The 72,089-nt window shown below is 39.9% G+C and overlaps 4 protein-coding genes across 8 annotated transcripts in view; 2 read left to right on the plus strand and 2 right to left on the minus strand.

Annotated features, from left to right (window-relative positions):
* LOC133651914 (calcium-dependent secretion activator 1) overlaps positions 1-7,751 on the minus strand; it is a 304,205-nt gene extending 296,454 nt beyond the window's left edge. For all 4 annotated transcript variants that reach the window (XM_062050168.1, XM_062050159.1, XM_062050151.1 and 1 more), the window contains exon 1: positions 7,214-7,751. In XM_062050168.1, coding sequence (XP_061906152.1) covers positions 7,214-7,567 — 354 coding nt within the window. In that variant the 5' untranslated portion in view covers positions 7,568-7,751. The remainder of the gene's footprint in view (positions 1-7,213) is intronic.
* A 19,281-nt stretch (positions 7,752-27,032) lies between these two features.
* LOC133663666 (C->U-editing enzyme APOBEC-2-like) lies at positions 27,033-45,908 on the plus strand. Its single transcript, XM_062068376.1, has 3 exons — positions 27,033-27,291; positions 31,075-31,299; positions 45,415-45,908. Exons 1-3 carry the CDS (start codon positions 27,092-27,094, stop codon positions 45,716-45,718), a joined length of 729 nt encoding a protein of 242 aa, XP_061924360.1. The 5' UTR covers positions 27,033-27,091; the 3' UTR covers positions 45,719-45,908.
* Positions 45,909-58,806: 12,898 nt separating this feature from the next.
* LOC133663746 (zinc finger protein PLAG1-like) lies at positions 58,807-63,012 on the minus strand. The gene is made up of 3 exons (XM_062068482.1): positions 62,873-63,012; positions 61,880-62,191; positions 58,807-59,978 (listed from the first exon to the last, which is right to left on the minus strand). The coding sequence occupies exons 2-3, from the start codon at positions 62,125-62,127 to the stop codon at positions 58,913-58,915; spliced, it is 1,314 nt and encodes a 437-aa protein (XP_061924466.1). The 5' UTR covers positions 62,128-62,191; positions 62,873-63,012; the 3' UTR covers positions 58,807-58,912.
* Positions 63,013-63,318: 306 nt separating this feature from the next.
* Positions 63,319-69,557, plus strand: LOC133663834 (coiled-coil-helix-coiled-coil-helix domain-containing protein 7-like). 2 transcript variants are annotated; one of them, XM_062068560.1, is made up of 4 exons: positions 63,319-63,547; positions 66,536-66,603; positions 66,711-66,809; positions 68,599-69,553. In XM_062068560.1, exons 2-4 carry the CDS (start codon positions 66,550-66,552, stop codon positions 68,701-68,703), a joined length of 258 nt encoding a protein of 85 aa, XP_061924544.1. In that variant the 5' UTR covers positions 63,319-63,547; positions 66,536-66,549; the 3' UTR covers positions 68,704-69,553. The 2 variants fall into 2 exon arrangements, with proteins under 2 accessions (XP_061924544.1, XP_061924603.1); XM_062068619.1 differs by lacking the exon at positions 63,319-63,547 and having other exon boundaries at positions 66,541-66,603; positions 68,599-69,557.
* Positions 69,558-72,089: the final 2,532 nt, after the last annotated feature.

The following is a 72,089-nucleotide window of genomic DNA, read 5'->3' on the forward strand; positions in this document are numbered from 1 at the left end:
GAGAAAATAGTTTATGAACAGGTCGATAGTTACCTTGCCACTAATAAACTCATGTACAAATTCCAATCCGGCTTCAGAACTAACCACTCCACTGACACATACCTTCTCTATCTGACCGACCACATCAAACATGAGGTGGACGCGGGCAAATACTGCGGCATGGTCATGCTGGACCTTCAGAAGGCCTTGGACACCGTTAACCACGCTATACTGTTGGATAAGCTCAGAGCAATCGGATTTAACAAAACCTCATGGAGCTGGATGCAATCTTACTTGGAGGGGAGGGAGCAGGTGGTAGAGGTGAACGGCACCGTGTCCCCCCCCTCTCGGTGAGCTGTGGAGTCCCCCAAGGCAGTATATTGGGACCTTTACTGTTCCTAATATACATAAACAACATGTCATCGGCATGCGACTGTGAATTGTTTTTGTTTGCGGATGACTCTGCCTTGCTGGTATCCGGCAAGGACAAGTCACAGGTGGAGAAAATCCTCAGTGCTGAGCTCTGTAGAACTTGCACCTGGCTCGCTGACAACAAGCTATCCATACACTTGGGTAAAACAGAATCCATCCTGTTTGGGTCCCACATCAAACTTAAGAAAGTCAATGACTTCACCATAAAAGTAGGTGACATTGTTATCACCAGGAAAGATGAGGTCACCTACCTAGGTTCCATTCTAGAGGCTAACCTTTCCTGTGATAAAATGGCAACCAAGGTAATCAAAAAGGTTAACCAACGAACGAGATTTCTGTACAGAATTTCCTCTCTGGTCAACAAAAGCACCTTGAGGATTCTGGTGGGAACTCTCGTTCAACCCTTTTTCGATTACGCATGCACCTCCTGGTACCCTAGCACCTCCAAAACCCTCAAATCTAAACTCCAAACATCTCAGAACAAGCTAGTCAGGTTACTTCTAGACCTCCACCCCAGATCCCACCTCACTCCTACCCACTTCTCTAAAGTGGGCTGGCTCAAGGTGGAGGACAGAGTTAAACAACTTGCACTGAGCCTAGTCTATAAAATCCGCTACACCTCCCTGATACCGAAGTACATGTCAAACTACTTCCTTAACGTAAATGACCGCCATAACCACAACACCAGGGGGTGCTCCACTAACCACGTTAAACCCAGATTCCGAACTAACAAAGGTCTTAACTCATTCTCTTTCTATGCCACATCAATGTGGAATGCGCTCCCAACAGGTATAAAAGAAAGGGCATCTCTATCCTCCTTCAAAACCGCAATAAAAGTTCACCTCCAGGCAGCTACAACCCTAAACTAACACCCTCCCCGGATTGCTAATAATCAAATGTAAACAATCAAATGCAGATACTTTTTCTTTTTCTTATGCCTTCTGATCTCTCTCTCTCTCTCTCTCTCTCTCTCTCTCTCTCTCTCTCTCTCTCTCTCTCTCTCTCTCTCTCTCTCTCTCTCTCTCTCTCTCTCTCTCTCTCTCTCTCTATGTCCACTACTTGATGTCCATATCCCCCCCCCCCCCCTCCACATCTCTGATTGTAAATAATGTAAATAATTCAATGTGATTATCTTGTGTGATGACTGTATTATGATGATAGTATATATGATAGTATATATCTGTATCATGAATCAATTTAAGCGGACCCCGACTTAAACAAGTTGAAAAACTTATTCGGGTGTTACCATTTAGTGGTCAATTGTACGGAATATGTACTTCACTGTGCAACCTACTAATAAAAGTCTCAATCAATCAATCAATCAATCAAAAAGCATTTAAGTCCCATCTTAAAACTCATTTGCATACTCTAGCCTAGGGCTGGGCAATATGGCCTTTTTTTAATATCTCAATATTTTTAGGCCATGTCACGATACACGATATATCTCGATATTTTTGCCTTAGCCTTGAGTGAACACTTGATGCATATAATCACAGCAGTATGATGATTCTATGTGTCTACATTAAAACATTCTTCTCCATACTGCATTAATATATGCTCATTTTAAACTTTCATGCAGAGAGGGAAATCACAACTAAGTCAATTTACCAAAACTGTATTTATTAAACAGTTATTAAGCAGTGGCACAAACATTCATGTCATTTCAAAACAGAAAGTGCAAGATTGTCAGAGACATTTTGAAACAAGCTATTAGTGCACTTTTGTGCATGATGTCACTAAGATGACATATCAAAACAACACTAAATTAAAGTGGACTTTTTGTACAGAACACCACTACAATAGTTTAAAACAAATAAAGTGCACTTTTGTGCATGATGTCACACAAGATATTTCAATAACTGTCTAATAAAAATGAGCTGCATAGTAGGATATCAAATTGTGTGCGTCCTTCGCTAAGTGGTAGGTTCCGGCGGACGTTATCTCCTTATGTTGTGGACTATTTTTTTCATACGGTGTTCATTCATTTTTCATTTTATTTATTTATTTATTTCAGGCAATGACAAAGACGTACAAGTTGACAAAACATAATAATATAAATTAATATAGTGCATTATTGTCCAGTTTTGCCTGAAAGGGAGTGGGAAGAAGATAACTTATTTAATCCCACCCCCAGTTCTCCATTCAGTGATTATTCACATGAGTTTCACTCTCACTTTGTTCAAGGATTATAATACAGATGTTGTATCATAGTGGCATTACCACAGGTAACAATAATTATTACACTGTAACAATCATTTGTATCAACAATGTAGGAATAATGAATATACCATCAATGGTAATAGACATCATAGCAATAATGGTAATAGACATCATAGCAATAATGGTAATAGACAACATAGCAATAATGGTAAGGAAACATTGAGCACATGTTAACACTTTGAGACGGAGTATAGCAGCAGGTCAAATTAAAGACCCTCATCTCTATATTTGAACCAGACCCCATGTTTGTATAATAGTTTAAATCGATTAATAGTTTGGCATTGCTTGTGTTGTAAGTCCAGTTTGTTCCATAGTTTTACTCCGCATACAGACACACAAAAACGTTTACGAGTGGTTTGAGCTCTCGGCAATAAGAAATATCCAAAGCCTCTCAAGTTATGAGTTTGCACTCGTCTTATAAAAAAACGTTGTAGATTAGGTGGCAATAATTTGTTAAAAGCTTTATATAAGATTATTAATGTATTATATTTAACAAGGTCATCAAATTTGAGCAACTTTGATTGCATAAACAGATTATGAGTATGTTCTAAATAACCAATGTTGTGAATGATCCGCACTGCTCTTTTCTGTAATATGATCAGAGGATGAATTGTGTTTTGGTAAGTATTCCCCCATGCTTCAACACAGTATGTAAGGTATGGCAGTACCAAGGTGCAGTATAGAGTACGGAGTGCATTTTCATTGAGGTATAGTTTTGCTTTGTTTATAATTGAGAGGCTTTTGGAGATTTTTGTTTTAATGTGTCTGACATGAGGTTTCCATGATAGTTTACTATCAATTATTACTCCCAAAAATGTATTCTCATTTACGATTTCAATTTGGGTACCATCAATACTTATTTTCTGTTCAGACGTTATGTTGCGATTTCCAAACATTACTATTTTAGTTTTATTTATATTCAAAGATAATTTATTTGTGTCCATCCATTTTTTTACTATGTTTAGTTCTGTGTTTACTGTATTTATGAGCTCATTATAGTCATCACTACTGTAGAATAAATTGTATTTTGGTAAGTATTACCCCATGCTTCAACACAGTATGTAAGGTATGGCAGTATCAAGGTGCAGTATAGAGTACGGAGTGCATTTTCATTGAGGTATAGTTTTGCTTTGTTTATAATTGAGAGGCTTATGGAGATTTTTGTTTTAATGTGTCTGACATGAGGTTTCCATGATAGTTTACTATCAATTATTACTCCCAAAAATGTATTCTCATTTACGATTTCAATTTGGGTACCATCAATACTTATTTTCTGTTCAGACGTTATGTTGCGATTTCCAAACATTACTATCTTAGTTTTATTTATATTCAAAGATAATTTATTTGTGTCCATCCATTTTTTTACTATGTTTAGTTCTGTGTTTACTGTATTTATGAGCTCATTATAGTCATCACTACTGTAGAATAAATTTGTGTCGTCTGCAAAAAGTATAAATTTCAGTATTTTGGATGTATTAAACATATCATTAATATATACATTAAACCGTTTTGGCCCCAACACGGACCCTTGGGGGACACCACAAGCAATGCCAAGAGTATCAGATGAAAATTTACCCATTTTAACAAACTTTACCCTCCCTGTTAAATAACTTTTTAACCAGTCACCAGCCAGCCCCCTAATTCCATATCTTCCCATTTTATCTAGTAGAATTGAATGATTAATGGTAGCAAATGCTTTCTTTAGGTCAATAAAAATACCAACTGCATATCTTTTATGCTCCAGTGCATTAGTAATTTCCTCAATAGCTTCAGTTATTGCCATTGAAGTTGTTCTTTTGGACCTAAAGCCATACTGACCGTCATTGATTATATGATGCTTCTCAAGAAAAGATTCAAGTCGAGAGTTAAATAGTTTCTCTAAGATTTTTGAGAACTGAGGCAAAAGAGAGATTGGTCTGTAATTGGTGAAAGCGTGTTTGCTGTCACTTTTGAAGAGCGGAGTTACTTTAGCGATTTTCATTTGACTTGTAAAGCAGCCAGTCTGGAATGATAAATTACATATATAAGTTAATGGTTTTACAATATTCAGGATAACCTTTTGAACCAATATCATGTTGATATCATGGCAGTCAGTGGAGCACTTACTTTTACACTTCCGCACAATGTTTGTCACTTCCTGCTCATTTGTAGCTGAGAGGAAGAATGACGAAGAATTCTGTTCAATAGTTGATTTTGTAACTCCATTGTCTGGGATATCAACAGCCAATTTAGGACCAACATTTACAAAAAAACTATTGAACTTGTTTACTACATTACTCATATTATAATCTTCACCGTTTTCATCAATAAAGTAATCAGGTTATGTCAACTTGGAATATCCTTGTTTTATTAGACTATTCAAAACATCCCAAGTTCCTTTTATATTATTTTTGTTTTCATATAGTTTTTTTGATAATATAACCATTTGCTTGTTCTTATAATATCAGTTAATTTATTTTTGTACTTCTTGTATCGTTGTTCGACTTCTTTTGTTTTTATTTTGATGAAAAGTTTGTAGAGATTGTTTTTCTTTTTACAGGCATTAATTATCCCTTTTGTGATCCAAGGGCTATTTTTATTTTTTCCTTTTATAAAATATTCTTTTACGGGGCAATGTTTATTATGCAGGGAAGTAAAGATGTCTAAAAAATTACAATAAGCACTGTCCACATTAGGTTCTCTGTATACTGAAGTCCAATCCTGAACTGCTAAACTATTGTTTAGGGCACAGATTGTTTCCTCAGTTGTTATTAGTTTAGAGATTTTTGCCATAGTGTCTTTGGTTTTCTTGAGATGACAGTCATATAAAGTAAAAACAGGTAAATGGTCAGTGATATCACATATAAATAGGCGGTTGATGTGGAAATGGTTGCTTGGGCATTTTGTTGGTGTGGCACCGGCCGGAGATGTTGACATGCAGAGTTTCAAGCACTCTTCATTCTCTAGCAGGTGACTTTTCAAATTATGCTACATATTAGCAGTAGGTGCTACTTTTTGTAGCAACGCTTTTGCCCCACACTTGAAAAATTACGTTTGTCTGTTCGACATATTCCCACTTGAAGCCAAACCACCGCCACATGATGGATCCCGTGCTGTTTTTCTTGGGAATTAATTCTTCCTTCATTTGTTACCAGATTTGCACCTTCTTTCTCTCGTATTACCACTCGCACCACAGCTAACGTTACCCATGCTGCTACCTCTCTGCTCCGCAAGGGCGTATATGGGGCGGCGTGGCGAAGTTGGTAGAGTGGCCGTGCCAGCAATCGGAGGGTTGCTGGTTACTGGGGTTCAATCCCCACCTTCTACCATCCTAGTCACGTCCGTTGTGTCCTTGGGCAAGACACTTCACCCTTGCTCCTGATGGCTGCTGGTTAGCGCCTTGCATGGCAGCTCCCGCCATCAGTGTGTGAATGTGTGTGTGAATGGGTGAATGTGGAAATACTGTCAAAGCGCTTTGAGTACCTTGAAGGTAGAAAAGCGCTATACTAGTATAACCCATTTATCATTTATTATTTATACGTATGTGACGTATGTAAGAAGGTGCACTTGTTGTATGTCTCAGTGAGAAGGAGAGACAAGAAAGAGGTAGAAACGCCTGTAGTGTAATGCCTGCAGCTAAAAGCAACTGTGTGAGAACGTATACTCGAATATCACGATACAGTCATTTTCTATATCGCACAGAGACAAACCCACCCTACTCTAGCCTTTAAATAGACCCCCCTTTTAGACCAGTTGATCTGCCGTTTCTTTTCTGCTCTGTCCCCCTCTCCTTCGTGGAGGGGGGGGGGCACAGATTCGGTGACCACAGATGATGCGCTAGCTAGTCCAAAGTCGGGACCCAGGGTGGACCACTCATCTGTGCATCAGTTGGGGACGTCTCTGCGCTTCTGACCTGTCTCCACTCAAGATGATCTCCTGCTGGCCCCACTATGGACTGGACTCTCACACTATTATGTTAGATCCACTACGGACTGGACTCTCACACTATTAACTAGATCCACTTGACGTCCATTGCACAGAATAACTCAGATATGTTAACACTAGCGAGCAGTAGAGACTATGGAGTGATTTTCGGTCTAGAACATGTTTTGCTTTATTCACTTTTGGTGTGTTTCTTGTTACTTTATGTTGTATATTTTTTACATGAGATTTCCAGTTCATTTTATCATCTATTATTACACCCAAAAATGTTTTTTCTTCTACCCTTTCAATATTTACTCCGTCTATCTGTATTTGTGTTTGACTTTCCCTTCTACTGTTACCAAATAGCATTATTTTAGTCTTACTGAGATTCAAAGATAGTCTGTTTTTGTCAAACCATCTTTTTAACTGGTTCATTTCTTTTGTTATTGTTTGTTTTACAGTTCACATATTTTATAATTTTTGAAGATGTCATCATTCTAAAGTCTAAAGCAGTCCAGTTTCTGATGAGAGGACATTCAGATACAAGGTAGCAGTGATGGTGCAACATATGGCGCACCTGTGGAAGCAGCAGTTGCCTTTGTAAGATGTGAAAGATGAAAATAAAATAACATTTTTAAAAAAGGTCTGTGATGGTTTGGTCTTTTGCACCTGATCTTACCTTCTGTTGTCTTCTCGCCATGTCAGTGGGCTGCTTGGCGTTAAAGGGATATGCAATACACCGCATGACAAACACGTACAGCTGGAGTCTCTTCTTCCTCTCCTCTTCGTCCCTCTGCATCTTCTCAAGGTCCTCCTTCTCCTTGTCGCTGCCCACAGAGGGGCTGGGGCTCGATGCTCGGCCACCGGCGCTCACTCGGCCGCGGGGCTGGAGCGCCCCTCCGCCGCTATGAGCGTCGCTGGCTCCGCTTGGTGTCGGCCGCACGCCCTTGAGGATCTTCGGGGCCGCCACCTCTTTGCGCTCCACCTCCGGGATCTCATCCCCTTCCTCCTCGCTGGAAGACGGGTCTAACATGCCGGGCTTCTGACGGAGGCTACAAGTCAACTACCGCGGCAGGAAGCCGCTTCGCAGATTTCAGTGGAAGCGAAAACTGACTTGCTGAGAGAGAGAGAGAAATGACTCGGCGGAAAAACTACAATGTCGTAGCGTATCGTCGCTTTTTCTTGCTTCCTGTCTTTTATCTGTCAATCAGTCGCTGGATTCATGAGGAGAGATTTAGGGGAGGGGCGATGATGATTGGAGCTGGAGGAGAAAAGGGCGGGGCCCGGAGGTAACCGTGGTGCTGCAACTTGCTGCTCTGGGGTCAGTTTTAGCAGGCTTGAGGCACAACGGCCACCTGATGATACGTGCGCGTGCAATACACGGAAGTCAGCATTGGCAACAAAAAGTAGTTTTTTTGTTGTTGTTGTTGTTTTCTCAAAACCTTTATTTATAATAATAAACTATCAATCGATTTAAACTATTATACAAACATCGGGTCTGGTTCAAATATAGATATGATGGTCTTTAATTTGACCTGCTGTGGTACTCTGTCTCAAAGTGTTAACATGTGCTCAATGTTTTTGATTGATTGAAACTTGTATTAGTACATTGCACAGTGAAGTACATATTCCGTACAATTAACCACTAAATGGTAACACCCGAAGAAGTTTTTCAACTTGTCCACTTAAATTGATTCATGATACAGATATATACTATTTTCATAATACAGTCATCACACAAGATAATCATCAGAGTATATACAATGAATTATTTACATTATTTACAATCCGGGGTGTGGGATATGGAGGGGGAGGTGGGTAGGATTGGTTGGTATCAACACTTCAGTCATCAACAATTGCATCATCAGAGAAATGGACATTGGAACAGTGTAGGACTGACTTGGTAAGATATGTACAGCAGGTAGTGGACACAGAGAGAGAGATCAGAAAGTATAAGAAAAAGTGTCTACATTTGATTATTTACATTTGATTATTTACATTTGATTCTTTACAATCCGAAGAGGTATGATGTGGAAGGGAGGGTGTTAGTTTAGGGTTGAAGTTGACTGGAGGTGTTGTTTTAGTGCGGTTTTGATGGAGGATAGAGATGCCCTTTCTTTTACACCTGTTGGGAGTGCATTCCATATTGATGTGGCATAGAAAGAGAATGAGTTAAGACCTTTGTTAGATCGGAATCTGGGTTTAACGTGGTTAGTGGAGCTCCCTCTGGTGTTGTGGTTATGGCGGTCATTTACGTTAAGGAAGTAGTTTGACATGTACTTCGGTATCAGGGAGGTGTAGCAGATTTTATAGACTAGGCTCAGTGCAAGTTGTTTTACTCTGTCCTCCACCCTGAGGTGTGAGGTGTGATCTGGGGTGGAGGTCTAAAAGTAACCTAACTAGCTTGTTCTGGGATGTTTGGAGTCTAGATTTGAGGGTTTTGGAGGTGCTAGGGTACCAGGAGGTGCATGCGTAATCGAAAAAGGGTTGAACTAGAGTTCCCGCCAGAATCTTCATGGTTCTTTTGTTGACCAGAGAGGAGATGCTATAGAGAAATCCCGTTCCTTGGTTGACCTTTTTGATTACCTTGGTTGCCATTTTATCACAGGAAAGATTAGCCTCTAGAATGGAACCTAGGTAGGTGACCTCATCTTTCCTGGTGATAACAATGTCACCCACTTTTATAGTGAAGTCATGTTTCCTTACCATTATTGCTATGTTGCAGAGGTGTGGACTCGAGTCACATGACTTGGACTGATTCTAGTCATGAATTTGATGACTTTAGACTCGACTTGACAAAATGTAAAGAGACTTGCAACTCGACTTAGACTTTAACATCAATGACTTGTGACTTCACTTGGACTTGAGCCTTTTGACTTGACAAGACTTGCTACTTTCACCAAAACCCAAAGATTAAAAAGTTATTCAGGAGCGCTCCGTATCTTTCATTGTGTACGTGTGGGCTCTCAGTACAAATTAGATCTACGTTGTTTTCATCCCACAGCATTTTGACAAATTGTCAAACGACGCGCCAGTGAGAAAAAATGATGCCAAAGTTGGTTTCGTTCGGATATAAAAACTACGACTTGGTCAACAAAAAACGAATTGCAGTATGCAAAACATGCAGTTTGAATATTACAGACGGAGACGCAACAACTTCCAACTTTGTTAGACATTTGAAGTTGCACAAAGAAGGACATACTTGCCAACCCTCCCGTTTTTAGCGGGAGAATCCCGATATTCAGCGCCTCTCCCGACAACCTCCCGACAGAGATTTTCTCCCGACAAACTCCCGGTATTCAGCCGGAGCTGGAGGCCACGCCCCCCCCAAAAAAAGTCTGCCGCAGCTGCGATTGGACCTGACCAGCCTCCGGGTACAAGTACTGGAGTACCAATTGCTTGCCAGGGAAGATCTTCCCCAGGAAGCAAGGATTGACCGGTTTTGGGCCATGCTAGGGAGAGATGGAAGATTCCACACTCTTGTGCATTTGATGAAAGCACTTTTGTGCGTGCCACACAGCAATGCATCATCAGAGAGGGTGTTCAGCATGGTTAGAAAAATAGTGACAGAGAATAGAAAGAGGATGGACAATTCAACCCTTAACAAAGCATTGTACTTTCAAGTACAACAATGAGTAGATGAGTGTTGTGTGTGTGTATATGTGTAAATAAATGAATACTAAAATTCAAGTATTTCTTTTATTTATATGTATAATAAATATATATATATATATATATATATATATATATATATATATATATATATATATATATATATATATATATATATATATATATATATATATATATATATATATATATACATATATATATATATATATATATATATATATATATATATATATATATATATATATATATATATAGCTAGAATTAACTGAAAGTCAAGTATTTATATATATATATATATATATATATATATATATATATATATATATATATATATATATATATATATATATATATATATATATATATATATATGAAATACTTGAGTTGGTGAATTCTAGCTGTAAATATACTCTCCTCTTAACCACGCCCCTAACCACGCCCCCGCCCCAACTACTCCCCCCCGACCAAGCCCCCCTCCCGGCCAAGGCCCCCCAAACCCCCCCCCACCCCCCTCCCGATATTGGAGGTCTCAAGGTTGGCAAGTATGAAGAAGAGTAAATTTTGAATGTAAGCTAACGTTTATTGGCTAAGTAACGTGACATTTATTTGCTGTGTATTTAAACCAGTGAGGCTGTAAACTCACTGCTAACGTTATACCATAGACATCTTCTAAGGGTACAGCATCGAGCGCTACTGCCTACTGGCGCAGACGAGACGCGGGGCCGCCATCTTGGAGTGGTGATCCGCTCCACTCAGTGCAATTCATTTGGCAGGAGCAATGAACTGTCAGTGCATTTAATTCATCTTACCTCACTGAATACCACTGATTTTCAAGCGCTTTTTTGTCATACGTGTAGCTATTATAAAGGACCCATGTTTTGGTGTGTTTTATTATTCATAGTTTGCTTAACAGTAATAGAATATTCCTATATGCTGAGTGACCAGACGTCCGAGATCAAAACTGGGAATATAATCCCAGAGAAGGGGAAAAAACGGTCAGTTATTTTTAAGTTCAAGAAACAATATGATTAGGTTATATATACATGCGTATATCCTACATAAACAATGTACTGTATGAATACATTAGATATCTATATATCTTAAGGACCTATAGACTGTATCTCTGTTGCTGCAGCAGCAGAGAGTTTATTCTGTCTTGACACTTTGTATTGATATTTTGTATTACATTCTTCCCTTAAATGATAATGTTTACAGTGATTGTTTTATATGTATTTTTTATGTATGTCGCTTTGGATAAAAGCGTCTGCCAAATAATTAAACATAAACATATATAAACACCTGAAAGTCTTTATATCAGCTAAAACCACCAATCTGTTTCACTGGATTCAGAATAAAACCAAATTCTGTCTTACCCAACAATGTTAGTATTTGAATATTGTTACTTGAAGACTTATTCCTGGTTACAATTACACTGTTAAGAAAGTATTGTCTTATATTTTGCCTAAAATGAGAATGCATCATAATCCGTGGCGGCTGGTGAATTTTGTTTTAGGTGGGGCTGAAAGTTTGTAAACCAAACCCCTGTAGGGGCGTCATCCTCCCCCAGAAGATTTCTTTGTGATTTTCACATACAAATATTGAAGATCTTTGCTCCTTCTCAACTCTGTGGTAATATTATTTTCACAAAATACAACCAATAGTAAGGCAGCACGGTGGAAGAGGGGTTAGTGCGTCTGCCTCACAATACGAAGGTCCTGAGTAGTCCTGGGTTCAATCCCGGGCTCGGGATCTTTCTGTGTGGAGTTTGCATGTTCTCCCCGTAACTGCGTGGGTTCCCTCCGGGTACTCCGGCTTCCTCCCACCTCCAAAGACATGCACCTGGGGATCGGTTGATTGGCAACACTAAATTGGCCCTAGTGTGTGAGTGTGAATGTTGTCTTTTTATCTGTGTTGGCCCTGCGATGAAGTGGCGACTTGTCCAGGGTGTACCCCGCCTTCCGCCCGATTGTAGCTGAGATAGGCTCCAGCGCCCCCCGCAACCCCAAAAGGGATAAGCGGTAGAAAATGGATGGATAGATGGACAACCAATAGTACGTTAATGTTAAATCTTACTTGTGAAAAGTAATCCCCCTATTCCTATTTTCAACAGTCCGCTCATTTGAGCAGGAAAACGCTGAATACCATCTTTGTTTTCTACCTGTCAACTGTCAGTTTAGGCTGCTCGCCGGCTCCTCATCACCACTTCAAGATGGCGGCCAAATTGCTCGCGTCACAGCAGCCAATGCTGCGTCTACTTATAAGATGTCTATGGTTATAACGTCATTGCAAACACGGCAATCTGTTGCGTCCACTGCCGTTCGCTACCTTATTCATACTTTTTGTCAAGTGATTTTTTTTAAGCAGGGTTGCATGAGGCACCTACACATAACGTTACAACAAAGGGTTGGAGTTGGGGGTTAAATCACCAAAATGATTCCCGGGCGCGGCACCGCTGCTGCCCACTGCTCCCCAAGGGGATGGGTCAAATGCAGAGGACACATTTCACCACCTCTAGTGTGTGTGTGACAATCATTGGTACTTTAATCTTAATCTTAATTAGTAAATGTATCACACACAGTAACGTAACGTTAGACGGCGGTCAGCACCACAGCGTATTTTAGCCACCTACAAAAAGACAAACATAGTCAAATAAAGGTCAGTTAAAATGTATACCATATTAAGAATATGTGTACATATTGCATAGGGCCCTGACATCTAAAAAGTACAACGCTGTTCATTGTTATGTTCATGTATTTGTTATGTTTTTCATGTGTACGCACACATCAACACACATACAGTATGAAATGAGATCAATGAGATAAGGTAAGAACAGGATAGAAACTGCTGTGGAACTAGTTACAATGCAATATGCCATGGAAATACAATGTTAACACTTTCGTGCAAATAAGTACAGTTGCACTTGTTTTTTCAAATGTGTTTATTCTGTAAGGGAATGAGTTAAATGTTTAAAATGACTGGTTAATAGTGCTATTATGAAGTGCAATGTCAGCACTCTTTTTTTTCCTGCAATTTCAAATGCACTTGTTTTAATAAATAAATACAGCGTTTTAAAAGCATACACAATCTTTGTAAATATATTAGTCTGTGGTTAAAAGGACTTGAAAGGACTTGAAACTCAAAATGCAGGACTTGGGACTTGACTTGAGACTTTCCAGTCTTGACTTTGGACTTGACTCGGGACTTGCCTGTCTTGACTCGGGACTTGACTCGAGACTTGAGGGCAAAGACTTGAGACTTACTTGTGACTTGCAAAACAATGACTTGGTCCCACCCATATGTTGTCTATTACCATTGTTGGTATTTTGTCTATTACCATTGTTGGTATATTCATTCTTCCAACATTGTTGATACAGTGTAATAATTATTGTTACCTGTGGTAATGCCACTATTATACAACATTTGTATAATCCTTAAACAAAGTAGCAGTGAAACTCAATGTATTAATCACTGAATTGAGGAATGGGGGTGGGATTAAATAAATTATCTTCTTCCCACTGTCAGGACTCGTTCAAAAATAGGACTCAGATGCAGAGGTGGGGAATAATCCGGCAGGCTTTTATTTGGAAAAGTTCACTTTTCACCTCTTGAGCTTTTTGGTTGTTAGAGGTAGAAAGCGTTTTAAAGTAAATTTCTTTTTTTTTTTAAAGGCACAAAAAACAGGTCGGGTATTGAAAAACATACATTTACGAATATAAAACTTAGCCAATAGTATAGTGAGGTTGCAAAGGTAAAATTCCTTTTCAAATGTTTTCTCATACAGTGTAAATCTAAATAGCACATCTTTAAAACAAAGCACAAATTTGTCATGAATATTGTCCAGGATGAAAGGACTGATGCCCTGCCATAGTGATCGAGTGCTTTCACAAGTCCAAAACAGGTGGTAAACAGTCTCTGGATGTATGTTACATAAAGTGCAGGTAACATCAATGTCCTTCTTATATCTAAGCATCTCAGTCTTTACAGGGTAATTATCATGAATGATTTTGAATGAAATCTCTTTGACTTTGTTCGTAAGTAAATACCTGTTTGGAAGAGACCATGTTTTGACCCAGCAGATGTCATTCACAACATTAATCCAGAGCGCAATTACATAGGAGACAGACACAATCATTTTTGGAAAAAGATGTGGATTTTTCCGTTATTTTTCTGATTAAAACAAAGTTTCCCCACAGGAGTGTCAAGTGGATCATTCATATTTTTTACAGCAGAAAGAGGAAATGAGTAAGCCCTGTACAACATAACAACACCTGATGGAATGGCATCAAATACAACGGCAAACAGTTTGGGAGTCACAGGGACCTTAAAATGTTTGAGAAATTCTTGGTAGTAGCAACAAAAAGTAGTGATGTGTCCTTTGTCTACAATCCGGCTCTTAGAGCTGGCTCTTTGGCGTAAATGCAAAGGTTTTTTCCCGTCTGTTTTCCTTTAAAGGGGCTGTTGGCAACCTTTACGTGGATACCTTTCCAATGCCTTTTAAAGGAGAGCTGCACTTTTTGGGGGGAATTTTGCTTTGTGAACGATTGTAGTTTGAACAGTCTCTTAAAATTGTCTCACCTGTCCCTGATTGGCAACAGCCAGTACATGTACACAATTGGATTAAAAGCCTAACTGGAATTAAAATGCTTCATGTAAACTCGCCATTCCGAATATTCTGACCCGATAACACACATTCAGATAAAAATTTCCTTCCGTTCGAGACAAGTGGTTTATGTCGATAGTCATTCAGATTGGAGCGCATGAAAACACTCCCTCCGAAATTATCTTTACTGCGCATGTCTTTGATGTCAGCTAAACTTTGGTGGTGGTTGGGGGACTAAATTTAATAGACACGGAATGCAGCGATCGTCTTGCTGCTGTCTCCACCCATTCAACATGTACAGAAAGAAGAAGCGTTATATACTGTTGAGTTTGTCCCTCGAAAACCGAGACTAGCAAAAACAAAAGTATGGTCTGTAGTATCTTGTGTCGATTTAACAATAAAAGGAGGGATCCAGTTGTTGTCTTAACGAGCCGTTTTATTCACGGCCTTACAGCTACTCAAAGTGCTAACTGCTAGTATGGAGGGCACAAAACAGCTCTATTCAAAAAGAGAGGTAAAACAAAAGTAGTTAACAGAATGAGAAATTAATATATGTGATAATGATAATTTTTTATTATGATCAGATTAAATAAATGTTGCCCATGTACACGTGGCTAATGTTACTTGTGTTGCTGAACTCCTTTAACAATTAAATACTTGTTTTACCTGTACATTGCCTTTCGGTCTCTTGCATCTTGGGGTCACAACTACTGCAGCAATGCGTGAACCTGACAGCGGACCTATAATGTAAAAAAAGATTATGCATAATCTAGTCACAATTTTGACCAGAAAAACACTATCATGTGTTATGTAGACAATAAAAAAGTGTTTTAATGTAAAAAAAAATATCACAATATGATGCATTTAAGTTACAAGCAAAAATTTGAGGAACATGCATCCCCGTTATTAGTTGCCCTAGCAAAGGCCACAGTGAACCCCATAAGATGCAACCAAAAAAAATTGGCTTACGTGTTAGCATTAGTTTATATCTAGAGATGGACATATCTTTGTTTTTTCCGAGCATGGGATGGAAAAAAGTGAGTGTGAAGGACAGTGCTGAGAAGAAGAAGTGGAAGATATTCATTGAAATAAATAAATTAATCATCCAAAACATGACTGAGTGGGTAGTCAACTTGGCGAAGCAATTTGAGCATAGCACTGCAAGTTTGCACCATACTGAAGCAGAATGAGTCAATAACGCCAGCCAAAGATACAAAAATTTTATCCAAACAGCGGATATTCATCCATGAAAGTATGAATATATATATATATATATATATATATATATATATATATATATATATATATATATATATATATATATATATATATATATATATATATACATATATATATATATATATATATATATATATATATATATATATATATATATATATATATATATATATATATATATATATACTATACATATATATATATATATATATATATATATATATATATATATATATATACATATATATATATATATATATATATATATATATATATATACACAGCATTTACTTCAATCAATCAATGAATGTTTATTTATATAGCCCTAAATCACAAAAGTCTCAAAGGGCTGCACAAGCCACAACGACATCCTCGGCACAGAGCCCACACAAGGGACGTCGATGTGAATGACTATGAGAAACCTTGGAGGGGACCGCATATGTGGGTAACCCCCCCTCTAAGTACAGTCCCTAGTGGATCCACATAACAGTGAGAGTCCAGTCCATAGTGGGGCCAGCAGGAGACCATCTCGAGCGGAGACAGGTCAGTAGCGCAGAGACGTCCCCAACCGATGCACAGGCGAGCGGTCCACCCCGGGTCCCAACTCTGGACAGCCAGCATCTCATCCATGGTCACCGGAACCGGAATAACCCGGCGAGGGGGCAAAGGAGAAAAGAAAACGGCAGATCAACTTGTCTGAAAAAAGGGGGATCTATTTAAAGGCTAGAGTATACACATGAGTTTTAAGATGGGACTTAAATGCTTCTACTGAGGTAGCATCTCTAACTTTTACCGGGAGGGCATTCCATAGTACTGGAGCCCGAACAGAAAACGCTCTGTAGCCCGCAGACTTTTTTTTGGGCTCTGGGAATCAGTAATAAGCCGGAGTTCTTTGAACGCAGATTTCTTGCCGGGACATATGGTACAATACAATCGGCAAGATAGGCAGGAGCTAGACCGTGTAGTATACAGGAAGCCAGTGCAAGTGAGCCAGTATAGGCGTAATATGATCAAACTTTCTTGTTCTTGTCAAAAGTCTAGCAGCCGCATTTTGTACCAACTGTAATCTTTTAATGCTAGACATAGGGAGACCCGAAAATAATATGTTACAGTAATCGAGACGAGACGTAACGAATGCATGAATAATGATTTCAGCGTCGCGAGTGGACAAAATGGAACGAATTTTAGCGATATTACGGAGATGAAAGAAGGCCGTTTTAGTAACACTCTTAATGTGTGACTCAAACGAGAGAGTTGGGTCGAAAATAATACCCAGATTCTTTACCGAGTCGCCTTGTGTAATTGTTTGGTTGTCAAATGTTAAAGTGGTATTATTAAATAGATGTCGGTGTTGAGCAGGCCCGATAATCAGCATTTCCGTTTTCTTAGCGTTGAGTTGCAAAAAGTTAGCGGACATCCATTGTTTAATTTCATTAAGACACGCCTCCAGCTGACTACAATCCGGCGTGTTGGTCAGCTTTAGGGGCATGTAGAGTTGGGTGTCATCAGCATAACAGTGAAAGCTAACACCGTATTTGTGTGTGATGTCACCTAGCGGCAGCATGTAAATACTAAAGAGTGCAGGACCAAGAACCGAACCCTGGGGGACTCCGCATGTTGACATAGTCAACTTGACATAGTCCGAGGTCACATTGTTATGGGAGACACACTGCATCCTGTCAGTAAGATAAGAGTTAAACCATGACAAGACTAAGTCTGACATACCAATACATGTTTTGATACGCTCTAATGAAATATTATGATTGACGGTATCGAAAGCAGCGCTAAGATCAAGAAGCAGCAACATAGATGACGCATCAGAATCCATCGTTAGCAATAGATCATTAGTCATTTTTGCGAGGGCTGTCTCCGTAGAGTGATCTGCCCTGAAACCGGATTGAGAAGGTTTACAGAGATTGTTAGACGCTAAGTGTTCATTTAGCTGCTGTGCAACAATTTTTTCGAGGATTTTCGAGATAAACGGAAGGTGGGACACCGGCCGGTAGTTTACCATGAGGTCAGGATCGAGGTTAGGTCTTTTGAGTAGAGGATGAATAACCGCTTTTTTGAATGCTAGGGGAACAGTGCCAGAGGAAAGTGATACGTTTATAATATTTAGCACTGATGGACCTAATAATACAAAAAGCTCCTTGATAAGTTTCCCAGGAAATGGGTCAAGAAAACATGTTGTTTGTTTTGTCCCATTTGCACATCTTAACAATTCCTCTAATGTTATTTCATCAAAGAGAGAGAAACTATTTTGGAGGGCGGTATCCGTCATATATACAGTTGTATCTGTGTTAATAGAACCCAGTTGTAGCTGGGATGCATTGTCTTTAATCTCCTTTCTAATGACTTCAATTTTCTTATTAAAGAAATTCATAAAGTCATCTGCCGAGTGGGTGGAGCTACTGGGAGGAGTCCCTTGTTGGGTTAGCGATGCTACTGTACTGAACAAAAATGTAGGATCATTTTTGTTGAGGTGGATGAGATTTGAGTAATATTTAGCTTTAGCTAAGGTAAGCATGCGTTTATAAGTTATTAAACTATCACTCCATGCTTGATGGAAAACCTCAAGTTTAGTCGCGCGCCATTTACGTTCCAGCTTTCTACATGATAATTAATGGGCTTTAGTTTATTCTGTAAACCATGGGGTACGCCTTTTAGGGGCCCTTTTTAGCTTTAGCGGTGCTACACTATCAATGGTGTCGCGCAGGGCGTCGTTAAAGTTGTTAGTGAGGTTATCAATAGAGCCGACATAATTTGGGAATGGTGCCATTACCGAAGGGAGTAGGCCAGCAAGAGTCGTCGTTGTGGCAGCATTAATGTTGCGGCTGCTATAGTAGTTATTATTATTATTAGTTTGTTGACAATGAGTCAGAACTTCGAATTTTATAAGGTAATGATCGGACATTACTTTAGTATACGGGAGTATCGTAACTTTGGAGGTGGTGACACCCCTGACAAGCACTAGATCTATCGTATTACCGTTGCGATGCGTGGGTTCATTTATTATTTGTGTAAGACCACAGCTATTAATTATATACTTATTATATACAATTATATACAATTATATACTTGAGCTACTATTTGCAAAAAATAACAAAGTTTACCTGATCGAACGTTAAATATCTCGTTTTTTGCAGTGTATTGAATATAGGTCGAAAAGGATTTGCAAATAATTTGATTTGGTTTTTATTTACAATTTACTTAACGTGCCAACTTCACAGGATTTGGGGTTTTATATATATATATATATATATATATATATATATATATATATATATATATATATATATATATATATATATATATATATATATATATATATATATATATATATATATATATATATATCTCCTCTCTGAGCTGCCACCTTACCGTGGTAGAGGAGTTTGCGTGTCCCAATGATCCTAGGAGCTATGTTGTCCGGGGGCTTTATGCCCCCTGGTAGGGTCTCCCAAGACAAACTGGTCCTAGGTGAGGGATCAGACAAAGAGCAGCTCGAAGACCTCAATGAGAAATAAAAACTATGGACCCAGATTTCCCTCGCCCGGACGCGGGTCACCGGGGCCCCCCTCTGGTGCCAGGCCCGGAGGTGGGGCACGATGGCGAGCGCCTGGTGGCCGGGCCTGTCCCCATGGGGCCCGGCCGGGCACAGCCCAAAGAGGCAACGTAGGTTCCCCCTCCAATGGGCTCACCACCCATAGCAGGGGTCATAGAGGTCGGGTGCGATGTGAGCTGGGCGGCAGCCGAAGCCAGGGCACTTGGCGGTCCGATCCTCGGCTACAGAAACTAGCTCTTGGGACGTGGAACGTCACCTCGCTGGGGGGGAAGGAGCCTGAGCTAGTGCGCGAGGTGGAGAAGTTCCGACTAGACATAGTCGGACTCACTTCGACGCACAGCAAGGGCTCTGGAACAAGTTCTCTCGAGAGGGACTGGACTATCTTCTACTCTGGCGTTGCCGGCAGTGAGAGGTGACGGGCTGGGGTGGCAATTCTTGTTGCCCCCCGGCTCAGAGCCTGCATGTTGGAGTTCAACCCGGTGGACAAGAGGGTAGCTTCCCTCCGCCTTCGGGTGGGGGAACGGGTCCTGACTGTGGTTTGCGCTTACGCGCCAAGCCACAGCTCAGAGTACCCACCCTTTTTGGATTCACTCGAGGGAGTACTTGAGAGTGCTCCCCCGGGTGATTCCCTCGTTCTACTGGGGGACTTTAACTCTCATGTTTGCAGCGACAGTGAAACCTGGAGAGGCGTGATTGGGAAGAATGGCTGCCCGGATCTGAACCCGAGCGGTGTTTTGTTACTGGACTTTTGTGCCCGTCACGGATTGTCCATAACGAACACCATGTTCAAACATAAGGGTGTCCATATGTGCACTTGGCACCAGGACACCCTAGGCCGCAGTTCCATGATCGACTTTGTAGTTGTGTCGTCGGATTTGCGGCCTCATGTTTTGGACACTCGGGTGAAGAGAGGGGCGGAGCTTTCTACGGATCACCACCTGGTGGTGAGTTGGCTGCGATGGTGGGGGAGGATGCCGGACAGACCTGGCAGGCCCAAACGCATTGTGAGGGTTTGCTGGGAACGTCTGGCAGAGTCTCCTGTCAGAGAGAGTTTCAATTCCCACCTCCGGAAGAACTTTGAACATGTCACGAGGGATGTGCTGGACATTGAGTCCGAATGGACCATGTTCCGCACCTCTATTGTCGAGGCGGCTGATTGGAGCTGTGGCCGCAAGGTAGTTGGTGCCTGTCGTGGCGGTAATCCTAGAACCCGTTGGTGGACACCGGCGGTGAGGGATGCCGTCAAGCTGAAGAAGGAGTCTTATCGGGTTCTTTTGGCTCATAGGACTCCTGAGGCAGCGGACAGGTACCGACAGGCCAAGCGGTGTGCGGCTTCGGCGGTCGCAGAGGCAAAAACTCGGACATGGGAGGAGTTCGGGGAAGCCATGGAAAACGACTTCCGGACGGCTTCGAAGCGATTCTGGACCACCATCCGCCGCCTCAGGAAGGGGAAGCGGTGCACTATCAACACCGTGTACAGTGAGAATGGTGTTCTGCTGACCTCGACTGCGGATGTTGTGGATCGGTGGAGGGAATACTTCGAAGACCTCCTCAATCCCACCAACACGTCTTCCTATGAGGAAGCAGTGTCTGGGGTATCTGTGGTGGGCTCTCCTATTTCTGGGGCTGAGGTTGCTGAGGTAGTTAAAAAGCTCCTCGGTGGCAAAGCCCCGGGGGTGGATGAGATCCGCCCGGAGTTCCTTAAGGCTCTGGATGCTGTGGGGCTGTCTTGGTTGACAAGACTCTGCAGCATTGCGTGGACATTGGGGGCGGTACCTCTGGATTGGCAGACCGGGGTGGTGGTTCCTCTCTTTAAGAAGGGGAACCGGAGGGTGTGTTCTAACTATCGTGGGATCACACTCCTCAGCCTTCCCGGTAAGGTCTATTCAGGTGTGCTGGAGAGGAGGCTACGCCGGATAGTCGAACCTCGGATTCAGGAGGAACAGTGTGGTTTTCGTCCTGGTCGTGGAACTGTGGACCAGCTCTATACTCTCGGCAGGGTCCTTGAGGGTGCATGGGAGTTTGCCCAACCAGTCTACATGTGTTTTGTGGACTTAGAGAAGGCATTCGACCGTGTCCCTCGGGAAGTCCTGTGGGGAGTGCTCAGAGAGTATGGGGTATCGGAATGTCTGATTGTGGCGGTCCGCTCCCTGTATGATCAGTGCCAGAGTTTGGTCCGCATTGGTCCGTAAGTCGGACACGTTTCCAGTGAGGGTTGGACTCCGCCAAGGCTGCCCTTTGTCACCGATTCTGTTCATAACTTTTATGGACAGAATTTCTAGACGCAGTCAAGGCGTTGAGGGGATCTGGTTTGGTGGCTGCAGGATTAGGTCTCTGCTTTTTGCAGATGATGTGGTCCGGATGGCTTCATCTGGCCAGGATCTTCAGCTCTCGCTGGATCGGTTCGCAGCTGAGTGTGAAGCGACTGGGATGAGAATCAGCACCTCCAAGTCCGAATCCATGGTTCTCGCCCGGAAAAGGGTGGAGTGCCATCTCCGGGTTGCGGAGGAGACCCTGCCCCAAGTGGAGGAGTTCAAGTACCTCGGAGTCTTGTTCACTAGTGAGGGAAGAGTGGATCGTGAGATCGACAGGCGGATCGGTGCGGCGTCTTCAGTAATGCAGACGCTGTATCGATCCGTTGTGGTGAAGAAGGAGCTCAGCCGGAAGGCAAAGCTCTCAATTTACCGGTCGATCTACGTTCCCATCCTCACCTATGGTCATGAGCTTTGGGTTATGACCGAAAGGACAAGATCACGGGTACAAGCGGCCGAAATGAGTTTCCTCCGCCGGGTGGCGGGGCTCTCCCTTAGAGATAGGGTCAGAAGCTCTGCCATCCGGGGGGAGCTCAAAGTAAAGCCGCTGCTCCTCCACATCGAGAGGAGCCAGATGAGGTGGTTCGGGCATCTGGTCAGGATGCCACCCGAACGCCTCCCTAGAGAGGTGTTTAGGGCACGTCCGACCGGTAGGAGACCACGGGGAAGACCCAGGACACGTTGGGAAGACTATGTCTCCCGGCTGGCCTGGGAACGCCTCGGGATCCCCCGGGAGGAGCTGGACGAAGTGGCTGGGGAGAGGGAAGTCTGGGCTTCCCTGCTTGAGCTGCTGCCCCCGCGACCCGACCTCGGATAAGTGGAAGAAGATGGATGGATGGATGGATATATATATACACTACCGTTCAAAAGTTTGGGGTCACATTGAAATGTCCTTATTTTTGAAGGAAAAGCACTGTATTTTTCAATGAAGATAACTTTAAACTAGTCTTAACTTTAAAGAAATACACTCTATACATTGCTAATGTGGTAAATGACTATTCTAGCTGCAAATGTCTGGTTTTTGGTGCAATATCCACATAGGTGTAGAGAGGCCCATTTCCAGCAACTATCATTCCAGTGTTCTAATGGTACAATGTGTTTGCTCATTGGCTCAGAAGGCTAATTGATGATTAGAAAACCCTTGTGCAAACATGTTCACACATCTGAAAACAGTTTAGCTCGTTACAGAAGCTACAAAACTGACCTTCCTTTGAGCAGATTGAGTTTCTGGAGCATCACATTTGTGGGGTCAATTAAACGCTTAAAATGGCCAGAAAAAGAGAACTTTCATCTGAAACTCGACAGTCTATTCTTGTTCTTAGAAATGAAGGCTATTCCACAAAATTGTTTGGGTGACCCCAAACTTTTAAACGGTAGTGTGTATATATATATATATACATATATATATACATATATATATATATATATATATATATATATATATATATATATATATATATATATATATATATATATATATATATATATATATATATATATATATATATATATATATATATATATATATATATACATATACATATATGTATGTATGTATGTATTTTGTTATTATCATTATTTTATCATTATCATAATTCGTATGTCCTGTCCAGCCACATAGGCGCACACACACACACACACACACACACACACACACACACACACACACACACACACACACACACATACACACACACACACACATATATATATATATATATATATATATATGTATATATATATATATATATATATATATATATATATATATATATATATATATATATATATATATATATATATATATATATACATATGTACGTGTGTGTGTGTGTGTGTGTGTGTGTGTGTGTGTGTGTGTGTGTGTGTGTGTGTGTGTGTGTGTGTGTGTGTGTGTGTGTGTGTGTGTTTGTGTTTGACAGAGAAGCAGCTGGAAGGAGATACTGTAGAAGTTCAATCTCCAAAGTAAATGCAGTATACAAAAATAATATACAGTATATATATATATATATATATATATATATATATATATATATATATATTTATTTATTTATTTATTTTTTTTATATATATGTATATACAAAACCCCAAAACCAGTGAAGTTGGCACGTTAGTAAGTTGTAAATCAAAACAGAATAAAATGATTTGCAAAAACTCTTCGACCTATATTCAATTAAATACACTGCAAAAACAAGATATTTAACATTCAATCTGGTAAACTTTGTTATTTTTTGCAAATATTAGCTCATTTGGAATTTAATGCCTGCAACATGTTTTAAATAAGCTGGCACAAGTGGCAAAAAAGACTGAGGAAGTTGAGGAATGCTCATCAAACATTTATTTGGAACATCCCACAGGTGATCAGGCTAATTGGGAACAGGTGGGTGTCATGATTGGGTATAATAGCAGCTTCCATGAAATGCTCAGTCATTCACAAACAGGGATGGGGCGAGGGTCACCACCTTGTGAATAAATGCCTTTAAGAACAACATTTCTCAACAAGCTATTGCAAGGAATTTAGGGATTTCTCCATCTACAGTCCGTAATATCGTCAAAGGATTCAGAAAATATGGAAAAATCACTGCACGTAAGCAGCAAGGCCAGAAAACCAACATTGAATTTCCGTGACCTTCGATCCCTCAGGCTGCATCAAAAACCGACATCAGTGTATAAAGGATATCACCACATGGGCTCAGGAACACTTCAAAAAACCACTGTCAGTAACTACAGTTTGTCACTACATCTATAAGTGCAAGTTAAAACTCTACTATGCAAAGCGAAAGACATTTATCAACAACATCCAGAAACGCTGCCGGCTTCGCTGGGCCCGAGCTCATCTAAGATGGACTGATGCTAAGTAGAAAAGTGTTCTGTGGCCTGACGAGTCCACATTTCAAATTGTTTTCGGAAACTGTGGACGTCGTGTCCTCCGGACCAAAGAGGAAAAGAACCATCCAGACTGTTATAGGCGGAAAGTTTAAAAGCCAGCATCTGTGATGGTATGGGGGTGTATTAGTGCCCATGGCTTGGGTAACTTACACATCTGTGAAGGCACCATTAATGCTGAAAGGTACATACAGGTTTTGGAGCAACATATGTTGCCATCCAAGCAATGTCAATTCAGTCAATTAGTGCACGAGGGGAAAAAATGGCGAAATCGTTGGGGAAACATAAATTAGACTCCGAGTGTAGAGTTTTTAAACATCAGTGGACATATGACTTCTGTTCCGTTTAAGGAAAAGACAGTTTAGATTGTATTTATTTATATATACAGTATATATATATATATATAGCGCGGCCCCTGGTCAAATTTTTTTAACCCAATACGGCCCCCGGGTCAAAAAGTTTGGGGACGCCTGCTCTATACTGTTGTAATTGAATATCTTAGTATTATACCGTAATAAAGTACCTTTAGAACCATCCATCCATCCATTTTCTACCGCTACCGCTTGTCCCTTTCGGGGTCGTGGGTGATGCTTGAGCTTATCTCAGCTGCAGTTCAATTTAAAAGACAATTTTATACAAGATATATACTAAGTAAGAAAGATATAAATAGGTGGTCCCTGCTTCATCTCTCCATCAATTAGGTGGTGCTTGTCCTGGAAAACTGTTTTAGCTGTAGATTAAAAATCATAACATGACCCCTTTAAAAGTGCTTGTAGTTTGAATTGTCTTCCCAGCTTTCAAAATTGTGTTTAGTTAAGTTTTAAGCTAAGATCGTTTATTGTTACTTGGACGTATCGCATTAGTATGTTGAGACAAGGAACGCCTACTAGCAATTACTGACTCTATTACTGTTGTATTTGAACATCTTAGTATTATACCATAATAAAGTACCTTTAGAACCAGTTAAATTTAAAACACAATTTTATACAATATATTCACTAAGTAAGAAAGATATAAGTAGGTGGTCCCTGCTTCATCTCTCCATCAATTAGGTGGTGCTTGGCCCGGAAAACTGTTTTAGCTGTAGATTAAAAATCATAATATGACCCTTTTAAAAGTGCTTGTAGTTTGAATTGTCTTCCTAGCTCTCAAAAATTGTGTTTAGTTAAGTTGTAAGCTAAGATTCTTGCTTGGATGTATTGCATGTGTATATTTAGACAAGGCGTGCCTACTAGTTTCCATTGCGACACAAAAACAAACACATTTCCCCCTGTACTGGATTCTGGATTAAGAGGTTTAGAAAGGGGATATAAATACCCAAGTGGTTTCTTTTGGTATTTTTCTCTGGCATAAAAATAGTGCAGTACTTATATATGTCTTATAGTCTTATATATTTTTTGAGAGGTATGCTCTTGACATGGTTTAATGTAAAAAAAAAACATCAGCACAAAGCACAGGCCCACACTTGAAAACCAATCCATGGTACTTGTAGAGATATTGCAAGTTACTTTAAAATACTAACACACACGCAAAAAAACATTTGCATCACAGGCATAGGGGTTACTTCCCCCAGCTCGTCCATAAAGGCTTTTAATAGACACACTTGGTCTGGAAGCTGCAGCTGCTTGAGTGCGTCCGGCAACGTTTGATCCTTGGAGACCTTTAAAGGGCAACGATGCTATTTTTACACTCAAACTGCTCATTTTAGGTATTGTTCAAAATCTGCATTTTTTAATGCAGCAAAAAAAGTTGATAAAAAATAACTCAGTTGCCAGGCTTGTACCGTAAAAGTATCAGCGACACCGTTTTTGTAGATAGAGTATTGCACTGTAAAACAATGACCCTAGATGAAAGTGGCAGTTGAGTAGATAGAATTCCATCCATCCATCCATTTTCTACCGCTTGTCCCGTTAACCATAAAAATTTGCTGTAAATTTTACATACAAATTGTGGCAACTGAGCTACCTGTTTACATTTTCTTTTTTACATTGCATGTTTTATCTGTAATTGGCTTTTAATAAATCCACTTTAACATTGGTGATCGTTGCACTGTATGGACATTCGTGACGTGTAGTTATTATATAGAGGTGAAGGTCTTTCACAGCTCTCTCTCTCTCTCTCTCTCTCTCTCTCTCTCTCTCTCTCTCTCTCTCTCTCTCTCTCTCACTCTCTCTCTCTCTCTCTCTCTCTCATTTCTCCCTATCTCTCCATTACTTTTCTTCTTTTCAGCTCCTCTTTGTCCACCATTCCACAGCCAGCTCTTCACTGTGCTGCTTCCTCTTTCCTTGCACTTCCCGGCATAAAAAACTGACTCTCGGTACCATGGCCGACAGAGGTCATTCGCAAAAAAGAAAGGAGCGACAAGAGAAAGAAGCCAAGGATGGAAAAGGAGTGAAGAATGAAGGAGATCATGCTCAGGAAAATAGAGAGGTTCCTTCAGATAACAATGCAGCCCTTAATGGTGACAGTGAAGATCTTCAGGTTGAGCCCATGGAACTTCCTCCATTTGAAATAACTGCAAGGTACAGTAGGTCAACCTCACAAAGTTCTTGTTCCATAGTGATGAATGTCTAAAGTGTTTACTGTACCTATCTTACATGTTGTATTTGCAAATCACTGTAAAAAGTGCTTCTTGCTAATTATTTTAGCAAACTTCTTTCCTACTGACCAAACTGAGAGTGCATGAATTTGAAGACACTGAGTTTTGCTCTTCAGCTTTAATTTTTCCCGAAGAAGAATATATTCATAATAAATGACAGAGGGGAAAAAATTGTTGTTGTTAATATATGCATAACTTCATATGTAAAGTGCCTCATTGCAAATTCTGTAGTCAATTAAAACACTTCAATTACTCCAAATCTACCTTGCTGAATAATATCAAGTTCAGTAAAAAGTTATTTGTATGTAGTTTCTGTACACAATTCAGTTAAGGTAACTTTTGCGTTGTATTTTTAATTTTTTTTTCAACGATAATAAAATGTGCTAAACATTCAAGTAAACCATACATATATTAATTTTCACAATGTATTATGTTTTACAGCAGTGTTTCTTAACTATAGGGTGGTCGGTGTCAGCTGTGGTCCATATGGGCCGCAGCAATCAGCCAATCATCAATCAAAGTTTATTTATATAGCCCTTAATCACAAATGTCTCAAAGGGCTACTCAGTTGTACTACACTATTCCTCCACTTGGGGCAGTTTTATTGTATCCATCCATTTCATAGCGCTTGTTCCTCTTGAGGTTGCACAGGGTGTGGAGCCTATCCCAGTTGTACTTGGGCGGAAGGCGGGGTACACCCTGGACAAGTCGCAACCTCATCATTGGGCCAACACAGACAGACAGACAACATTAACACTTACATTCACACTCTATAGCAGGGGTCCCCAAACTTTTTGATTCGGGGCAGCATTGGGTTAGAAAAATTTGGCCGGGGGCCAGGCTGTGTATATGTATGTATATATGTATATATACTGTTATGTTTACTGGGGGGAGTGTATAGACGGCACAGACCACAAGGGGGCGTAGTTAAGCTCTATGTTTTATTTATATATATATATATATATATATATATATATATATATATATATATATATATATATATATATATATATATATATATATATATATATATATATATATATAATAACGAAACATTATTATTTATTTATTTTTTTTTATTTTTTTTTGTCCTGTCCAGCTTCTCAGGCAAATCATATAGTTGATGTAGATGCCCATATCGGCTGTTCAGATTTACTTTACAAAAGAGAAGTGTAGGATACTTCTCTTGTTGCCTTATTGGTATATGACTTTATTAAATGTATTTATATTATCATTTGGTGCAGCCGGGCCGGAGCAAGAAGGGATAGAAAGAGAAAAAAAGGAAGTCAGAGGGGGATATTGTGGGGACAAGAGGGGGATAAGACAGAGAGACAAAAACAACAACAGCAAACACAACAATAACAACAACGACAACAACAACAATAGAGCAACATCAGCAAATACGACATGTACAAATATGATGGTAAAAGTGATAGCAAATAAGCAGTTAGCGAAAAATAAAAAAATAGTACAGAAATGACAATGAAACAATATTATTAATTAAACAACAAGGGAATGGAGTTTGATGGAATCCAAGAGTGTGTATGGTTGTGTTTGTGACTAAGTGTGGAGTTAACTGTTGTGTTTTACCGTGAGTGTAGAAGGAATCTTTCGCCAGACCACAAGGTGCAAGGCAAGAAGGCAGTCCGTGGGCAAGCAAGTGGTCGGGGGCTGCAGAGAAGCAACGAGATCCGTGTCCAAGCAGGGGGTCGAGGATCGAGGGAGGCAGTCCAAAGTCCAAAGGGGAGTCGAGGCACACAGCTCGATCACGGGAGACATGGGAAGCGGGAAGACACAAGGGACATAAGACACGGGAGCTGGGAAGACACAGAGATAGATCAAGTACGCGGGAGGGAAGCCAGAGACGGGATGCTTACTATGGGAAGTTAACTACGTTCCCGCGCCGGATCTTCGGGTCCGCTGGCCTTTATGCTGCCTGCCCTCATTAGTCCCAGGTGCGCTGATTTCAGATCAGAGCGAGCAAAGGCGTGTTCCGGCGTCCAGAAGGCATGTGGGACTGCGCATAGGCCGTGACATATACATATACATACATAAATTTATGTCACGTTATCGATCGGAAAATGCATTTTTAAACAATATGATTTGCCTGAGCGGCTAAGACACACCTCGAGTAACAAGTGGTAAAAAATGTATTAGAAAGGACAGATAAAAAAAAATAAAAAAAATGTTTGAAATATATATATATATATATATATATATATATATATATATATATATATATATATATATATATATATATATATATATATATATATATATATATATATATATATATATATATATATATATATATATTTTATATTTTTTATACTTGGGACTTTCGGCGGGCTGGATTTTTGACGCTGGCGGGCCGGATCCGGCCCATGAGCCATAGTTTGGGGACCACTGCTCTATAGGGCCAATTTAGTGTTGCCAATGAGCCTAGCCCTAGGTGCATGTCTTTGGAGGTGGATCTAAACCTCAGATAGATACCAAGATAGTTTGTGATGGTGTCTATCAGTTTTATTTAACAAGACTATGCGATGGCCGCTTATTGGTACCGGTAATAGTAATCATACCTTCAGATACCATAGTAGGTTACAGTGTTTTTCTATTGTTTATAGGTTTTAACAAGACTATGCAATGGTCGCTCATTGGTATTAATAACCATTAATTAAATAACACCATAGTTGGTGATAGTCTATTGTTTATAAGTTTTTAACAAGACTTTGTTATGGCCATTTATTGGTACTGGTATTAGTAATCATAACTTAAGATACCACAGTTGGTGATAGTCTATTGTTCATAAGTTTGCTTTAACAAGACTATGCAATGGCTGCTCATTGGTATTAGTAACATTAATCATATTTCAACATACTATATTTTGTAAAAGTCTTATTGGTTATATATTTAATTTAACAAGACTATGCAATGGCCTCTCATTGTTATTAGTAATTATATTTTAGGACACCATAGTCGGTGATAGTTTATTGTTCATAAGTTTGTTTTAACTGTTGGTCGCTCATTGGTATTAGTAATAGTAATCATGTTTTAAGATACTATACTTGGTGATAGTCTATTCTTTATAGGTTTTATTTAACAAGAATATGTGATGGCCACTAATTGGTAATAGTAATAGTAATCATATTTTAGGAAATCATAGTTTGTGATAGTCTATTGTTTAGATTTTAATTAACAAGACTATGTCCTGGCCGCTTATTGGTAATAGTAATCATATTTTAAGATACCATAGTTAGTGATAGTCTAGACTGTGCAATGGTTGCTCATTGATATCAGAGGCATTTGTAGCTAACAATCAGTTCTCCTAAAAATAATCTTCGGTGTTCAGTCCATCTATCTTCTGATTGGGGTCATGTAAACCTCATCTAATAATAATGCCTTGCAACTCTAGAGTCTGAGTGTAAAATTAATGTACCCCACTTCCAGAGCAAGTTTCAACCTGACACCCACATATATACCTTCAAGTTTGCTTTGGTCGTCTAACATAACAGGTGCAGATATGTAATGTGGTACACACATAACTATGCTAACGGTTGTACATCATACTGTAACACTCAACACGAGTCTGTTGCTATAAGTAGACTCTCGAAAACAAAGTTTCTATTTGTTTCCAATACTACATTAAGATGCAACATAAGACAATAAGAAGTGTAGAATTTGTTATCATTTGCTGTGTTTCAAACAGGGAGCGGATCGATCATTTTGCATTCAAGTTCCAGTTCAAAAATGTGGAATACTCTTCAGGCCGCAATAAGACCTTCTTGTGTTACCTGGTGGATAAAGGAAACACAACTGAAGGACTTGACAGAGGCTGTCTGGAGGATGAGCACACAGGACCGCATGCTGAGGACGCCTTCTTCACGCAGTGCCTGTCCGACTATGTCCCATCACTGAAATACACGATCACCTGGTACGTTTACTGCATGAAGGAACATTCTTATGTCCGAATGTGGTGTCGGAGGGCCAAATGATAGGAAGGCAGACTTTCAGTTTGTTGGAAGTGTGGCATGTTTATTGTCAACGCATGTCTTAAACGCTTGTAAAACAGAACAAAGAATCAAAGTAGTGACTTAAAGTATCGTAAGTACAAAGCAAATAATCTACGCACTCCAATCAATAAAATAAAAGCATGTGTTTTGGCATCAGCACGTCTGAATTGTTCACAACAAAAATGGCCACAGCATATTACCCTTCTGCTCTTTTATAGGGCTTCCAATACTACTTGGAATGTGCCACTTTTGCCCATAGGTTGGTTTACAAACGCAATTTAACATTTCTACACATCAAAACAGTTACCCTACAACAGTGTGTCTTTGTAGTGATAAAATAAAGGAGCCCAAAGATACTAATGCTATCTAATCCTCGTAACTCTCTGACCTAGCCTAATATTAACTACATATAAAACAAACTAAACCCCGGTGAGTTGGTTTGGTCTGATGTCGTCAGTGATGACATCATCAACCCCACAAAACCAGGAAATAACTGCACCTCAAACATTTCTGAAGGTGAGCTCCCACATGGAAGTATCATGCAACGGATAACTTAATACATCTAACTGAAACCAAAATTAAACCACTACTGCTATAAATGCTAGCAAACCATTAACATAATGACATAATTTAGACCTGTTGAGACGAGTGATGAGTACCAAGCTCATCATGCTGTCACATGTTATGTTTGCCTTTTTTGTATTCAACACATTTTATGTTTTCCACAGGAGTAAAAAACAATCACATCTTGTCTTAGAGAAATTACTTTTCAGGCTTTTTGTGTCTTTTTTGGATTGCATTTGCATGTACCGTATTTTTCGGATGATAAATGGCTCCGTAGTATACGTCGCACCGGCCGAAAATGCATAATAAAGAAAGAAAAAAACATATATACGTCGCACTGGAGTATAAGTCGCATTTTTGGGGGAAATTTATTTGATAAAATCCAACACCAAGAATAGACATTTGAAAAACAATTTAAAATAAATAAAGAATAGTGAACAACAGGCTGAATAAGTGTACGTTATATGACGCATAAATAACCAACTGAGAACGTGCCTGGTATGTTAACGTAACATATTATGGTAAGAGTCATTCAAATAATTATAACATATAGAACATGCTATACGTTTACCAAACAATCTGTCACTCCTAATCGCTAAATCCGATGAAATCTTCTTCCTCGTTGTCGCTCCTGGTATGCGCCGCTTCCTTTCTTTCTGCTGCTCGATCGCCGTTTTCTGCTGCATATTTCACTACGTCCGGCTTGTAACCTGCAGTATATGATTTCCTTTTCGGTGCCATTTTTGTTCCGCCCTTCTCACTTTTTATAAGTTACCGCCAATGTTGAAATGGTCCATTTTAATAGCTACGGACATAGCAGCAGTTAGCATCCCATGACCCACAATGCACTTCTGCCATGACCCGCCCCCGCCGAATTCTTATTGGTTGACGTGTGTGTGACGATTGCTGACATTTGCTTCGTCTCTTACGCGAATGAGATAAATAATATTATTTGATATTTTACGGTAATGTGTTAATAATTTCACACATAAGTCGCTCCGGAGTATATGTCGCTACCCCCGGCCAACCTATGAAAAAAACTGCGATTTATAATCCGAAAAATACGGTAATGGATGTTAAGTATGGATGTATAGATGGGAGAGTAGTCAAAAATTAAATTTCAGTGAAAGGAGTTGATGTAGTTAATAAGCTCCTTCTTTTTCTCTATTCCCTTGTTGTGTGGCAGCCTGACTCGTAGATGCACATGTATAATAATAATAATAATACCTGGGATTTATATAGCGCTTTTCTAAGTACCCAAAGTCGCTTTACATGCTTTTCTGAACCCATCAATCATTCACACTTGGTGGTGGTAAGCTACTTTCGTAGCCACAGCTGCCCTGGGGTAGACTGACGGAAGCGTGGCTGCAATTTGCACCTACGGCCCTTCGACCACCACCTATCATTCATCATTCATTTCACCGGTGTGAGCGGCACCGGGGGCAAAGGGTGAAGTGTCCTGCCCAAGGACACAATGGCAGCGATTTTTAGATGGTAAGAGGCGGGGAGCGAACCTGCAACCCTCAGGTTTCTGGCACGGTTGCTCTACCCACTACGCCACGCCGTCCCACATGTATCCTCTGCTGTTGCCATTTCTAATAAAAAATGAGCGTATAGTTCTGTAGACTCATAATGGTAGTGCTAAAAACCACAACATCGATGACTGGTAGAAGACACAGTCAAAGTGGATGCCCGTAAATAAGACCGCCCACAAATGGCACGTCCTGAAGAGATGGTCATAAAGCAGCTTGAAAGCGGCTGTACAGCATAATCTATTCAAAATGTTATGTAGACCACAATGAAGTGTTTTAATTATAGAAAAAAATCAGAATCTGACCCCTTTAAGTACTGAGTAACCAGTGAGTAACTTCATAACTATTTTTATATTGTACATACATTACAACTGTTGGTGGTGTGTCTGTTTGTGTGTGAGCGACAGCCAGACCGTACTACAATATGTAGTACAAAAGATGCACATTTTTCAGTTACTTATGAGGTTACAACAGGGCTAATGTTAGCATGTGTGCAACTAAAACATTACACATTTACAACTTACTGCAACATGTTTTCTCTATGTAACCAAATTGTGGTGTCTAATATTCTAGGTTCTGTAAAAGCTGAGTGTAGTGATATAACTATAGACACACATAGACTGGATATTGTTTACTGTAACTTTTAGTTAACTTTTTTAAAATCATTTTAAACATACAGTTTGACATATTGAAAATATATTGGGCCCTTTTTTAAAAAATTAAATAAATTGTCCAAAAGTCAGTTTAATCTGAAATAGTCAAAGTTCTTTGAGAAGATAAGAGTTATCTCCCTTATAGATCAATTTCCCATTGATACAGTCCTCCCACACAGATAACCAATCCTTTTAATTCAGTGGAAATATCCTGATCACGTTCTTGGTGTCACTGGTTGTGGTTTTGTCCAACTTAAAAAAATCTGACCGAGACACAAAGAATACAACTGACAACGTCACAGGATGCATGAAGCTCCTTGTGGTGTGTGGGTTCGGCTCTTGCTGTGAGATATTTTTTTAAGTGTTTTTTAACTTTACCGTACACAGACAGACTTCTCAACGTGCGGCGAGGTTTCTATCTGGACAAAGCTTCTTGTGACGAAAGTCGCCACTCGGCTTCCTTTCGGTGAAGCTCGGATCTTTTCGACAGAGCTCGGGTGTTGTCTGCTCATCTCGACAGAGCACATTGAGTCGTCGAAACACAGCAACTACGCTTTTTTTAATCACCAAAGCCCCTCCTTTCACTTTATTTTTTACATATTAGTAACTACATATGTAACTTAGTAACACTTTATTCCCTATTTAACTTTTTTATTTAAACCTGCATTTTGTAGCTATGTTACACCCTCCCCCTCTTAACTGACATAAGTCCCTTCATGTTTTTCTTTCAAAATTTGATTTTTTTCAAAAGTTTCAACAAAAACTCGATTGAAGCCCTCTAGTAGGGTTTGGGCAAAATAAATGAAATTATTTCTGAGTTGGGGGTAGGTGAACTTCTGAGGTGATTTCCTCGAGCATTCGGATTGCCGAGGGTTCTCATAAACTTCGTCTTTCTGAGACTCATCATATCAATCAGACGAACTTGTCAGACGAGTACAATGATCGGTTCCTTCCGTTGCTTCAGTCTCTCCAAAACCGATTGTTTCTCTTTCTCCATTGGTTGCAAATGCCTCCTGTAGAGGTGTGTCAGGTGAGTTTGCTTCAGATTCAAAAGCTTTTCTCTTAGTTTCCGTTTCAACTTCAGTTGTGTACTATGTTGGTTCCATTGCAACCAATTGTATGTGCCATATTTTCCTGAGGTTTGTTTAGTGATAATTTATTTTTAATTTCCACTTCTTTAGAATCAGGACTGTTTCCATTTGGTGAATGTCGCTCTTGGATTAATGAATCAGGTGAGTGTCCTGTAAAGGTGGAGGAAATAATAGCTTTTTAGATGTATCGCAATTCAGACATGGACGATTATAAAATCGATTAGTAAATGTCAATAATCGATAATTTATTAATTTATTGTAGATAAAGTAATGCAGACAGTTCTAAAAGTTGGCTGACTGCAGCGAGCCACCTTACCGAGAGATCAGGCAAGCTCTTTTATGTTCCAGTTTTGTACACATTTCTATTCATTTAATAAATGTGATGGGGATTAATTTAACTGTTGTTTTTTTATGGCAAATGCACTCTTTTTAAAAGTTGCAAGTGGTAAATGCTTATTTAGGGAAATGAAAAGAAATGTAAAACTGCATCAAAATACATAAATTACAGAGGCATCAATAATCGATTTTTAATCAAATCATAGCTCCTGAATCGTAATCGAATCGTAAGGTGTCCAAAGATTCCCCCCTCTAGTGTCCAAATAGACCTTGAGACTCTTGTTTCAGGTAAATTTTCATGATTAACAGATGGCCATTCAGCTCCAGCTGGTGGTTTACTTTCAAGAACTGCCTTTCTCTGCATCTTGGGGATGTTCGAGCTTTCAAGGAATGTTGCCTCAATTCCAGATATTTTCATGGGATAGTACTGTTATCATCATCATCCTCTGAATATGAATGATGCTCATCCAACTGTACAGTTGTGTGTCTTGTTTTAGGCTTACGTGATGGTTTTGGCCCCTCTAATTCTTCGTCTGTTTCAGTGAGGGATCCACAAGGTAATAGGAGGTCACAATGTAATGTGTTTGTGGGTCCTTCTTGTCCTTCAAGGGCACACTGTGTAAACAGGTAAGTCTCCTGCTCACAATATAAATTGTTGACTCCCTTCAATCATCAATTTTGTGCTCGTTGCACAGACAGATTACACACAAGGACTCGGTCACCTATTTTCAGTGTGGATTCTCTCACTGACATCTTACAATATCTTTGCATTTTCAGTTGCAAGCTGATAGCTTTCCTTTAAGTGAGACTTCAAGTTCCTCACATATTGCGAATGTGAAGGGAATTAATTGTTTTTTACAGGCAACCCAAATGCGATGTCAATTGGCAATCTGGGTTGTCGCCCAAACATGAGCTCATATGGGGAATAATCAGTTGCATCGTTTCTCGTGCAGTTTTATGCATGAGTGAGAGGTTTAAGGTGGTCACGCCATTTAGTTTTTTCTTTTTCCTGTAGAGTTCCTAGCATACCAAGCAGTGTGCGATTAAACCGCTCCACTGGGTTACCTCTAGGATAAATAGAGGCTTGTCCCAACCTTGCGGATGCCGGCAAGTGTACAAAGCTCTTTTATGGTTTTCGATTTGAAATCACTGCCCTGATCGCTATGGAGGCGTTCAGGAAATCCATAATGGCTGAGAAACTTCCCCCACCGACATTTAGCAACTGTGTTGGCTTTCTGATCTTTTGTAGGAATAGCAACAGCATATCTGGTAAAGTGGTCACTGATGACCAGGATATATTTGATGTTATGGGTGTTTGGTTCTAAAGACAGAAAGCCCATACAAACCAGTTCCATGGGTCTGCTATTTTGAATAGTAACCAAAGGTGCAGCTCTTTTTGGCTGACTTTTCCTCTTCACACATCTTCCACATGTTCTGATCTTTGTCTCTACATTTGCTGCCATCTTTGGCCAGTAGAATCTTGACCTGACTAGGTCCAGAGTGCGTTCGATTCCCATATGTCCCATTTAATTATGCAGACTGGTGAGTACAAATGATCTCAATACTTGTGGAACGACAAGTTGGTCAAAATGACTATTGTTGCACTGTCGTTTTCTGACCACCCTGCAGTTCAAGACTACTCATCTCCCTAAGAATCAGCTGGCACTCAGGTGACTCAGATTTAAAGCAGGCCGGTATTGGCTCTCTTGACTAAATAGGTTTGAGGATATTACTGATGACTGGGTCTGTTCTTTGTAGTTGAATTAGATCATCCTTACTGTATCTGGGCACTGCGAGAAGACCTTCTTGAATTGTTTCCTCCTCAAACAGCAGGAATGGCGTCTGGATGAACAGAGAGAGACTCAACGAGGCAAAGGGCGGTTGTGTCTTTCTCTGCTTGTTCAGCAATGTGGTTCTGACATGTGGCTTGGACTGCTTCTATGGAATGGAAACTGCTAATCTTAGGGGTCAATTGATGAGAAATAAATTGATGGATTCTTTTACTTTCACTTTGCAATTGGCTGTCATTGGTTAACTCACCATGAGGCCTTCTTGACAAACCATCTACGTCTTGATTCTGCTTACCAGCTCGGTAGGTAATGTCAAGCGTAAAGTAGGATACTGCAGCTAACCAGTGATAGCTAGCAGTATCTAGCTTAGCAATGGTAAGAACATACCTCAGCGGGTTGTTGTCTGTTACTACTGTAAAGGGGTTACCATACAAGTAGTCATGTAATTTATCCGTAATGGGTCATTTCAAGGCTAAACATTCCAAGGTATGCGCTGGATACCTGGCTTCACTGCGTGACAATCCTCTACTCGCATAAGCGATGACTCAACTTTTTCCATCCTGCTCCTAAAACAATGCTGCACCAAGCCCTGTAGAGTTGGCATATGTATTGAGAACATATTAGGGGTGTGGGAAAAAATCGATTCGAATTCAAATCGCCATTCTCACGTTATATCAGTGGTTCTTAACCTGGGTTCGATCGAACCCTAGGGGTTCGGTGAGTCGGCCTCAGGGGTTCGGCGGAGGTCAAAACACACCCGACTCATCGTGTAAATACAAACTTCTCCCTGTCGGCGTATTACGGATACGGCAACAGCTGACTGATTTGCAGGTGTGTAATTTGTTGTGAGTTTGTGTTGGTTTTTTCTTTGAACAATTGGTGATGTTCATGCACGGTTCATTTTATGCACCAGTAAAAAAACATGGTAACACTTTAGTAAGGGGAACATATTCACCATTAATTAGTTGTTTGTTAACATGCAAATTAGTAACATATTGGCCCTTAACTAGTCATTATTAAGTACTTATTAATGCCTTATTCTGCATGGCCTTATTATAACCCTAACCCTCTAACCCTGACCCAAACCCTAACCAAATAACTCTAAATTATTTTTTACTTACTTTACTTTTACTTTGTTACTTAGAATATGTTCCCCTAGTGTCCAAATAACTCTAAATGTAGTCTTTGTTACATAGAATATGTTCCCTTAGTGTCCAAATAACTCTAAATTAAGTCTTTGTTACTTAGAATATGTTCCCCTAGTGTCCAAATAACTCTAAATTAAGTCTCTGTTACTTAAAATATGTTCCCCTAGGGTCCAAATAACTCTAAATTAAGTCTTTGTTACTTAGAATACGTTCCCCTAGTGTCCAAATAACTCTAAATTAAGTCTTTGTTACTTAGAATATGTTCCCCTAGTGTCCAAATAACTCTAAATTTAGTCTTTGTTACTTAGAATGTGTTCCCCATACTAAAGTGTTACCAAAAACATATAACTTTGTCTTGAATTTGACATTTTATTTATTTATTTTTCACTAAAGAAGGGTTCGGTGAATGCGCATATGAAACTGGTGGGGTTCGGTACCTCCAACAAAGTTAAGAACCACTGCGTTATATGATTCCGTATCGATTCTCATTTTTCAAAAATCTATTTTATTCCCCCGCTCCCGGCAATGTGTATGTGCCTTCTGGGCTACCGTAGGTATTGCGCAATAAGCAGCGTGGCTACCTGGTAGCTAGCTACTAAGGGGAGTGTAGTGTTGTTGTGTTGCCGCTAAAATTCAGGTAGAAGAAAAAGAAACAGAGCAGCCTAAAGTAGAAATACAACCGCCTCCGCGGACTTTGAAAGCAAACGTTTGGAGACACTTTGGATTTTACCGTGGTAAGAAAGGGCTTGACATGACTCATGCAATTTGCAGACTTTGCAACGCTAAAGTTAAGTATTTGGGGAATACTTCAAATCCCCGCGCTCACTTGGACAGACACCCCCCAGAGTTATCAGAGGAAAAGGATCATCCACTAACAACACCGGCAGCTGATCAACACACTTCACCAGTTCACAAAATTACCACCCATGCAGTTCTGAACGGGCAAAGAAGATAACCAGATCCATCGCTTATTTCATTGCAAAAGAGCTGCGACCAATGTTCCCTCTAATTTTTCATGTGTGTGAGCAAACGCACAAACTCCCTGAGCATACAGTGGAGCACATGTGAGCAACATCAGACGTGCACACTGTGGCCACACCAGCAGCACACCTGTCCCAAACCTGACATCATAACCATTTAAATGTTTTATTAAAATAATTTTCTGATATAAGTGATTTTGCCGGAGGGGTTAGTGCGTCTGCCTCACAATACGAAGGTCCTGGGTTCGATCCTGCGCTCGGGATCTTTCTGTGTGGAGTTTGCATGTTCTCCCCGTGACTGCGTGGGTTCCTTCCGGGTACTCCGGCTTCCTCCCACCTCCAAAGACATGCACCTGGGGATAAGTTGATTGGCAACACTAAATGATCCCTAGTGTGTGAATGTGAGTGTGGTCTGTCTATTTGTGTTGGCCCTGTGATGAGGTAGTGACTTGTCCAGGGTGTACCCCGCCTTCTGCACGAATGCAGCTGAGATAGGCTCCAGCACCCCCACGACCACGAAAGGGACAAGCGGTAGAAAATGGATGGATGGATGGATGGATGGATGGAAGGGATTTTGCCCCCTTACAATGACAATAACAAAAAACATGTTTTTCATGACCTATGTGCTAGTATTGTATGTCTGGCTGTGGGTCCTGCCTTTAAAAGAAATGTTACCCCTTTCAGAGATTACATTTAGTTCCTGAAACTTTCTGTCTGCAAAATATATCTTTTTATTAGCATTTTAATAGACAATATTTCATGAATAATATCCTTATATTAACATTCTTAATAAATGGCAGTAAAGTAAGCACAAATATGATTGAGGAGTCAGAGTGTTACAACCTGGCATTTACACATTGTGTGGCGTTGGGGTTGTCCGACTTTTTGTGTGGCCATAAACACAGCACTGGCTAAGTGCCATGAGTGCGTGTGTTGGTGCAGGTGAGACAGAGCGAGCGGCTTCTGTTGAAACGACGGATGACAACGTTGGTTTAAGACTGGTTTGTATGACAGAAAATTACCAGTTTTTATAGATAAAAGTTTTTTTTACTCATGTTTTTGGTGTGGTTACAAACAGTTTTGCTCAATAAAGTGATTGATGGAATTCCTGTCTGTAAAGTGTCTCAACAGACAATAATTGAACTGTGTTGACAAAGATTGTTTTATTCATTGAGGCCACTCTTGTTGTCACCTGTCACTCACAGAGTTGCATTGCAAAATCATACAGAATAAATTGTAATGTGTTTATTTTGTTTAAAGTTCAGATGGGATTTTTGATTTTCTGCGCGGCATTAATTTGCTTTGCGCAGAGGACACGTGAGCAGTGCGCAATTGCGCAGGCGCGCACCTTAGAGGGAACGTTGCCTGCGACCATACAGCACAGTGGAGAGAGAAGGCTTCAGGTTCATGATCAAAACTATTGAGCCACGGTATGACATCCCATCACGCTCGGTTTTTACAGACAATGTTGTACTTTCACTTTACAGAGAGACAAAGCTAAAAGTGGGGGAAGCTGTGACTAGAGCTAGCAGAGTAGCTCTTACCTGTGATCACTGGACCTCTAGGACCTAGACTGGGGTAGATCCTGCTAAAATCCTATGTATTGAATGAATAGAGAATCATTTTGAATCGGAAAAATATTGTTTTTGAAGTGAGAATCGAGTTGAATCGAAAAAATCGATTTATAATCGAATCGTGACCCCGAGAATCGATATTGAATCGAATCTCGTGGGACACCCAAAGATTCGCAGCCCTAGAACATATGGTGATTTGCGAACCTTTACACTAGAGACAAAGTAAGCTTGTTGATAATAGTATCAAAGGCTTGCTGGCAAGAAAAAGTCCATCTGTCATTAAATGGTTCTTTGGGAGCCCTGCGATGAGGTGGCGACTTGTCCAGGGTGTACCCCGCCTTTCGCCCGAATGCAGCTGAGATAGACTCCAGCACTCCCGCGACCCCAAACGGGACAAGCGGTAGAAAATGGATGGATGGATGGGTTCTTTGGGATGGAAGTATTTACCATCAATTTTAGAAAACTTGGTTCCTCTTCGCATCGGTGGATAACCAGCAGTTAAATTGGTTAAGGGCTTCACAATCTTAGCATAATCTTGTACAAATATTCGGTAATAACCGCAGTATCCAAGAAAATATCTGAGCTCTTTTAATGTCGGAGGTCTCGTCTAGGTCTTAAGGGCTTCCACTTTCTTTGGGTCGGTGTCAACTCCGTCATTTGATACAATATGTCCCAAATAGCGGACTGAGGTTTGAGAAAAACGGCAATTCTCAGGTGACAGTTTGAGGCCATTTTCTCTCAGTCGAGTTAAAACATTTCTACTGACACAGATGATGACATATAGGTTATTTTTCATACTTTGTCAGTAAACTTTGAAGGATTATGATGTTATGTCAGGTTTTACAGTGTGTAGTTTGAGTGGGGTCATGTGACTGCCAGGCCCCGTTTGGATTGGTGAAATGGAGTCAAAGGTCACAAGTGCTTACATTGGATTGGTGAAACAAAGTCATGTGACAGAAGTCTCTCTAACGAGCCAAATGAATATGTCTTTGCAAGCATTAATCAATAGATTATAAATAATTATGATTATAATTCAACATAGCAATCGGAATGTAACTCAGTGCAACAAAGTAAAAGTAGCGTTTCTTATTCACAAAAATACTCAAAAGTAAAAAGTATGTTGCATCAAAACTACCATGACAAGTACAATTCATCTACATAATGTAACTTAAATAAATTTAATGGAGTAAATGTAGTGCATAACTAACTACACACATCTGCTTAATTGGTTGTTTATGGCTGTAGCTGGTCAGCATCTTGATCAGCGAAGTGTCTTGTCAAGCAGCGACTGGGATGGAGGAAGCGGCATTCGGATCTGGAACCTTCTAGTTACTGGAATGGTTTAAAACAGGGGTTCTTAACCTTTTTGACCTCAGTGCCCAACTTTTCCAGTACAGAGGGGCCCAGGGCCCACTCAAATAATAACACTGAATTAGTAGTCATCTTAGGCTATGTTCACATTGCAGGTCAATTTTGTTTCTTTTTTTTAACCATATGTGACATGTATCTGATTTTTTCCAAGCCAAAGCCTCTTTCATATGTGGACATCAATCCGATATGTGCAATCTTAACGATCGAGTCTCGTTCGTCCGACCCGTACCTCATCACAATTCATGCAATGATCTGTTTTTTAGTGCATGTAAACAAACAGTGTGTGTGTGTGTGTGTGTGTGTGTGTGTGTGTGTGTGTGTGTGTGTGTGTGTGTGTGTGTGTGTGTGTGTGTGTGTGTGTGTGAGCTAGCGACATTGGGTTTAAGGTAAGATTGGGGGCCCTTCAGGAGTCTGGTGTAAGGGGGCCAAAAGTTGGATACTATAATACTATAATACAGGGGTGGGCAATTAATTTTTACCGGGGGCCGCATTAGCAACCGGAGCACTGCTGGAGGGCCACACCGACAATATTTCAATTAAATTTTGCTCAAATTATTTTTGATATACCGTAAAATAAATAATAATAATAATAATATTTTCATTTAACCTAACTTATCTTTATACAAAAGCAGATGACTTTTGATGGTTTTATTTTTAACACTTTCTTACACAACACTTCCTGATGTATATTACAATGCAAAAATTTCAATTTCTGTCACTTTATCCTGCATCCTCTTTGTTGTGAACGTAGCACGCCTGTAAGGTGATTGGCGAAGAAGGAGGAAGCGTTGCTGTTGCGGAAATGAGGAGTGAGGATAGACGTGCGTGTGGAAAGAACGAGATAAGATGAGCTGTGTTAGTATAGGTTGCTCAATAAAAGTTTAAAAAGAGCGTCAGACTTGGTGTGCACTTCTTCTGGACGCTACGGTGTCAGAAGTGGGATGAAATGCCTCCCAGTTCGCCTTGCCATCAAACCTGGGAGTCTTCATTGAGGGCGGAATTCCCCCATGCCAAGCAGCGTGCGCCGCACCTGTAGACGCTGCCTCTCTCTTCCTCCCTCTCTCTCTCTTTGCGGCGAGCTTCTCACGTCCGGGATACACACATACATCTGCAGTGCTGCCGGCAACTTAAGTGTCCTTCCCCTCCCGTTCCATCTTGACAAAGTCGCCAGGAAACATCATGGCACGTACCTCCCGATGTCGTAGCAGGCTGAGCACATGCACAAGCAGCGCAGTATGCGCACACTATTAATCAGCGGCAGTATGCACAAAGTTTTACTTATGATACCAATTGTAGCGTCCAGAAGAAGTGCACACCAAGTCTGACGCTCTATTTAAACTTTTATTGAGCAACCTATACTAACACAGCTCAACTTATCTCGTTCCTTCCACACGCACGTCCATCCTCACTACTCATTTCCGCAACTCAAAATCACAACATCAACTTCAGCAGGTCGTTACACTATATTCTTTAAACACAGCAACCTGTGCAGTCCATGTCTTGTTGAAAACACGCCATTCGTCATCAACTTTTCTTTTTTTAGCGTCTCGGGGATAACCGGGCATCACTTGTCGCTGTGCGCCTTCACTCATACGGCCATAAGTAACACTTTTCAAAATAAAAGCAGCACAGTTGTATTGCACGCACGACATAGATGTTTTTTTAAATTTATTTTGTATTTTGTGATTGCAGCTGCGCGCACGAGCATACGTCCACACGGAAGTAATAAAAATAACGCTTTTCAAAACAAAAGCAGCACCGTTGTATTGCACACTCGAAATAGATACTTTTTTAAATGTATTTTGTAATTTACGATTGGCCTCACGCGGCCCGGACAGGGACATACAAAGGGCCGGATGCGGCCCGCGGGCCGCAGAATGCCCAGGTCTGCTTTAATAGTATTAGCCACTAAAGCAGGGGGGTCAAACGTATGTTTGACACCCCGGTTTTATCCGGCCCGCGGGGTGAGTTTGTTAAGTATAAAAATGAACCGAAGTTTTTGAAAGAAAAAAACTGCTGTTCTGGATGATGCAATAGCAATTCTTTGTAGATTATGCTACATATGTAAAAAAAATAAAAATAAACCACATGACAGAAAATGAGCAAACTACATAAATAACATCCTGTAATTTGATTTTGATATTTTTTTATCTTGATAGATTGAAAATGAACACCAATGAGTTGACTGATGAACAGTATCACATAATGTATTCAGAAAGTATAAATAATGACAAATAAAAATAGAATACTATTAACCGCAACATGTAAGTGTAAAAACAACCCCAATAACATTATGATTTGTACATTTTGAGAATGTGATTGTTCTATTTTTAAAGAAAGAAAACAATCTGAAGTTGTCTTTATTTTTAAGTTATCGTGCCATGATTTTACCAGTCCGACCCACTTGGGAGTACATTTTTGTCCAAGTGGCCCCCAATCTAAAATGAGTTTGACACCTCTGCACTAGAGGATACCAAACCAATCAGAGCACGCTGTTCAGTATCATGACCTAACCACTGATTGGCGCAGCCTCAGACAGCATTACCATAGTGGATTAAAGAGTGTAAAGGTGACTATATGATTGTTATTTCCTCTATAGATGGCCCTCTAATGTTGAAAATGTATTTTGAAGATCTTAAACAGGTTTTTATCATGCTGTAGCTATAAAAAATATTTGATAATTAATTATTAATACTTCGCAGAAATGGGTTTATCATTTCATGTCAGCAACTGATTAACCGCGATTAACAAGGGTTTTGTTTTTGAAATACTGTACATTCAAAAGTACATTGACTAAATCTAATTCCATTTCAGAGCCTCACAGAAATATGACAAAGTATAACAAAATGTTTTGCCAAAAGGACATTAGAAACTAAGTGATGGGAAATGCTATAGAAGGGTTACATAACCGCCATAGTGATTGCACCAAAAGCCTTAACTAAAATTACTACTGCGTATACTGCAATAGTTTGAATCAAATATATATTTTCTTTCCAGGTATGTGTCATGCAGTCCCTGCTCTGCTTGTGCTGCAAAGATAGCTGATGAGTTAAAAGCCAAGAAAAACATCCAACTGAACATCTTTGCTGCTCGGCTGTTGGAGTGGGAAGAAGCCGAGATTCAGGCTGGGCTGAAGGCTCTGCAGAAAGTTGGCTGCAAGCTGAGAGTGATGAAGCCTCTAGACTTCTCCTATGTCTGGGATACCTTTGTGGAGAACGAGGACCAACCTCTTAACCTGTGGGAAGACTGCAAAGACAACTATGAGTATTATCATGAGAAGCTGGCAGACGTTCTTCAGTGACTGCATCCTAAAAAATAGAGCAGTGTCTTTTTTTGACACTTTCGAACTGGGGAAGAAGCAGCAGCTCATCCTTGTTAGCATCGGAAAGGAACCTTGGTGTACTAATGTGAAACATCTCCTGCTGTGCTTTTCAATTGTAACCTTAGAATTTTATACAAATCACACATAAAAAACGTAACACAATAAACATATTTTATCCCAACCTTATCTCACTTCAATATCATACATCAGAGTTGTTTAAAAGGGGTCGCGACCCCCATGTAGACCCAAGAGGTACCGCAGGGGTATTGTAAAATGTCTGCTTGAGCTATTTAAAATGTATTTCTACAACTTGTCTACAAATTTAAAGGTCTTTAAATACACATTAACATTAATCCAACACACTGTAGTGTTGTTTAGAAACGGCAGTGTCATGACCACCCAACTCACTGTCACTAGGTTTAAAATATAATCATGAATAATTAAACTACAAAATGCAATTTCGATAGAATATCGTCAAGTAACAAGATCAGTCTGTTAGGTTTACGCCTGCAAATTGAGCAAAAAAAGCTGGCATGCTAACAGTTGACATGTGTGAGTCTGATGTGCATACCTGCAAAACTACAGAAAAATAGCATGCTAACAGTTATCATGCGTACAGTACCAAAATATTTAACGTTTTTTTCCAACCTACAATGTGTGTTAAAATCCTGATCAGTCTCTTTGCCATACCGGCCTACAACTACGGTTTTCCCGTAATGAGTACGGTTTTTGATAATCCAGTGGTAAAAACTACGGTTTTCCATTAAAAATGATCCCTGGCTTATTTTATGTCTTTTTCATTAAGTTCAAGTCACATGCCTGTAACAGTTAACATGTGTCAACTAACAGAATAGAATGCCAGCAAAATTAGCTAAAAAGCTAGCATGTGAAGGAATTTATTAACTATATTAGCATGCTAATGTCTAATATAAATACAACCCCCAAAACCACTGAAGTTGGCACGTTGTGTAAATCGTAAATAAAAACAGAATACAATGATTTGCAAATCCTTTTCAACCTATATTCAATTGAATAGACTGCAAAAACAAGATACTTAACGTCCAAACTGGTTATTTTTTGCAAATATTAGCTCATTTGGAATTTGATGCCTGCAACATGTTTCAAAAAAGTGGCAAAAATGACCGAGACCTTCAGCGACTTGTTTTTTCTTACAGTTATTTGGACATTTTGGACCAGTAAAAACCTTTTAAGTAAAGTGTTTTCTAGTGAACTTTGAAAAAAAAAATTGGGTAAATTATTGCTATCTTTTACGTTATCAAAATGTATATTATTGTTTTTTTAGAGAAATGCCTTGACATTTTATTTGTTATTATTAATATTAATATTAGTAAAGGTATTTTAACAAGTAAACAGTACAGTAGGTCCTTTATTTTGATATATGTAATGCTGATAAAACTATTCTAGTACAAAACCCAAAACCAGTTAAGTTGGTACGTTGTGTAAATGGTAAATAAAAAGAGAATACAATAATTTGCAAATCCTTTTCAACTTATATTCAATTGAATAGACTGCAAAGAAAATATATTTAATGTTCGAACTGAGAAACTTTTTTTTTTTTGCAAATAATCATTACCTTAGAATTTAATGGCAGCAACACATTGCAAAAAAGTTGGCATAGGGGCATTTTTACCACTGGGTTACATGGCCTTTCCTTTTAACAACACTCAGTAAACTTTTGGGAACTGAGGAGACCAATTTTTGAAGCTTTCCATGTGGAATTATTTCCCATTCTTGCTTGATGTACAGCTTAAGTTGTTCAACAGTCCGGGGTCTGTGCCACACATTTTCAATGGGAGACAGGTCTGGACTACAGGCAGGCCAGTCTAGTACCCACACTCTTTTACTATGAAGCCACGCTGTTGTAACACGTGACTTGGCATTGTCTTGCTGAAATAAGCAATGATAACATTGTTTAGATGGCAACATATGTTGCTCCAAAACCTGTATGTACATTTCAGCATTAATGGCGCCTTCACAGATGTGTAAGTTACCCATGCCTTGGGCACTAATACACCCCCATATCATGACAGATGCTGGCTTTTGAACTTTGCGCCTATAACAATCCGGATGGTTCTTTTCCTCTTTGGTCCGGAGGACACGACGTCCACAGTTTCCAAAACAATTTGAAATGTGGACTCGTCAGACCACCAAGTAAAACGTCTGTTTCAGTAATTTACCTTTCTATCCCCGACAAAAAAACATGCATTCAAGGTTTCTCCATACAAGAAAATTATTGGTGTAATTAGTTCATAAAATTAGTTGCACCATTACACTAAAAGCTGTTGGTATGCAAAAATAATTTAAATCTACAGATTAATCAAAAAAGTATTTGATATATGAATCGATTAAAGAAATCCAATTTGATCCAACTATTTCAGGTTGCAGATATTGTGAACTTTCTGGTCTCAGAAAAAAAAATTAGAGTATTGCAACTATTTTGTGTGTGTAATGTACAGTACAAGCACTTACTTTTAGTTAGCAGTTGCGTGATAAACATGTTAACACTGTCAATATAAAAGCAATGACCAGTCCTTATTTATCATCAATCATTTTGCAAACAATCCAAAAAAAAGCTGTTACGAACGGGTCGCATCCCCAAGATGCAGAAAAGACGGTAGGAAGCAGTGAGCAGGTAAGATGGCGATTTATTGTCAAACAAAACAAACATAAACAGTCGTATGTAGCAAACAAGACTGTCAGGCTGAGTGGACCGCGAAGCAGGTACAAATAGCTCTCTGATTAGGGATCAGGAGCAGGTGAGCGTCCTGACCACTAATCAGAGGAAGGTGCAGAAGATCAGTGTCCATTGCAACAAAGGGAGTGCTGGAACAGAAATGAACAGTCGACAAAGGAGAAATAATAACAAATATAAAACAGAATATGAGCTGACAGGTCATAACAAAAGCAGGTGACAATGTAGTCCACATAATTACACATCGTATCAAATGTGAGTGTGAATGTTGTCTGTCTATCTGTGTTGGCCATGCGATGAGGTGGCGACTTGTCCAGGGTGTACCCCGCCTTTCGCCCGATTGTAGCTGAGATAGGCTCCAGCGCCCCCCGCGACCCCGAAGGGAATAAAATGGATGGATGGATGGATGGATGGATCAAATACAAAATTAATTGAGCTATTTGAGATGTTACAAACATTATTTACATCAAAATTCAGCTTGAAGCTTGCAATTCATAATCATCTTCTTTTTTCAGACAACTGCTCTGTTTTCACACAACTCTATTGCTACAGAGCACCATCGGAATTCAGCAGTCTAGCAGCTTCCGGAAAGAAGCTGTTTTTCAGTCAAGTGGTCCTACTCTGGATGCTTCAAAGTTTCCTGCCTGAGGGGAGGGAGTCAAAGAGAGGGAGTGCATTGAAGGAGAGAGCCCTCGTTCTGCATCTGCTGATGAGGATATCTGAAGGCTCACCATCATCTGGGCGGCTTTTACGCCACACTGCAATGCTGAGGGTGCTATTCACAACACATGTGTAGAAGCCAGTCCAGCACGTCGCAGCTTCCTGAGGAAATAGAGATGCTGCTGTGCCTTCTTGAGCAGACAGGAAGTGTCGTGGTTCCAGTTTAGGTCACTAAATAGATTAACCCAAAAGTACCTGAAGCTGGAGACCATTCCCACATCTGCTGCTCCGATGTGCAGAGGTTAAGGGGCCAACTAGCCTGACTCTCGCCAGATCCTTGTAGTTCGCTGAGCTCCACACAAGGATCTGGGACTTCTCAATAGGAGCTGTATTTCAGAAGGCGGGGCCTTGTAAAAAAAAAAATCATTGTATGTGATTGGATAAACCACTTGTCCGTTATCTTGAATGACGTGCTACTTCAACCACTCACATCGAAATCAACCCGTGACGCTGATGAGCGCGACGCTGGGAAATCCAAAACAGAACAGCCGACATCTTGGATAACGACAGAGCGAAAAGTTAGAGAACTTTTACTGAAACAACGCAGCAATGTCAGTAGACGATCGATGTCGCAAATGTCAGCACACGACTCCTCGCTCCGTGCCGCCATTGTTGTTTGAATCAAACGTCGCTTCGGCGCTACGTCACATCTATTAAATCCCGCACGGCGATCCTGATTGGTTCATTATTTTTTGCTATCTTGAAGGACTTTGCAATGTCCTCGAGCCCAGATCCTTGTGTGGAGCTCAGCGAACTACAAGGATCTGGCGAGAGTCAGGTTAGGGGGCAACTAGCCCCGAATAAGATATGGCAACCAACCATCAGGCAACTAGCGAGTTCAACAAGTACACTGATTACCAAAGGTGGGAGTATGTCAATGTATTGCAAGTCTCAAGTCTTTAATCCCAAATCAAGTTTCAAGTCACCGGCAATATACTTTTGGTAAATACAATATACTGGTGGCTGCAGGATTAGGTCTCTGCTTTTTGCAGATCAATCAAATAAAAAAGTGGGTGACATTGTTATCACCAGGAAAGATGAGGTCACCTACCTAGGTTCCATTCTAGAGGCTAACCTTTCCTGTGATAAAATGGCAACCAAGGTAATCAAAAAGGTTAACCAACGAACGAGATTTCTCTACAGAATCTCCTCTCTGGTCAACAAAAGCACCATGAGGATTCAGGCGGGAACTCTCGTTCAACCCTTTTTCGATTACGCATGCACCTCCTGGTACCCTAGCACCTCCAAAACCCTCAAAATCTAAACTCCAAACATCCCAGAACAAGCTAGTCAGATTACTTCTAGACCTCCACCCCAGAGCCCACCTCACTCCTACCCACTTCTCCAAAGTGGGCTGGCTCAGGGTGGAGGACAGAGTAAAACAACTTGCACTGAGCCTAGTCTATAAAATCCGCTACACCTCCCTGATACCGAAGTACATGTCAAACTACTTTCTTAACGTAAATGACCGCCATAACCACAACACCAGTGGGAGCTCCACTAACCACGTTAAACCCAGATTCCGAACTAACAAAGGTCTTAACTCATTCTCTTTCTATGCCACAACAATGTGGAATGCACTCCCAACAGGTATAAAAGAAAGGGCATCTCTATCCTCCTTCAAAACCGCAATAAAAGTTCACCTCCAGGCAGCTACAACCCTAAACTAACACCCTCCCCGGATTGCTAATAATCAAATGTAAACAATCAAATGCAGATACTTTTTCTTTTTCTTATGCCTTCTGATCTCTCTCTCTCTCTCTCTCTCTCTCTCTCTCTCTATGTCCACTACTTGATGTCCATATCCCCCCCCCCCCTCCACACCCCTGATTGTAAATAATGTAAATAATTCAATGTGATTATCTTGTGTGATGGCTGTATTATGATGATAGTATATATCTGATAGTATATATCTGTATCATGAATCAATTTAAGTGGACCTCGACTTAAACAAGTTGAAAAACTTATTCGGGTGTTACCATTTAGTGGTCAATTGTACAGAATATGTACTTCACTGTGCAACCTACTAATACAAGTCTCAATCAATCAATTCCTTTTATTGTCATTGTCATAATAACACTTAAGTCATACATGTCAACGAGATTTTGTTTTGACTTCGACACTAGTTTACATTTTAGCATTGTCAAGAAGATCGTGAATAGAGGGGTGTGGGGGTGGGAAGAGTCAGATTTCTGATGGGTGTTACGTTGATGTTGCAGCAATGCAATGTCCAGAGCACAATTATTGAGGTGGTGAAGAGTTATGATGTGATGTGGTCCTGATGGCTTCATCTGGCCAGGATCTTCAGCTCTCGCTGGATCGGTTCGCAGCCGAGTGTGAAGCGACTGGGATGGGAATCAGCACCTCCAAGTCCGAGTCCATGGTTCTCGCCCGGAAAAAGGGTGGAGTGCCATCTCCGGGTTGGGGAGGAGATCTTGCCCCAAGTGGAGGAGTTCAAGTACCTCAAAGTCTTGGTCATGAGTGAGGGAACAGTGGATCGTGAGACCGACAGGCGTCTTCAGTAATGCGGACGCTGTATCGATCCATTGTGGTGAAGAAGGAGCTGAGCTGGAAGGCAAAGCTCTCAATTTACCGGCCGATCTACGTTCCCATCCTCACCTATGGTCATGAGCTTTGGGTTATGACTGAAAGGACAAGATCACTGGTACAAGTGGCCGAAATGAGTTTCCTCCGCCGGTTAGGAACCACAGATCTCTTTTTCTACCAACAACAATGCTAATCAAGCAGGCTTTGTGAGAGCCAGCATTGATTATTTTGGGGGGAAAATAATGTTTCGGAACCTAATATTCTTTAGCTCGGACACAAAGACAATTAGTAATACGTTTCAGAAGCCGAGTGCTAAGGGAATGCAGCATTGGCATCGTTAGGCCTATTTTAGGTCAATTTACCATCTGGTCAGGATACCACCCGAACGCCTCCCTAGGGAGGTGTTTAGGGAACGTCCAACCGGTAGGAGGCCAGAGGGAAGACCCAGGACACGTTAGGAAGACTATGTCTCCCGGCTGGCATGGGAATACATCGGGATCCCCCGGGAGGAGCTGGACGAAGTAGCTGGGGAGAGGGAAGTCTGGGCTTCCCTGCTTAGGCTGCTGCCCCCGCGACCCGACCTCGGATTAGCGGAAGAAGATGGATGGATGGACAATATACTGTTTGTATGAATAACCGCTACACATCCTTTTGACACAAATTCACCACAGCAATAGCCTTGGACTGACCCCCATTCTCGTGAACTCTCGTTGCTTCTTTTTCCTTGGGATCGCCTCCCCCATCACAAAACCACAGACTCTTTGACCACTTGGACCAGTCTGCTCTTTTACTATAAAGAGAGTGAAGAATTTTTGATCGGGCCCACTTTTGCAGAATGTTGCTTGCAGAGGCACCCGCTTACGTACACAATCAAAGACTTTTGCGGGAATGAGACCAACACTGTGGTATTTACCTGTGACTTGTTTTAAAAAATGCTTGTGAAAACTTCCAGAAAACCCGACCTCTGTCTGTTCAACAAAATAATGCAGGTAGAGTCTCTAACAGGTTGAAGAAATAGGCAATGGATTTTTGTTTTTTCTACAAAAATGAGTCAATGTTTTTCAGCCATTTTCATTTTGGAAAAGTAGCTCTCACAATAAAAGGTTGGAGGCCTCTGGTTTAGAGGTAATTAAACAGAGCAGATATCATGAAAAAATATGTGAATGTGATGGAAAAAATACTTTTTACAAGAGTTAGAAATTCAACATCACCACAATGTATGTTTCAAACTATCTGCTCAACCACACTTCCTTTTACGCTCACAAGAAGTAAAAGTATGAAGTATAACTTTTCTTTACATGTGGGTGGTAGATAAAGTACCGTAAACATTATTCCTGAAGGACGTTGTTGGAATTATCAGTGTTTGAGGAACATTGTTAATCTTTGTTTTTTGTTTCTCTGTGTTGTCACACAAATAGCTTATAATATATCTAATACATAGGTTTAGTTTGTGTAGTTTTATACATACAAAATGTACAGTAAAAAAAAAATTGTTTTCCAGAATGATTGGCCAGAAACTGTGATGAGGTGGCGACTTGTCTAGGGTGTACCCCGCCTTCCGTCTGAATGCAGCTGAGATAGGCTCCAGCGACCCCCCGCGACCCGAAAGGGACAAGCGGTAGAAAATGGAAGGATGGATGGATGGATTGGCTAGAAAGAAATTTTTTTTTATTTTTCTTTTAATTTCAGATCCAAGGGAATAACTCTTTGATGAATCTAAGATGCTAACATGTTAGAAATAATGTTATTTGTAGGGATGTCTGATAATGGCTTTTTGTCGATATCCGATATTCCGATATTGTCCAACTCTTTAATTACCGATACCGATATCAACCGATACCGATATATACAGTCGTGGAATTAACACATTATTTGGCCTAATTTGGACAACCTGGTATGGTGAAGATAAGGTGTTTTTTTTTAAATTAATAAAATAAAATAAGATAAATAAATCAAAAACATTTTCTTGAATAAAAAAGAAAGTAAAACAAGATAAAAACAGTTATATAGAAACTGTAATTAATGAAAATGAGTAAAATTAACTGTTAAAGGTTAGTACTATTAGTGGACCAGCAGCACGCACAATCATGTGTGCTTACGGACTGTGTCCCTTGTCTGTATTGATATATATTGATATATAATGTAGGAACCAGAATATTAATAACAGAAAGAAACAACCCTTTTGTGTGAATGAGTGTAAATGGGGGAGGGAGGTTTTTTGGGTTGGTGTACTAATTGTAAGTGTATCTTGTGTTTTTTATGTTGATTTAATTTAAAAAAATAAAAAATTTAAAAAAAGATACTGATAATAAAAAAAACGATACCGATAATTTCCGATATTACATTTTAAAGCATTTATCGGCCGATAATATCGGCAGGCCGATAATATCGGCAGGCCGATATTATCGGACATCTCTAGTTATTTGAGAAGCAGACATACAAAGACATAACTAAGAAAAACAGAAATCTGCTTAAGGTTGTTTTTTAATTAGCTTTAATATGATACACAACATGTGCAAGTGAAGCAAAAGTATACTTTCTTAGGGGAAAAAAAACAGAAAATGTACATGTTATACTAATTATATTCTATAAATCTGTAAAGATATAAAGGCAATTCATTTACAAAAAGTGCTAAAATGTGAAACCACAAACCTTAATAACACAATGCTGTGAAAGAGGAAATGTTTCAAATGAATTAATTTCTTTCAAAAAGTTAAAAGAAATGTCTTCATGCTTGCTCGCCAAAGCAATCAATGAAAAAAAGAAGCAATCAAAAGTCATGTCAATCATTTCAGAAGAAAAGCACTTTGAACTGAATCAAGCACTTCATTGATAGCACATATATGTGCTAAGGCTAGCAGTAAGCATGTTGGTTACACAGTCAACAAATACTACATTTCAATTCAATCTCTGTCTGGACATATTTGTGTAGTGTTTGCAGGTTCTCTGTTTGTGTGCGTGTGTGTGTATGTATGCATGCATGTATGTATGCTTGTATATATGTACATGTGTGTACATATGTATGTCTACATATGCATGTATGTATACACATGCATGCATGTATGTTTACAAATGTATTAAGGGTGTAACGATATGTTATAACAATCAATTCTAAACACTTCATCATTTCGTAAGGTTATTTAGAATTATACGATCCGAACGATTCAGTGAGTTGAAATCGATTCAGTAACTTTTTGGCCAAACATTCAACCAGAGTAACTGTGAACTAAATACTGGATACTGAACACTACAGATGAAGTTTCCTTTATTCTTGTTATTTCTTGTAAGGGAACTAGATATAAATGAATTATGGATACAAACAAGCAAGTAAACAACAACTAATGGCCAATGCATTCACAACCTTTTTGAATAAAGTGCAAACAATACTTTAGGTTGAAATAACAAGAGGAAACCATTTCTGTTCTGTATTCAAGAAATGTTTAATAATAGTACAGTAACCGACATTTTAACAGTAGATGTACCTGCTACTACTGCTTTAGTTTTCCAAAATAGAAATTATACAATATCAATATAAAAAATAAAGTGCAACCCACTAGGGTTGTGTTGTATTTACATATTACTGTGATATTAATGAAACATATTCGGTACTATACCGCCTCTAAAAAGTACCGGTCATCCATCCTCCCGCCCCCCGTCGTGTCATTGCTGGTTTACGAGCAGACGAGCATGTTCGGCAGCACACAATCACGGAGTACTTACAAGCAGACACAGTGTGTAGACAGTAAAGGGAGAACGGACGCATTTTGGCTTAAAAACTAACAATAGGTGAAGTTATAACACTGAAACGCCCTCAGGAAGAGGTGCTTTAAGACATAGCTAGCTAGCGGCTAAAGTCCATCAGCAGTGTTTTAGCTACTTCTTAATCACTAATCCTTGCCTCCATGGCGACAAATAAAGTAAGTTTCTTACAAGTATCATCCCTGCAGGACGAGGAATAGCTAAACATGCTTCACTACACACCGTAGCTCACTAATGACGCCGTTCCTGAATGTAAACAAACGCCATTGGTGGATCTACACCTGACATCCACTGTAATGATACCAAGTACAGGAGCGCATCTAGTCGATACTACTATGATTGTTTTTTTAGCATCACAAAATCATCTTTTGTTTTTTAAAAATGTTTATAAACTCAGGAAATATGTTATTGGACACATGAGGACTTTGAATATGACCAGTGTATGATCCTGTAATGACAAATTTGTGATATCATCCAAAACTAATCCAAACAACATTTTAACAGAAGTGTAGATAGAACATGTTAAATGAGAAAATAAGCAGATATTAACAGTAAATGAACAAGTAGATTAATAATTCATTTTCTACCACTTGTCCTTAATAATGTTGACAAAATAATAGAATGGAAAATGACACAATGTGTTACTGCATATGTCAGCAGACTAAATAAGTAGTCTTTGTTTGCTTACTTACTAATAAAAGACAAGTTGTCTTGTATGTTCACTATTTTATTTAAGGACAAACTTGCAATAAGAAACATACACTACCGTTCAAAAGTTTGGGGTCACCCAAACAATTTTGTGGAATAGCCTTCATTTCTAATAACAAGAATAGACTGTCGAGTTTCAGATGAAAGTTCTCTTTTTATGGCCATTTTGAGCGTTTAATTGACCCCACAAATGTGATGCTCCAGAAACTCAATCTGCTCAAAGGAAGGTCAGTTTTGTAGCCTCTGTAACGAGCTAAACTGTTTTCAGATGTGTGAACATGATTGCACAAGGCGTTTCTAATCATCAATTAGCCTTCTGAGCCAATGAGCAAACACATTGTACCATTAGAACACTGGCAAGATAGTTGCTGGAAATGGGCCTCTATACACCTATGTAGATATTGCACCAAAAACCAGACATTTGCAGCTGGAATAGTCATTTACCACATTAGCAATGTATAGTGTATTTCTTTAAAGTAAAGACTAGTTTAAAGTTATCTTCATTGAAAAGTACAGTGTTTTTCCTTCAAAAATAAGGACATTTCAATGTGACCCCAAACTTTTGAACGGTAGTGTATGTTTAATGTACCCTAAGACTTTTTGTTCAAATAAAGCCAATAATGCAATTTTTTGTGGTCCCCTTTATTTAGAATAGTATCGAAATACATTTTAAAATATTGGTATCGGGACAACACTACAACCAACATATATAGAGGTTAAATTAGCAGTAGATTTACCTGCTACTTCTGTTTGTTGTTTTTGTTGTTGTTTGTTTTTTGTTTGTCAATGTCTACTCACATTGACTCACATTCAACCTCCTATGACGTCATCCTTGCGCAAACACAGACATGACAAGTCAACAAATATTGAAATTGTTACGCTATACTCTCATTTTAATCAACAGCAGCTGCAGTAATATTTAACAACAGACCAAGTGAAACCGACTCTTACTTTGTGCTGCTGCTCCATGAATGCTGCTGTGTGAAATCCCATGGTGGTCCGAGTGATTTGTGGTGAGCGACGAAGTCTATCAAGAGCATCTATGTCATTGCAAAAGCCTAAGTGTTTCCACCAGAGGTGGGAATCTTTGGGCACCTCACGATTAGGACTCAGGAGCCACGATTCGATTAAAAATCAATTATTGATGCATCATTAATGTATGTATATTGATGCAGTTTTACATTTCGTTTGGTTTCACTAAATAAGCGTTTATCACTTGCAACATTTAAAACAGTGCTTTTGTAATAATAAATCAATCCCCATCACATTTATTATGTTATATTAAATGTGTGCAAAACTGGAACATCGGTGCCCTGTTAAAAAAGAGCTGGTCGTATTTCTCAGTGTCTGCATTACATCCATCCATTTTCTACCGCTTGTCCCTTACGGCAGTGTTTTTCAACCACTGTGCCGCGGCACACTGGTGTACCGTGAGATATTGTTTGGTGTGTCGTGGGAAATTATGCAATTTCACCTAATTGGTCGAAAAATATTTTTTGCAAACCAATAATTAAAATACGCAAACAATATGCCGTTGTAAAGTGTCTGTGCTGTCTGGAGATCAGTAGAGTAACCGTGTAATACTCTTCCGTACCAGTAGGTGGCAGCAGGTAGCTCATTGCTTTGTAAGCCTACTTTGAGACAAGAGAATTAATGATGGTTATGGTTTGAAGTCATATCGAACAATTGCGTCAGGTATTTGACGAGAACGACTTTATATTGTCAATATAGGCTATTAAGTTTTGTTTTCAACATTTTCTGCTGGTGGTGTCTGAATGAATGAAATATGAAATCTGTGCTGCAGTCTGCAGGTGTACCTAATGTTGTGGCCCTGCAGTCATTCACAACTCCTCCAACACGAACATTATTGTTTTTGCACTTTTTGGCTTCTTATTAAATAACTTAAATTCAATCTTGCACGTAGAAAGTTTAAGTGTGGGCTTTAGTTGCTATAACACTCCCGTCAGGCGGTGCATTCTACGGCGGGGGTGCATTCTCTACCACCAGGAGGCGGGATTACTGCGAGCCTCAGCCAGTGCGTCTTCGCAGTCGTTTTATGATTGCTCAGCACAAGAAATACTTACACATATACAGTTGTTGACAAAATACACTGTACATTATATACCTCAGCTAACTAAACTATGGAAATGTATAATATAGTTCATATAGCAATACGGTCTCACTGCACAGTAGGCCAGCAGTTAGCCGAGTCCGCAATCCATGGTGAGGCACAACGCAGTGACGTGCCTCAACTGGCTGCTGATCACCGCACCGTCTCTTCTCAGTATTTGAACGGCAAATGTGAAAATTCATCGATTTTGAATACAAATAATCTAAAACTGGTGAAGTTAAATGGAAAATAACTTTATAGTATAATCACTGGATACATATAACAATTTAATTAATTTTTTTTCTTTTTACATTTTTTTTCTTTCAATGATGGCACGTGAGGCCCCGCCTCACCTGCCTCCCCTGACTGCACGTCACTGATATATATATATATATATATATATATATATATATATATATATATATATATATATATATATATATAAAATCTTAGGACTATAAAAAGAATCTTAGGACTATAAATCGATCTATCGATCAATCGTTACACCCCTAATATGTATGTTCAGTACTGTATGTATGAATGTTTGTATGTACAGTACGTTTACCGTGTATGTTGATGTACTGTATGTATATATGAATGCGTCAAACTTACTGGATCACTGAAAAGCCTGATGGAAGCGTGGCAGCGTGGTTGTTTTGGAGGATTGTGGGAGCAGGAGCAAAGGTGTGTTGTCTTGGTGGAGCGTGTGCTGCTCTGCACTGCCCCCTGTTTGAATGTACGGAGGTCCATTTAGCGGCAGAAAATTGAAAAGCTGGGAGAAGTCCATCAGCGACGAGGGCGAGGCCATCGAGTCACACGTCGGCGTTGATGTCGGAATCCTGGACAATTCCTGCCTCGCTTCTTCCATCATGGCGGCGTGAGAATCCATCTCCAGTTTGCAGGTAGAAAGTTGATATTGGCTTGCGGAGGACGACGAAGGCGTGATGCTTTGTAGCGCCATTAGGTAGCTCTCCAGTTCTCCCTTTTGGTTCTGTTCCAGTCCCTGTGAGGAGACAGCGTATGAGGTCATGTTGGAGCCTAATGGGTATTTATTTAACGCGGCGTTCGGGAGGGGATCTGAGTCCAGGAGGGCGGTGGTGTAAATGTGCTGATGCGGCATTGTCGTCAACATGTCTGGGAGCTCAGCCATGGACTCAAAGACCGGAGGCTGCACCAAATCAGCTGGCTCACTTTTCACTCGCAACAGTTCTTGAGCGTGACTCTTCTTCACATGTCGGGTCAGGTGGTCCTTCCTGCCAAAGCGCTGCGCGCAGTATTGACACAGGAAGTCCTTGCGTCCCGTGTGGACCACCATGTGACGCCGTACGTCTTTACGGGTGTAAAATTGCCGCTCGCAGTGATCGCAGTGGTGCTTTTTCTCCTTTGTGGCACCGGCGGACTTGCCGGCGTGGGTTCGGAGGTGTTCCAGGAGCACCGCGGTGCTGGGGAACGCCTGCAGACACACCTGGCAGGTGAGGTCCCCGCTGTTGGCGGCGTGGAGGGCGAGGTGGCGTTTGAAGCCCAGCTTGGTGTTGTAGTTCTTACCGCACTCCTCACATGCAAAGGCTTCTTTGTACGGGTCGTGGGTGTGAAGGTGATTCTTTAAGTGATCCTTGCGGTGAAACATTTTTTCACAGTACGAACACCTGTGGCTTTTTTCTGGCGAGTGAGTTGCCATGTGCCTTGGGAAATAAGACACATTCTATGATTGGGATATGTTTTGTTTTTTTACGGCAAGTCAACAAAACACATGGTAACACTTTAGTATGGGGAACATATTCTAAGTAACAAAGACTTAATTTAGAGTTATTTGGACAATTAGGGGAACATATTCTAAGTACCCTAACCCTAACCCTAACTTTATTGAGGGAAGACTCTTAGGCCATGTCTACACTAAGTCGTTTAACCCCTTAAACAAATAATTATTTAGCATAAGCCCCGTTTCAGCCACACTAAACCAGCATTTAAGGTTCCCCTCCTCGGACAAATTTTTACAACTGTAAGTCAGCCGTGTAATTCTTGAATCTCCGGCTCTTAGCTTTGTATGGACTCATTGATCGTTTAAGAAGTGAGTTCGGAGAGGAAGTGACGCCAGAAAGACCTTGCCCACACAGAAAGTGACGTCAGAAAGAACGCACCACAGCCAGCTTCATAATAAAGCTCGGAGCTAACTACTGGACATATGAAGGCGAGTCATCCAGACATGCCCGTGTTTTTCATTCTTCTACATGTACAGACGCTTGTGGAAATCACACATGAATACCTTAAGAGAAAGCGATTGCAGCTATTTGGGATACAACACTTCTCAGACGGCAAGAGAACTTTCGAATGTCAGGGTCAGCTGTGATGCTACTCAGCAAAAAACTTTGTCCATTTGTCGGAGGAGAGACAACGAGAATGCGAGCTCCCGTGGATGTGATAATAAAGTTAGCGTGTGCTTTGTATTACCTGGCCGTCGAGGGAAGACTACGGAAAACGGCGAATGGATTTGGACTGACAAAGCAGACTGTATCAGTTACTGTCTGCCATGTATGTCGCGGACTCAACGTCTAGGTCCAGAGTATATAAAGTCACCAAAATGGACAATGAAGGTGAAGGCAAAAGAGTGAGGAGTGTCCTGACCAGATATCTAGATCCCTAGATTGATTGATGTAAAATGTTCTTTATCACATTGTTTACGTGTCTAATAAAATGTGATTAATTTATGATGGCTCAGGTGTGATTCACTACAATAGGGCCCCACAGCACACTGGATTCCAATTAATTGAAATACCACAACACTGGTTATTGTTCAGATAAGTTACATTTAAGAACTTGCACACAAAGCAACACTGGAGGTGACTATGACGTGCGCATTTTCCGCGCATGCGTACTAGGTCGCGTTGCGCCGGCGGACGGAGGGCGGCGGGGGTCTTAAACAGTGGCATTGTTGTGTGTGGACACGGATAAGGTTAGGTGTTATTTACCCTGGATAACCTTATCCGGCTTAGTGTAAATGGGGCCTAAGTCTTTGCTGTCGTCCAGCATTCTGTTTTTGTTTACTTTATAGCCAGTTCAGTTTTACTTTCGTTTTGCATCACCATCCCTATGCTTCATTGCCTTTTCCTCTCCCTTTTGTTCATTTTCAGTTTAAGCATTACATACCTTTTTACCTGCACACTGTCTCCCGCTGTGGTCTGCATACTGGGATCACAACAAACCATCCTTGTCTCACCCGACACAATCCGACTTTTACAAAGCATGCGTACTAGGTGGCGTTGCGCCGGCGGACGGAGGGGGCCGGGGGTCTTAAACAGTGGCATTGTTGTGTGTGGACACAGATAAGGTTAGGTGTGATTTACCCTGGATAACATTATCCAGCTTAGTGTAAACGGGGCCTTGGTTAATGGCTTACTGGTTGTATAATAAGGCCTTGCAGAATAAGGCATTAATAAGTACTTAATAATGACTCATTAAGAGCCAATATGTTACTAGTTTGCATGTTAATAAGCAACTAATTAATGGTGAATATGTTCCCCATACTAAAGTGTTACCAAGCACATCATTACAAGTATAGCTGCCATCCACAGATGCTTGCAGATACCTTAGCAGCTTGTATTTGGAGACAAAGGCCTTGGTGCATCCAGGCTGGGAGCAGAAGTATGGTCTCTCTCCGGTGTGAGAGTAGGAATGCACCTTCAGCTTCTCCACACTGTTGAAAGCTTTCTCGCAGTCTTCGCAGGGGAAATTCTTCTTGGGTTTTCCTTCTGCTCGCCTGCGCCTCCCCATGGGTGCCGCCAGCTTTGCCGTGTCCAGGACCTGGTCCAAGTGGACCTGGGTTCCTGCCGCCATGGCGCCCCTAAGGCAGGCTAGTTGCACATGGACATGTTGATGACGTCATGCAGGACTCATGAGTCTGAGAGACAGGATGTAAAACATCATCATGCAATACTGTCACTAACCATTGCAAATCATATACATGTTGTCAATGTGTGCTCGTACCACAAAAATGAACTAGAAAATGGACACATTTTGTGGTGAACGTGGGATTTGTTGTCGTGGAAAAAGGTGGAACGTCAGCAAAGAAGGAGGAAGCACTTATTAACTCACCAACACATCAACATTTGGCTGTTTGAGCATTATTATTATTATTTTTAAAGCAACTGTCAGGATGTGTCAAGGCTGTGATGGATCAAAAAAATGACACGCATCGGGAGACGTTCCGAGAGGTTTTGAATCGATCAGAAACGTGAAGTGAAACCGAAACGTCAACTAAATTGACAGCAGGTATCAATAAGCGAATAGGTTTGTTACTTTCAAACGGGACAAGTTGAGCAGGCTGTGATCAACTTTCATCAACTTAATTCGGATCTTTTTTTTATATATTTCCACAAAGTGCACATACGTGATTGTCGCACCGTGACAGTCATAGCAACTTTGACACAATTAGTTGTGCACGTCTTTTTTTACAATAATATAACTTGTCCGCGGCGTCCAACTTTTCCCCCTCAGCTCACCCGTTTCTCATAATTTGAATAACCCCGATATTTTAATTCAACAAATGAGTAACGGTATATCAAACTGACATGAAACTTACCCTGGACGCTTTGGCATCCTTTCTGTTGTGTTTTTCTTGACTTTCAACTATTTTTAGAATTTTTAATAATTTTTTTCTCATATTTTTTGCTAGACGCGACGGGCCCGAAATTTGTTTCCTTTCCTATCTTTAGAGCAGCCATTGTGTGTGCGCTGCAATGCAACCGCACTATGGTCTAAGTCACGCCCCTTTAAAGTTCCAAACTTCCTTTACATTTTTGAATAATTCGTTTCTGCCCTCATATCAAAGTGATTTGAATTAATTTGCAAAGACAACATTTTCAGAGTCCCGTTACATTTTTTTCAAACATTCCAAACCTGTTTTATTCGACTTAAACGTGTAGGAAAACCTACAACACTAACTCAATAACTATTGGCTAATTTTCTTGTCCGTCGGAAAAGACAAGATAGACGGGATTCTATTGGCCGACGTTGCTGTCAATCAAAACTAGACGTGCTGTTGCGTTTCCTGGTACACAGTGGAAGCAGTGCAGTTAGCATTAGCTTGAAGCGGACACTCAAATCTGAGGATTAATATCACATATTTCATTTACATTCAACACTCAAACCTGTGGATTGATTTTAATATATTCATTCTACACCAGACACTGAAGTCCATGGATTAATTTGATAAAATGTTTTCTTAACGTTACAGACTCGTCCTTGCTCTTCACTGGTAAGTCATTTACTGAAGTAACAGTTAAATAAATACTACTGCATGAAATGCATAAATATATTCTATATACATGTTACTTATGTCATATATAGACTACATATATTCAACCATACGTTTTGAAATAAAGTCAATCAAATATAGTTTACTCATGTCCATGAGTATGTACTGTCGTGGTCAAAAGTTTACATACACTTGTAAAGAATATAATGTCATGGCTGTCTTGAGTTTCCAATAATTTCTACAACTCTTATTTTTTTGTGATAGAGTGACTGGAGCACACACTTGTTGGTCACAAAAAACATTCATGAAGTTTGGTTCTTTTACGAATTTATTGTGGGTCTACTGAAAATGTGACCAAATCTGCTGGGTCAAAAGTATACATACAGCAATGTTAATATTTGGTTACATGTCCCTTGGCAAGTTTCACTGCAATAAGGCGCTTTTGGTAGCCATCCACAAGCTTCTGGTTGAGTTTTTGACCACTCCTCTTGACAAAATTGGTGCTGTTCAGCCAAATTTGTTGGTTTTCTGACATGGACTTGTTTCTTCAGCATTGTCCACACATTTAAGTCAGGACTTTGGGAAGGCCTTTCTGAAACCTTAATAATAGCCTGATTTAGCCATTCCTTTACCATTTTTGACGTGTGTTTGGGGTCATTGTCCTGTTGGAACACCCAACTGCGCCCAAGACCCAACCTTCGGGCAAAGATAAGACCTTCTGGAGGAAAGTTCTGTGGTGGTAGTATTATGCTCTGGGCCTGTTTTGCTGCCAATGGAACTGGTGCTTTACAGAGTAAATGGGACAATGTTAAAGGAGGATTACCTCCAAATTCTTCAGGACAACCTAAAATCATCAGCCCGGAGGTTGGCAAGAATTTTTGTTCTGCTTTTCAGCATTCACACCCACTTTCTACTACAATTGTTTTTTCTAGTTTCTAATCATGTTGTCAAATGGTTAATTTATACTTTATTTTATTTCAACAAAAATACTACAATAGTTAACAAAATAACCTGTTTGGTTAAAATAAAAGACTCAGTATTATAATCCCGGCTTGTACATTTATGTATATGATGATGAGGTGTTTCATAATATGTATTGTTATGCCCCCAGCGTAGTTTAATGTGTCTTGTGGTCGGATTCACTCACTGCAGGTATCGCTGTTTGGTAGTGTATTTCCTTTTTGTTGTGTACCCTAAACCGGAAGTATGCCAAGCTGTCTGCCATCTTGCGGCAGTCCTTTGTCAAGACTTCAGCAGCAGTACTGTGTCATTGTATGTCGTGTAACTTATAAATGACTGGTTTTTCATTGTCTTGACATGAGCCACAACACCTCATCAGCGGCTAATGTCCCTCCACAGTGCAAAGCCACTCCTAAGACAGCAATCCTCGCCTCCGTGGCGGCAAATAAACTATGTTTCCTACACCTACTACTATCACTGGAATAGCTAAACATGCTACACAACACACCATAGGAGATATGCTAACTGTAAGATAGAGCTCTTAAAAGTAAACAAAGGTGGGCGGATCGATAACATTTGGACAATAACGCTATCGAGTATACAATAGTATCAGTATATGGTCATGAGTACAGTAGTTGGATCAATATTTTTTAATATCAACAAAAAGCTAGCGCGCTAATGGCTAGCTAGCTTAGATGCTAACATGAATGCAAGACACATTAACTTTTAATAAATAAAACTTGGTTAAGTTATATCAGTGTCTATTCAAGTGCTTTTTGAGCAAATTCAGCAATACAGCGATAATAATGATAACTGTGATCCTTTAAATCACAATAGTCGTGGTATGAATTGTTACATCCCTATTTTGTTTCAAATTAATACCATCATATACAGTCGTGGTCAAAAGTTTACATACACTTGTAAAGAACATAACGCTTGCCAGATATCGCCAGGTCACAAAAAATATGTATTTTATGTGTATTACTGGGATGTTACTGACGTCACGTGCGGCTCACTTTCCACCCAATGAATACTGGTGGTGGTCAACCTAGCTCTGTTCTCAACGGGTACTTGGTGCCATTTAGCTTTTCTCAAAGAAAAAATGCCCCATACTTGTGTTGTTTTCGCCTGAATGAAACGTTTAAATAGCAGAAAGGATCAACGTTTCTTCAGAGTTCCTCAAGAGGTTATCATAAAGTGTACCGTGTTTTTTCCGTCTTTATTAAAATATAACGATAAATGTCAACATTGTGTATGTGCTGAAAGCTTCATGTATAATTGTTGCCTTTGGTAAAAGCTTAACTCTTTTAGGTTTTGCTCACATCTGCTTTCTTTTATTTAGACACGCTGAGTAGGTGCTTTACGAAACACTCATAGCAAACATGTGTTTAAGAAATACAAATAATATCAAGAACATACTTAAAGGGGAAATAATATACAAAAGTATATTAAAAAAAACATTAACAAAGTGATCACTGCAAACTCTTGCGTTCTTCGGCTATGTTCCCTTGGACTGGAGTGTAAGCTGCATGCTTTTCTCATTGTTGTTTTGTAAATTCTTGCACTCTTCGGGCCTTTTTGATTACCTCTCCAGGGACTCTGAAGAAACGTTTATCCGTTTCGCAATTTGAACAATTCGTACAGCCGAAAACAACACAAGCATGCGGCATTTTTTCTTCGAGAACAGAGCTAGTTTGACCACCACGCATATTTAATGGAAAGGACGTGAGCCGGCCGGACGTGACGTCAGTAAAATCGTAGCAATTGACTAAACTTAGCAGGGAGTATTTTGACTTGGGAACAATTTGAACCGGCTGAAAAATGTGAACCGTTTACAGAGAAAAAGTGGGAAAACCGGGAATATTTTCCTGCATTCACACAATTAGGTCAAAAGTAGTAGTTAGTGACAACATAGACATTTCACACTTCACATGCGGTTATTAAACCAATGCTGTGTTGAAAGCACGTTACAAGTAATAATAAACATCTGTTTTGTCATGTATGTGCAACATGTTTTTTTTTTTTCAGAGTTCCAGATACAAATGGACAGAAATTCCAGGAAAATTCGGAATCAGGACTTAAATCCATGCATTCAAGTGAGTGCTCCACATTTTATCCTAGGAATCAATATAAAATGTATGCGTTCTATACAGTATATAATGTTGTAAAACTTATTGGATTATCTTTCTTTTGTATTTTTTAGGAAAGCGATGCCTCTCAAAAGTGTTTGGATGCTTACAACTATGATAAGAACATGTGCAGCGCCTACTTCCAGTCTTACAAGAATTGTAGAAAATATTGGGTATGCATGATTTTTTTCTGTCTTAGAAGAAACTATGAAAGTAAGCTACTGCCGAGGTGCCTTTGAGCAAAGCACTAGTGATGGGACCAAATGTGCAGAGGCTTCGAGGCGTGTGTTGAGTAATAGAGGGGGCGTGTATCGATCATTTAGGGGAGGAGCCGGAAATGATGACGTGTGAAGCCTCGGTGCCAAGTTGTACCACGTGACCACTTCGGGAAGCGGTTCAGATTTGCCGGGAGATTCGACAACTCATAAACCGCCCAAGCTCCATTGAAAATGTGAGCTTTTGAGACTTGTGGTCAGTTTGGAATATGGATAAAGAATACAAATATATTTTTTAAATGCCGCCAGAATCAAAGAAGGACGACAAACTGAATCCATAAGACAAACTTGATGTCCATTTGATAAACATAACATTTTCCACCTTGGATCGGTGATGTCATCAGAACTTTGGTAGCACAATGGTTCGCACATTCGCCTTTTATTCTACAAGACGTGGGTTCGATTCTTGGCAGCGTCAGTTCTCAAATGTGTTTATCACTGTAAACATTACATTTGTTAAAGTAAAGCATTCTGTGTTTATTTTTTTTAACTAGCTTCCAGAAATTAATAGCCGGGTAGTGGAAAGGTTTTGTCAAAAAACAAAAAGAATCGCCTAAAACCAAAACTAAAAATTAACTAAATCCCCTCTGTTCTGTACATCATTGTCCAAGTTTCATTGTATTGTCATCTTCCTCTTTATGCCATTTCCTCAAGGTGACAGAAAAAACATTATACAACCTGCCATATTAATATGATTCTACCATGTTGGTAAAATATAAACACAATAATATATGTACAAATATAACACATGAAACATATTTTATTATACTTTGTTGATTTACCTAGCAAAAGTATTTTGTCAAACATTTATTGTGATTCACTGACATTTCCAAGAGGCATAATAGACGCCACATTTCAATGCATCACACATTATGTGGTTAAGATGCAGTTGTTTGTATTCATACATTTGACCAGCAGGCGGAGTCTTGTGCCGAAGCATGTATTATAAATGATAAATGATAAATGGGTTATACTTGTATAGCGCTTTTCTACCTTCAAGGTACTCAAAGCGCTTTGACAGTATTTCCACATTCACCCATTCACACACACATTCACACACTGATGGCGGGAGCTGCCATGCAAGGCGCTAACCAGCAGCCATCAGGAGCAAGGGTGAAGTGTCTTGCCCAAGGACACAACGGACGTGACTAGGATGTTAGAAGGTGGGGATTGAACCCCAGTAACCAGCAACCCTCCGATTGCTGACACGGCCACTCTACCAACTTCGCCACGCCGTTTCCCATGTATTGAAGCTTCAGAAATTCTACAACCAATTGGCTCAAGTGTTTCAATGCCTCATGAGGCTTCATCTGACCATCACTACAAAGCACTGAATCAGAATAAGAAATACTTTATTAATCCTCGGGGGAAATTAAAATTTCAAATTTTAAAAGCCTCTCACACTGATTTTCAGAGACTCAATTGAATTTGAAAAGTGAAATTATTACATAAATCTGGGCCAGCCCTTGAAGCAATGCAGCTCATCTTATAGTTCTTCATATTCAGGATGTATCATGAATGTTATATCTCATAGGAAGAATATAGCTCACAGTTGCTAGTCTTAAATACTTCTAGCATTATATCACCATCTAATGGTGGTTTCTCAGTATGCACTGTAATTAGGTGTACCTTACCAAAGTTGTTGTGTGGATTTGTGGTAAGAGTGTTTCTAATGTGGTCTTCACAGCACAACATCATGTTGCAGAGGAGGAGAGAAGGGGTGAAACCTGACATGCCAACAGCTGCAGAAAGGCAGGACATTCTCTCTGCACATGGAGGAAAACCCTATTGACCTGTATGACTTTATCATGGATGGTAATATTGTTATGTAAGTGACGTGAAAGACAATGTAAGATGATTCTTTTCACTGTAAAAAGACACTTTTTAAGCATTCTGCGCTTTTTTTGAAGATTAAAAAAGACTGCAAATGTTTTACCTCAGTTTATATTTCCACTGTTATTGTTTTTTTATTTGAGTAACACTAAGTGTGGTTGACTTTTAGCACTGCTTTCCGTCACTAATTTCACTTTATGATATAATTTCAAGGAATTTAATCCAACTAAATTGAGGTTTGTGTACTGTTCTGACTGTTTATCAGTACCAAAACTTCAGTAATCGATACTGATACCTATGAATTTCCATTAGTTATAAAACACCTTATCTAACTCATGTACTTTTACATTCATAAATATATTTATTTCCTTGTTACGTTATGCCTTTTTGCTTTATTTTTCACGAGCCCATAACAAAAGAGGGCCGTTCAAAGTGTTGCCAAACAACAGGCAAGTTTCTCCAAGCGGTGTTTTCTTCGCACTTATGGAAGTGATAAAGGTTGGCTTGCATGCTTCTGGAGGTTTTCTGCACGCATGTGGTAATGCACACTCCCTGGGCTTGTGGTGGCGGATTTCCTGTCACTCGGTGAGCGCTTGTATTTGAATATTGAATAAATGCACGACGCAATGTACTCCTCTCTTTCACTTTAAATACGTAGCGCTACTCGCCAAATATAGCAACAAAGTGGCTAAAGAGCATCACAAATCATTTCTGCTACGTCTTTGGAAGTGCAGGTGCATTTGGGTTATGTTGTGAAGCGGAGTTACACCACATCTACAGTTACGCTACACTCGTGCTTCTCAATTATTTTCGGTTACGCCCCCCTTAGGAAGTAGAAAACCTTTTGTGGGACACCAATGCATCGAGTCTAAGATGAAAAGCAAAAAAAAAGTAATTTTTTTTATCCTGCTTCTAAATGTATGATAATATGATATATGTTTTGCCTTGTAGTTGATTCGGTAGCACATAACAGAATAAAAACTTTAGATTTCAACGCAACTTTTTCTAGCTTTCTCACCAAGTAAGAAAACAACAATGAGATATTTTGTACTCGGACCTAAAAACAATTAAAAATAATTAATTATCAAGCCAACAAAATTGCGCTTAAAAAAATGTAACATCTTGAAGTGTAATTGTTTTCCCTACTTGGGAAAAGTCAGTCAGGTGGTTTGTTTTATTGAATTTTTTTTTTGTTGCCATCATTTCTCAAAGCAGCAAAATTTTAACATTTCACGTCTTTTAAGAAGTACTAACTTTTAAATAAGAAATATTAGAATAATGTACAGCATTTACCTCGAGAGTGGACTTCTACAGTATCTCCTTCCAGCTGCTTCTCCGTCAAACACACCATCAGCAGCTTCTCCATATTTTCATAGATACATGTCTGGGTTTAGAAATTGTTTAACCTCATTGGCTGGAGTCATCGACTCATTCTGATTTAGTATGGTGCAGACTAACATTGCTATGCTCCAAATGCTTCACAAAGTTAGCTAGCTACACTGTCATTTTGTTGATGATTTATTTCTTTAATTCAATGAATATCATCCACTCCTTCTTCTCAGCACTGTCTTTCATTCTCACTTGGGGCGGTAGCACATAACAGAATAAACATAGCTCGGTTGGTAGAGTGGCCGTGCCAGCAACTTGAGGGTTCCAGGTTCAATTCCCGCTTCCGCCATCCTAGTCACTGCCGTTGTGTCCTTGGGCCAGACACTTTACCCACCTGCACCCAGTGCCACCCACACTGGTTTAAATGTAACTTAGATATTGGGTTTCACTATGTAAAGCGCTTTGAGTCAATAGAGAAAAGCGCTATATAAACATAATTCACTTCACTTCACTTGTGTCCTTCTTTTTGAAAATGTATGTCCATCTCTAGCTAAATGTATGTCCATCTCTAGCTATAGACCCAATGTTTTGGTCGTATCTTACGCAACCGTCGTGACACCAAGGAAGTTAGTAACCCAAAACTTTGCACATGACAATTAGTGGAGAGATGGCTCATATCCCAAAAACTTGGGATGACACACTGTATAGCACCACTGCACTATACTTTCATTGCACAAATACTAATATCGGCACTCAGAGTTTAGGTTCCTAAACATGTTTTATTATAACTCTGATAAATTCCATCCATTTTCTACCACTTGTCCCTCTCGGAGTTGCGGGGGTGCTGGAGCCTATCCCAGCTGCATTCGAGCGGAAGGTGGGGTACACCCTGGACAAGTCGCCACCTCATCGCAGGGCCATTCAATGTTTCAAAAATAATCCCTGGACATATGCAATGATAGAAATAATGTCTCTTCTATATAAGGAAAAATTGTCCTGTAAGAAAATGATAGATCTTTTTATGTCCGACTGAATGAAAAAATAGTATTAAATCACATTGTGTATATTAGTAAATCTAGCCTTAACAAAATCGTTCTCCCAAACATTCAATGTTATGATGTTAATAATATATTACCTTAATGAAGAAAACACTTTTTTTCCCTCTAATAATACAAATTAATTCTAATGCTAGTCAATTTATTGGCCTAATAAAAATCAGGACATTTGTCAGGTTTTTGTACAATATTGGTGTTTAGTATATTTCATATCACAGTTATTGTGAAAGCTTAACACCTTTTGTGTGAAGATCCATTGCTCTGTTTTAGTAGTTGTGTGTTTCTATCGCACTTCAAAATAATCTTTTCGAGTTTTGGTTGTTTGGTTTAAAGAAAGACTCTCAAGTGACCAGTCAGTCACTTACTCCAGACTTGATTATAAGGAGCTCGACAAATCCTATAAAGTCTTTAAGACTCTCATGGATTACCAAACAACTTACTGAATGAAAAGAGCAGGCACCTTCTTTCTGTTCAAGAACCTTCAAGAACATTTTGGGGCTCTCGTCTATAAATGTTCTCATTCATCTCAGGGCATTTGATCGATCGCAACTGGACTGTCTGGTTTGTCTTAGAAGACGTTTCACCGCTCATCTGAGTAGGCTTCATCAGTTTGTGCTCATAGACTTAGATTGGTCAGAGGACTTGGTCTGATGACTAGATCTGAACAATTTAAGTCTGTGAGCACGAACAGAGGAAGCCTACTCAGATGAGCGGTGAAACGTCTTCTAAGACAAACCAAACTGTCCAGTTGCGATCGATTGAATGGCCTGAGATGATTCTGGGCTCTCGTGTCTCTGACAGCAAACATCTGTTTCAAACCAATTAGCACAATTTCCCATAGTTGTAAATCCCCAACTATTTTAAAATGTTTCTGTTTTTTCACTTCCTCCAGGCATTTTTGGTGATTGTTGGAGGCTTAAATTCCTGAATTCGAGGAAGCTTTTTCAAAAAGTTGTGATGT

Source organism: Entelurus aequoreus, linkage group LG01, assembly GCF_033978785.1.
Source record: "Entelurus aequoreus isolate RoL-2023_Sb linkage group LG01, RoL_Eaeq_v1.1, whole genome shotgun sequence".
NCBI lineage: Eukaryota > Metazoa > Chordata > Actinopteri > Syngnathiformes > Syngnathidae > Entelurus > Entelurus aequoreus.

Bases quoted from the DNA above. Each gene is read 5' to 3' on its own strand.
- LOC133663666 (XM_062068376.1), top strand. From the start codon at position 27,092: ATGGCCGACAGAGGTCATTCGCAAAAAAGAAAGGAGCGACAAGAGAAA. The intron at 27,292-31,074 runs GTACAGTAGGTC...TGTTTCAAACAG, and splicing joins CCATTTGAAATAACTGCAAG to GGAGCGGATCGATCATTTTG. The intron at 31,300-45,414 runs GTACGTTTACTG...TTTTCTTTCCAG, and splicing joins CTGAAATACACGATCACCTG to GTATGTGTCATGCAGTCCCT.
- LOC133663746 (XM_062068482.1), bottom strand. From the start codon at position 62,127: ATGGCGGCAGGAACCCAGGTCCACTTGGACCAGGTCCTGGACACGGCA. The intron at 59,979-61,879 runs GTATCTGCAAGC...TTATTTCCCAAG, and splicing joins TCCAAATACAAGCTGCTAAG to GCACATGGCAACTCACTCGC.
- LOC133663834 (XM_062068560.1), top strand. From the start codon at position 66,550: ATGGACAGAAATTCCAGGAAAATTCGGAATCAGGACTTAAATCCATGC. The intron at 66,604-66,710 runs GTGAGTGCTCCA...TGTATTTTTTAG, and splicing joins ACTTAAATCCATGCATTCAA to GAAAGCGATGCCTCTCAAAA. The intron at 66,810-68,598 runs GTATGCATGATT...TGGTCTTCACAG, and splicing joins AGAATTGTAGAAAATATTGG to CACAACATCATGTTGCAGAG.